This window comes from Anolis carolinensis, chromosome 3 (genome assembly GCF_035594765.1).
Source record: "Anolis carolinensis isolate JA03-04 chromosome 3, rAnoCar3.1.pri, whole genome shotgun sequence".
Lineage (NCBI taxonomy): Eukaryota > Metazoa > Chordata > Lepidosauria > Squamata > Dactyloidae > Anolis > Anolis carolinensis.
Genome location: NC_085843.1, coordinates 233,598,366 through 233,670,454, shown reverse-complemented (window position 1 = coordinate 233,670,454; position 72,089 = coordinate 233,598,366). Strand labels below are relative to the sequence as shown.

The 72,089-nt window shown below is 38.6% G+C and overlaps 2 protein-coding genes across 3 annotated transcripts in view; both read right to left on the bottom strand.

Moving 5' to 3' along the window:
• LOC107983196 (uncharacterized) overlaps positions 1 to 7,498 on the bottom strand; it is an 18,805-nt gene extending 11,307 nt beyond the window's left edge. Inside the window, exons 1-2 of one of the 2 annotated variants that reach the window (XM_016995632.2) lie at positions 6,617 to 7,498; positions 1 to 869 (exon numbers count right to left, since the gene is read on the bottom strand). The exon at positions 1 to 869 is cut by the window's left edge and continues 11,307 nt beyond it. In XM_016995632.2, the coding sequence (XP_016851121.1) occupies positions 1 to 802 (802 nt within the window). In that variant the 5' untranslated portion in view covers positions 803 to 869; positions 6,617 to 7,498. Of the gene's footprint in view, positions 870 to 5,377; positions 6,037 to 6,616 lie in introns of those variants that run through there. The other variant, XM_062976346.1, reaches the window with a different exon arrangement.
• Positions 7,499 to 14,875: 7,377 nt separating this feature from the next.
• Positions 14,876 to 69,771, bottom strand: lcor (ligand dependent nuclear receptor corepressor). The gene is made up of 7 exons (XM_062976347.1): positions 69,621 to 69,771; positions 40,918 to 40,983; positions 40,446 to 40,525; positions 34,295 to 34,427; positions 32,536 to 32,823; positions 27,065 to 27,158; positions 14,876 to 24,320 (listed from the first exon to the last, which is right to left on the bottom strand). Exons 1-7 carry the CDS (start codon positions 69,715 to 69,717, stop codon positions 23,351 to 23,353), a joined length of 1,728 nt encoding a protein of 575 aa, XP_062832417.1. The 5' UTR covers positions 69,718 to 69,771; the 3' UTR covers positions 14,876 to 23,350.
• Positions 69,772 to 72,089: the final 2,318 nt, after the last annotated feature.

Sequence of the window (72,089 nt, the reverse complement as noted above, 5' to 3'; positions counted from 1 at the left end):
GCACATGGTAGCTTCCCTTGCTCTTCCCTGAAGTTTGATGATGGTTCTCTACCTTCTGTTTCATTTCTTGGTCAGTTATTTCAGTATCTTGGTGCAAAGTGGCTTTGGAGCTGCACTGCAAGGCATTCTCCTTGTCAGCTCTGCGGGGGGAACTTGTGGTGAAAGTTGGTTCTCGCATCTCCTCTGGAAAAGCTTTGAAAGCATTCTTTTGGGAGCTCACACAACACTCCAGACTATCCTCACTAGTGTTTACATTTGCTGCTTTCACGGCAATATAGCTTCCCAGCAAAGCTCTGTTTTGAATTTGTTCTTTGTCATCTTCACCTTTCCTCGGCCCTATCTCTTGCTCACTACCAGGGGTCTGTCCTTCTAGGCTTTTACCAGCGTGATGGGAGTTGGAGGCAGTGAGGTATCCTTGAGTGGGACTGTCTCTGGGACTTGCAGAACTTGCTTTGATGTTACAAAGCTCAGGGAAATCCCTTCTGACCACAGAGCTGCAGTTTTCTCTTCTGTCAGATTTGAGATCAACAGCCTGTTTCAGGGCATGGCATAGTAGGCGCAGGGAGCCATGAGGCCCTGACTGCTCTGGGTCCAGAGATGAAGGGAGTTTTGATTCAGAGCAAGAAGTTCCAAGGTCCTGGTTCTCAGTGTGATACTGGCTACAGCCAGAGCTACAAGTGGATGCATCCATATTTTCAGGTTCGAGTAACTGTTGCTCCTCACAACCAGTCTGTACTTCAGTGCATATGTCGTTCAGGACACGGACGAAATGCTTCTGATGATATGCGCACAGTCTGACCATAAATTTTTCCAATGGAGATTTCTGCTGGCCAAGAGAATCTATTGCTACTGCATCTGCTGAGTTCTCACTAGAGAGAGGAAAAAACAAAGAGTCAGTACAGTAAAAGGAATGGGAAACAAATCACTTCAATAGTAAAAATCCTTCACACAATCTCTTCTTTTTTCTCTCTCCTTCACACTCTCTCTTCTAAAGTGGTACACCCCAGGAAGGCAACAGTTTCAACTCTTCTCACTGAGTAGACAGCTGAAAGGCCAAACCTCATAATAGCAAGGTTATGCCTGTCATCTCTCTCTAGTTTTCTGGCAGTTAATTTACAGCCCACTGAAAGCTATCCAAATATAAGGCTCTACTGTCAGTTCAGCCTTATGATCAGAAAATCTGTGTTGGGGAAAAACAGTTTAGACTAGCTAGAAGAGCCACAAAAATATTCCATCATTTCCTAGTTTTGCCACTAAACTTTGCAGGGCAGAATATGCAGTTGGTTGTCATCCTGCAGAGGGGAAAGCCACTCCTGGACGTTCCTTTCATTACCCAGGATTCAGAAAGGCCAGAAGTGGTACCATGGTAGAGAGAGTAGTGGGGGGGGGGGGAGTACTTCCTTTAAGTTCTCCCAGGACGGACTAAGCTCTTGCCTTTGACCACTCTACTCAAAGAAAAGGATGGTTCCTTTTCTGATAAGACTGAAGCTACATTAGACACACAATAAGTAGACCCAATTTTTTAGGTTGATTTTTAACTAAAATTTCAAGACTTATACATGAGCACATAGGATAGACTAAAATTCTAGCAATATCTAATTTTTATGATAGTTACATTTCCAATATTTTAACAAATAGAATATACTAGCTACTGAAACCAACCCTTCCCCTTTCAATATCAATCGCCACTAATGAATAATAAAACAGATTTGCAACATCTATTTGAAATCATTAGAGCATTAAATATGGCAATCCAAAATAGAACAAGAGGATGGGGCATGGATTAACCTGCTAGTGAGAACAACTTGGTGGTCCAAGAACAATAAAGCTCTCATAAGCATTCTGACAAGAATTAGCCAGTCTCCTGCCTGGTCTCCTGTCCCCCAGAATAAATAGCCAGGCTCTTCTTTGTTGGCAGATAACTAGTAATCTGTTGGGGGTACTTTGATTGTACTTTTCCTGTACGGAGGTGGTTGGATTAGATAGCCTATGTGTTCTCTTCCATCTCTAGAATTCTAGCAATTGGTTAGGATTTTAGCACAAGTGATATGTCACCCTAGAGACAGTTGTACTGATATCTACTGGTGGTAATTCAATCAACATTTGGCTCATTCATAGGTGTTTAAAAACGGTTTTCTTCCACTAATTCTGTTACTTAAATATTCTTCCTTAAGAAAAAATAATTTAAAATGAAGGCTAAACCTAACTCAAGGTACACTGGGACTTCATAGTAAGTCAACATTACTACAACATTTCTGAAATACGCCTCTGTAATAACATTTCTCTTTATCAGTAAATAAAGCATATGGGGACAAGTCAGACAACCAATATAACAAAAGAAATCAGATCATACAATTAATTATAAATTTAATTTTGTTGTAGATTGGAGATTGGACTGGTTCAGCTATTTATTCCAAACTATGATCTGAGACTAGGTACACAATCTTTGTGCTCCTACTCTCCCCTTCCCCTTAATCCATTTCAATTAGTCAGTTCCTCTTTAGCACAAATTACATTTTGCCACTACATATGAACTAGTTACTCATCCACTCAGCCTTCATACTGGGAGGGAAAGCAGAGACCATAGTTTTCATTCAAATATAAAATCAAACTAAAATGTGTCCTAAAGGGAAATTTAATTGAATTGGAGATGTGAGAGAACAACAACAACATATGAGTGCAAGGCTCATTCACACAGCAGGATGGTTTAATGATATTTGAGATGACCAACTGTGATCATTTGACTTACCACTAATACTAGACCTCCAAATGGAAGAAAACATTTGTTAACTTTTCAGGAGGACTTAAGTCTATTTTTTGCAAACAGAAACTAAAATCATACACCTGTTTCTAGGCTGCATCTCCTTGAACTATTGGTGGGGGGGGGGGGGGTGCCCCAACATAACAGAATGCTCTACCATACAAACATATTCCTAGCCAATCAAAAACTAGATGCCATGAAGATAAGTTCTAGCCAGACATGCCAGTCTCCTATCTTGGAATATATGGCTTGCTTTCAATGGAGAAACATCCAATCATGTATTCTGAGAGTGTACCTTCCAAACACAGATTTTCTTCCTGAAAGAGCTGCAACCATGATTTCCTGTAAGGCCCCTTCTACACAGCTATATAATCCAGATTATCAAAACAGATAATCCACATTATCTGCTTTGAACTGGATTATCTGAGTCTACACTGTAATAAAATCCAGTTCAAAACAGATAATCCGGATTTTATATGGTAATATAGAAGGGGCCTAACTGAATCCTCATTTAACATTTAAACTTCATATCAGAACATCTGCAGCTTCATGCAGTCCATGTTGATAATTTTTTCAACTCATTGACAAGCTCTGAGGACTTTATCAGATGGCAGTATTGAGAGGCATCGATAAGTTAGGTAAAGAGTGGAACTGGGAGCTGATTGGACCTCCCAGTCCTCCCTCATTCATTTCCATTTGTTCTCCTCTCATCAGACCTTTAGTGCTTCCCCCTAGGTGGAAGCTATCTTCCTCATCACATCTAGGCAATAAGTCTCCACCACCATGCAAATCTGCCAGAATCCCTTTCCATGAGATGAAATGGTTCTGCATTAAAATCTATTGGACTCTTGAGATAGGGTTGCTGTTTTAAACCACTGCTTTCCACGGGATCCAATTGTTCTGCATCAAAACCAATTGGACCCTTGAAACAGAGGTGCTGTTTTAAACAATTTCCATAGGAAGGAGTAATCATGCATTTCTATAGACAAGGATAACAGCTCTCTGCTAAGTACAATATTATAATTGGAACAAACCAGCAAAGGAAAACTGACTGTTCTCTGTTGTACAATGCCTCTATTACACAATATCTTTCATTTGTTAAAGTAACGAGAATCTAATTATTAGAGGGATATTTGGAATTTGGAGGACTAATCTTATACATATTTACCTGGAAGTCAAACTGATTTTAATGGAAGCCGCTCACAAGTAAGCGTGCTTAGAGTTGCAGCCTCAAGTGGGTAAAAATTATTAGTTGAAATAATTACTTACTGAGTGTTTAAAATTGGACTGGATAAAGTGTGGCACTCCAAATGTTAATGGACTGGAATCACTAGCATTCCTCACCTTTGGTTATCTGGCTTGAACTCATGGAAGCTGCAATCAAGCAACATCTGAAGGGGCATACTTTATACATTCCCCAGTTCAAATGAACAAGAGATGTGCTAAAAACATTTATTTGATTCTGCCATAGGTACTGCAGTCATGATTTATTAGCAAGAATGAGGATACAAGTGAGGTTGTCCACACCTAACGAAGCCTACTTTCTCTTTCTCTTTGACAGAGACAGCATCATGAAAAAGGATGTGTTTATGACTCTGGTCTCTTTTGTTTAATTTCCACCCACATTTGTCGTGACTCAAAACAAGAAAGTTGCTTTACAAGCAGGAGGATGAGAGAACTGAAACTGCATCCTTTTTCATGACTGCCATCTTATCCATTAAAAAACAAACAAACATTGTACATACAATGTAAGAACCTGGAGGTCATCTATAAGCAGATTGAACCATATCTTCTCCTGACTTTGGGTCCCCATAGCACCTGCATAGTTTTCCCAGATCAGTTGTCACTGCTTCTTAATCCATCTTGCCCCCCAAGTATCAGGGAGAAAATTCAAAGGGCAGTATCTGTCATTTGTACAAACACAACGGTTGCCATGCAACAGTCGCAGTGCCACAATTAATGCTTTTCAGAATCTGCTGGGCTGTACAGCTATTTGCATAGCTGGATGCCAAAGCATGTCTATTTGCACAGAGCTGTCACTGGTTGCTATTCTGTTCTCAATTAGTATCCGTGTGCACAAATCTGTAAATGTACAAATCCAGGCTAAATTGTTTGTTTATTTTTGTTCTGAAAGATGCAAACATACTAATAAAAAGTATGTTAGAACCCGTAAGCACTGACAGTCATTGTTAGGCCAGAGAAAGCTTAAGATGCAGTGGGAACAATATAATCTTCAGTTCCGATGGAGGATTTATCTGTGGGAATATATTTTTTGAAATACAGATTTTTTCTTTAACGCAATGGGGCTCTTATTTAAAGACTTATCAAGAATCTTTGAATTTGCACACAAAACAAATTGAACACCCCTGTTCTTTTCCTTCTTGTGTAATAAAACCAAGATGCATGCCTCTTCTCCAGCTATAGAGAAGAAAAGGAGAAATACATCATTCCCTACCAGTCTACGAGAGCTGCTATATATTTATCTACAAAACGTCCAATTTACCACCCACTCCACCCAAAGTTTTTCACTATTTAATACATGCAGCCTTTCCATCACCATTTAGCCTCTTGAAAGATCAGCTCGAGAGATTATAAGTTTACAGGTATGTTTTGTACCTCTCAGAGGCACAAGAAGCAGCAGCAGAACAAAAGTTCAAGGCTAAGTGATTCTGTTCCTTTCAGATCAGCTAAGCATCACAATTATAGCTCTGTAAAAAAAAAACAAAAAAAAAACCAAGACATAGCTATAAACTTATAAAACCCAACCCTGGATTTTTATTTCTTCTCGCGCTCTCTCTCACCAGGGAGAGGGTTTTCTCCCTCCCCCTTATGTTTTCAGAAGCTAACTCACCAGACAGATTGTCAGATGTGGTAGCCCTAGCATTCTGTTGTAATAAAACTATATCTTGTTCTTCAAGATGAAAGGGCAAATTAACTTCGCTTCCTAAAAATCAAAGTTTGTCATAGGAAAAAAAAAATCTAGCATTGACCCCATACAGCACAGGATTTACACCACTGAGATTCGACACCTCACCTCTTTGCAAACTACTAACAGATAATTTCCCAGAGAAAAAAGACAGCCCATTCAAAGTGGTCTGACACCCCAAAGCTAAATAAAATTCACACAATTATTCCTGAATGGGGGAAGTGGCGTCATTAAATGTATTTTTTTATAAATCCAATGGTGCCTTTTATCCATGCAAAAATTCTCATAAAATTATTTTAGAAAAGAGAAAAGGTTAGTGAATCACTTAAGATGCAGCCAGTGCATTTGTCTACTCATTTACAGGCATAAGAAATGTGACAAAACAATTTCTGTTGATAGTAAAGAGCTGCCTCTGTTTTAGTATTTGGTGTATTTCAAGCAGGCTGGCCTATGCTTCAGAATTACAGTGCTTTACACCTTTCCTGAAGATGGGCTGGTCACTGAAATGCCTGGCAGGAAAGATTCTGTGATTCAGGAAATGCGTGGGTAGAAACACACCTTGAAAGGGGGAGAAAAGCCTCTTTGCATGCAGTTCTATACAAGGATAAATGTTTTAACATAAAAACAGTTATTCCTGAAATTCCTTTTATTTCTTTTGTCTCTGAAAATGTCTTTTAAATAAACTCTACATGGGAGTGAAGAAAATTGAGCCAATGGTGTTTGCTGTAGCAATCCACAATTTCCCTTAAGGAAATGCTGGTTTTACTACAACAAAGACAGGAAGCCAGAATTTTAGCCCTTCAAAGTATGGATTTTTGGTTAGGTTACCAACCCTCCCCTGCCAAAACAAAATAAAAAAACATGCATCTAACATCGTCTTCACTGGGTGAATTTAAACCAAGTCAGGGGAGCCACCCAATCCATTGTACCTGATCTCTGCATTCTCTTTCTTTCTAGCATGTTCTGTTCTCTCCCCCACCTTTTCCTAACACAACATTTTAATCACCAGCTGTGACGCATCTAACAGCCTTCTTGTGGCTAATTGAAAAACGTTATCATTCAGTCCATCCCTTTAAAACCAGTGGAGATTTATCATGTTGAAATATTAACCCACGTACGGCTTCGTTTTCAAGGGCTTTTCACAATAGTCCTTGCTAATTTTTCTGATTATCAAGGACGTTGGGGAGCTTTTCATATCCCCCCTACCCATGAGAGTAAATGCACTGTGTTCCTGCCGCTGATAGTACAAACACTACTATTTACAGCTGGGTTTCGTGGAAGCAACCATGACCGTGTGAAGTGCCTTTGTAAAATACAAACACAAATAAGAGTTTAATGCAAACTGAAGAATTCTGGAAAGCTTTAAAAGAAAAACAACAACTCTTAAAGCCTCTAAGCTAAGGATTCAAACTCTATGTAGAATGAACCCTATATCTGAAAATATAAACAATGAACTCCATAAGAAACATGTGTGGATTACAAAAATCACAAATGGATTGAACTCTGAGTTGGATCAAGACAATATTAGTCACACTTTAGACTCCCCAAAGTGAAAAAGAGCTTCATCTGAAGAAAAATGAATATAATGGCATAATCTCTCCATTCTAGAGCATCATCCTGCTTGCTTATAAATAGCTTCAACATGCCACTATATTCATTCTTCTCTAAGTAACTACCCAAGTTATGTCTTCTATTAGTTCTGACTAAAATGTCTCACTGATTTCAACGTTGGGTAATGATTAGGAAACTAGGGTCTGAGTCCACTCTCAGCCATGACTAGAAACCGCCGAGTCCCTTTAGGGAGATAGGGTGGTCGACAAATAAAGAAGTATTATTATTATTATTATTATTATTATTATTATTATTATTATTATTATCCACTGGGAGACCTTGGAGAAGTCATGTTCTCTCAGCCTCAGAGGAAGGCAAAGGCAGAGCTCTCTTCTGAACAAAGGTTGCCAAGAAAATCCCATAATAGAGGCATCTTATGGTTGCTATAATTCAGGAAACAGCGGTTGCTATAATTCAGGAAACAACTTGAAGGCATACATCAAGATGAAGGCAACTAACCTTAGCCTTATTCAGGTGTAAGTTATCCAGTTTAGATAAACATGGGAAGAAAGGAGCACCTAGTCCTACTATCTTCTGGAGTTGTTTTCTTTATGTAAAAAGCATAGGTTCGAAGAGAAGAAACTTCTGATTAAAGGGAGACACTCCATATAAGTAACAACACTGGAAAGGAGAAGTTCTTGCCCACATGAAGATTCTGCACATGGACAGGAACTTCTGCTCAAACAAGATCTGCATAGAGCAGGGGCGTGAAGTTGGCACCTCTTCCAATTCTAAGATTCTAGTAGCAGAGTGGGAAGTACATGGCTCTTGAACTGCATATTCTTACTGGTTTTTCCCCCAGGAATAGGATCTCTCTGGTTTCTTCAGATTTTGTTTCATCATGAATCAAGCAGTAGGAATAAAGATTGTAGACTATGGATCAAATGTGGGCTATCCAGATGTTGATTAATTACAACTCCCACTAGTCCCTGACCAACATAATGAACCTCAAAGGTGTTGGGAGTTGCAATCCAAAAATATATTGAAGGTCAGAATCACCTGTTCCTTCTTTAAAAACAGATAAAGGGGCTTCAAGGAAAGAACTGAAGAAGGAAGATTTGTTTCTGGTTAAAGACTGCACTTCTGAATTTGTTGCCAAAACTGGGACCCTAAAGTGATTAGAAGCAAATTCTAGGCAATAATTATAAGGGTTTGTTTAGGTTTAGGAAATTGTGTGATAAGGAGAATCTCAATCCAACACATCTTGGAACCTTTTGGGTATTATCCAGCCATTTTCTTCACTTGAGCAATTTAAATGGTTCCAGGGGCTTTGGGAGAGATTTGGGGAAGCAACAATGGAGTTGGAATCTGTATGCAGTCTAGGGGTTGAACTTTTCTCACTCAATTTAATAAAAAAAAAGGTAAGTTGCAACATCTATTTTATGGCCTTGGTGATGAGAGGGAAATAGATATTTTTAAAAGGCAAGGATGTATTCAATCACAATATTGACTACTCACAGCACACCTTTAATGACTGTGGGATGTTTAAAACACTCAGGCAGTACCTGTTCATTCTCAAAAGATGGAACTTTTCTGCACTGCATGGCTATGCTTCTTTTCCAGGATCCAAGGATATGCCTACTGCTTTGCTTCTTCTCAGAAAGCCATGAGAGACACTGTGGTACTGAGTCAGAATGACCAATTATTTTCCCTAGCAAGAACCTTCCTTAATAGCTTAAAGAGCCTTTTTGGCTATTATCTTAACTAGTCTAACACTGGAGCTTTGCTTATAAGGCCAATACAATTGGCCCTCTGCCTCCCCAGATACTGAATCTAAGAATTCCGCCATCCAAAGTTTAAAAATTTACCCCCGTCCTTAGAAGATTCCCAAAAACAAAAGCTTGATTTTCCATTTTATGTAAGGGACACCATTTTACTATGACACTGTATATAATGGGACTGGAGAATCCATGGATGTTGGTATCTATGGTGGGTTGTGGAACCAAACCCAGGGAATAATAAGGGCTCACTATATTCTTTCTGGGTTGTTTGCCTATTGACAGTTTCCCTTGTGTCCAGATTTCAGCTATTTGAGCATACTTCCTCGTGATATTAACCAAATTATTAAACTGATTTTTTCTACATTGTTTGCTTAAATATTACTGGATTTGTACAAGTGGACATAACTGAAATGAATAATTTGGGGTAAGGCTAATATGCTTAAGTTAAATATTTTACCACTGATATTTCAGTCTCCAAGTATCTCACTATACTAGAAGTTTACTTTCAGAAAATTAGTGCTATTTCTGGAAATATATTGTGGGAGGGGGGTCTTCACCAACCCTTCTCTTTTAAAAGGATACTAATGTCATTTTAATCAGTTGGATTTAATTTCCCAAACTTGAGTTGGCATACCTTCTGATTCATACAAATAACCTTCTCCTACAGCTATACCACATGAGTCATACAGATGACAAACACAGCTTAATTCAGATATTTCTCCATGGAAAATCTTACAATGAATTTACCTGGAATGTCTTCCTAGATGGACTGACGTATAATATGCATTTTTGCGTAAGGTCAAAAAATTATGCTAAAAACAGATCCCACAATGCCTAAATTAATGTAAACACTGGTCATTTGGATGCCTCTGTCTGCCATGGTGCCATTTCTAGCCTTATAGAATGCCTGTGCAGGAAAATGATAATGATGGTGGCAGTTCTTCAGCATGATCTTGCATTTGCAGGGAGAGCAAACCAAAGTAGCATCAAAGAGCTGCTGCCACCACCATTTTCCTGCTGGATCCCTCTGCTGGGGCTGGAGGGTCGGATGGTTTCTTGCCTTCTGCATGCCTTCTCTGGCTCCTCTTCATGGCTTGCCCATAGTTAGCTCACTTTCCTCCTCCTCTCCATGTTCTCTAAGGAGACAAAGAAACCTACTGCAGACAAATGAGGGCAGATGGCAGGCAGAGAAGAGTTTGTCCAGGGAGAGCCTACTATAAAACAAGCACCAACCAATTTGGCTCTCCCCATCAAAGTGAAGTGGCAACAAAAAGCTGGCGCTATAGCCGGAAAATGGAGAGGATCAGTGTTTTTTAAAGGTTCTTTCTGGATAAACTATGTTGAGGACTTTGTCTGGTGAGAGTCTACCTTAAAGGAAGTGCCAAAGAGGTGCCTCTCCACAACCACCAATTTCCTGCCCAGGCATTCAATTATAGAAGAAATGTACTGAATGTGGGTTTGGAAGGGGAAAGGTTTGGAACACCTGGTTAGTTCAGACTAAGAAGTTTTGTTATTTTCAAATACTGCAATCTATTTATCTATTATTCATGAATCCATTATGACAACATTGCAACACTTTTGGCATCTATATATGAACCATTTGGAATTTTGACTTGAAACTGGCACTGCAACTTGAATGAGAACCAAAAACACAGTCAAATGTTGAGGTACATAGCATATCTCAATGAGTTATATCAGCCAGAGTCGGATAATCTCTTTGATTGTAACAGATACATAAAAATCTTTACATCTTTGAACATGTGTTTGTCTCTTGCTAAAAATGTAAAATTCATGCAAAAATGTCATAAATGTTACGAGTTATGGCTGTGTTCCACAATTAAATGGAATTAATAATGAGCAGGTACAGCAATATGATTATACAGCTATCTTCTTCATTTCATGCTACTAAAGAATTTTTTTTCTATTATCTGGACATTAAATGAGCCTCATCAACTTGTGGCTTTGTGAATTTTTAAAAAAGTTAAAATTGTTCATTGGTGGAAATCTGAATCCCCTCTACTAAAAATAATCAGACAAAAAAGATATTTTAAGTAGACCTTGAAACATTTTTTTAAAAAATGGGGAAAGCTGTCAGTGTTTGAACAATGATGACTTCCTTTTATTGCCTGTTTTTTTGCTTCCCAAATAGATTACCATGTACTTAAAATTACAGATGTTTTCCTTGCTCCACAAGACTACAACAGAGTTTGCTTTATTTTTAAACAGACGGAAAGCTGCACCAAATGGGAAGACATGAAATCTTTATTACTCTGGATTATACCAGAGTTCATTACATTAACCAACCAACAAGAAATACCTTCCAAATCTTGGATATGAAAAATTGTGCTATTTGAAGTCTTGTATTGTTGAATAAATTTGACTGAGAGTTTTACAAATATAAAACCTTTTTTCAATCAAGATGTGTTTTTGTACAACTGAAAAGTTAAAGACTTATCACAAAAGAGCTCAAAGAAAAGTCACACCAAGATACATTTTTCCAAAGGTAACGCCATGACATTAAAATTGTGCACAATGCTTCCTACTCAGATGACAGTGAACACCTTACAGGCAGTAGGAAAGGTAAATCTAGCCTTGACTTATCACCTATATTATTTCATGTTAAGAGGAATATGCAGTTTCTATATGTAGTTCTGTGAAAGAAAATAAACTAAACAAATTCAGGGGAAGTTTGTAGTTGTGTAATAATATCGCCACCTGCACCTTCTACTGTCAGCTCTTCTTGTCTCTCCTCACCTATAACAAACTGCACCATGAGCTGTGTCTGTGAATTATAAATAAGCCATTGTTGCATTGTGTAGCATTTCCAATTCTTGGGATCAAGTATCCTTGGTACCCAGAGGAACATGGAGTTTCAGAACACACTCTAAGAGGGTATGCTGGCATTCACAGAATACAGCAACTGTAAGGATTTGTAATAAAACTTCAGTGTTTGGGAGTATATGAAATTACAGAGAGAGAGAGAGAGAGTGCAAATTAATTAATTACAGAAGAACATAGCTACTCAGTCTCCTGTGCTTTCAAAAGCACGAACTTTGCATGATTCAGTTATTAAAGCACACCCAAAATTTAATGGAACGAATTTCCAAGCAAAGGTGTTCAGAAACAGGATGTTAATATTGGCACCTGCCACCAGACCTGTTAAAGTATGCTAGATGCTGTAATGAAAGGAGCTGATGATTTTTATTCAGATAAATATATGGAATAAATACCCCACTTCATTGAGGATATTTTTGAAACAGTTCACAGTTCACAAATCCTAATGAAGGCAAAAAGAAACATACTTTCTTCACATACGTTAGTCTCCTTCAAGAGAAGGTGAAAGGCACATTTCAATCCTTGTTCAGTCCTTTCCTGCCTAATTGTGTGCACTGTTCATTCTATAAAATGGAAGAAAACATTTGAAGAAACAAATTGATAGGCAATACTTTGCTCACAGTGCATCTTGCCCACCATATCTCTCATTGTTTTGCTATACTTTGCCTATACGTTCACCATAACTTTTTTCATGTTGAGGGTAAAGGGATTTGAAAAAACAAAAGCATACTACATGACTGAGAACACACCTTGGCACATCCTCCTCGAGGAGAGGGAAAGAAGACAAACTTTATATGGCTGCTCTATGATGACTGCAGATTTTTTTTCTTGATATAGTATTATCCTCAAATATAGTGCAGCATTTTCACAAAACAATCAGCCACAAATTACATTAAGAAATGTGCGTATAAAGGGATCAGTGTGTCCCTAGATTTGAGAACTCGCTATTATATTAATTATACTCATGGCTTTCTTTATGTTGCTTGGAAATTTTATTTTCAGAAAAATTATCAAGCCATTGTTTCTGGGAAGTTCAAGCCAACTGCATTTCTAAATAGACCAGTCAACTTCAGGAAGAACTATGTGTTCCAATAGTTTCCTAGAATATTTTCAGGAAAACAAAGTATGACATTTAAAAGGGGGAAATTATTTGTACATTTGTCTTTGAAGACTTCCATGTATGTATCTCAGAAATTCCAGGTTATGCACTAACAATAATTACACTTTTTTGTTATCCTCCTCTCTCCTCAGTGCTGGTAGAGGTTTGATCTTTTTTTTTTTTTCAAATGTGAAAAGTTTTGTTCTCACTGTGCAGTTGGCTGTAGTTTATTCCTTTCCCAATTCTTAGAATTCTTAGTGATTTATTCCTTTTCCAATCCAGTATCTACTTCTTTAATAGATGCTTCCATGGAGACCTGTGGTGTGAGAAGTCAACATGCTATTGTCTACCCTGCCCACACACATGAACACACAAACATAATGTCATAATGATAGACTATTTCAATATTAGTTATTAATAATTTGCAAATATGATCAGTAGGGAAAAACAGAGCAGAAAAGTTTGCAAACCACAATGAGCAGGATGAAACAATAAGGTTTTGAGTGTGTTGCTTACATGAACCCATTACAGTTCTATAAAACAAGGCAGTGGAGATTGTGCCATCTAAAAGAAAGTACTGTAGTTTGACCCTCATGAGTGTCCCTAAATGCAGTATAAAATGTCCCCTTTTCCCACAACAGCAAATTGCATCAATGAAGCTAAACTAGGGAAGTGAATTGCTCAACGATATCATTGTGGTGCAAACGGCTGCTAACTATGATTCCTTGATGGAGTCTCTCATTCTCTCCCTCTCATACACACAAATACACACACATACACACATCCCAATGCACTTGCCTTTTAAAGCACATTAGTTGTGGCCTGGCCATTAAAATGCAGATAGGGAAAAGATTAAAGTTGTCTAATTTACTAGAGCTCTGAGAAAGCCAGTGTGAATCGAGCCTTCTCCCACTCACATGACCTTGTTGTGGGTTATGAGTCTTGTCGATGTTAAGAGTGTGTCCAAAAAAAAAAAAGGAATCAAAAACTGCTGCATAAATGATTTCAGCAGTCAGTAAACCATACAGCTGAGGTAGCCAGAGCTGTAAAAAAAAAAAGATTTTACATGGGTTCAGTGGATCATGCTGTGCGAAGAACATGATAGTGAAAATGGATTGCTGTGAGTTTCTCAGGCATACTGTATGGCCATGTTCCAGCAGCAATGTTTTATAAGTAGTACAGGAATCATTAATCTAGCATCTAGTCCAGAATAACAGTGGATTATCCTAGACTTACCTCTTGCCTCTCCTACAAATTCAAGGCTGCTATCAATCGTAATTTTAAGTACAGTTCAAAGTACTGTTTGCAGAGAACAGCTAGATTCTGATGACCTTTTCTGACATAATACAGACTGAGTATCTTTTATCCAAAATGTCTAGAACCAGAAGGGATTTGGGTTTAGGTTTTTTTTTTCCTTCAGATTTTGGAATACCTGCGTTTGCATATACACACATAATCTTGGAGATGGGGCCCAGATCTAAACATGAAATTCATTAATGTTTTATATACCTTACTTGTATCATTTGAAGGTAATTTTATACACACTATTCTAAATATTTTTGTGCATGAAACGAAGTTGAACCATCAAAAATGAAAGGTGGACAATTTCAGATTTTGCATTTTGGAATTCCAGATAAGGGATGCCCAACCTATATCAACACAACTTAATCCATCATTTTTGAGTAGTAATACTTTTTTCTGAACATGACCTCATATAGTGAGGCCTGGGATTCATTGTATCCTGAGGAACAACAAAAAGTAACAGTTTTTCCACTTTTGTAGGGGTCCTGAGCCCCTAACCTAAGGAATGTGGAGGGTTGACTATATAACAAATCATCCCATATTTTATTGAACTAATATGTATATGTTAGCACAGTTATTTTATTTTAAAAAGACACTTTAGAAACCAGTGCTTTGAACCATTCAAGTTTTCACAACAAAATTTATTAGAAGAATAGTGGTTCTGAAAAGTCTAGCATCCAGTGAAAACTACCATACACGTTACAGTCGGGAATGTGTTTCCAAAATGACATGGCCAAAGAATACAACAGGGCTGTTAAACCCTTACACATGCACAACGAGAGAATCAGCGCTTTTGACATACAATGCAAAAAAGAAAAGAAAAAAAAAGTGGACCACGTGAATTAAAAATTTATAAGTACTTATCACATACATTAAGACACAGCTTATTAAGTCCAGTCAAAAAATCAGAACTGCATTAAAAATTAAATGTAGTGCAATCAAACCAAAACCTTAATTTGTGATCATAAGTGCTCTACTACATAAAATGTTGATCATAGCAAGGAACAAAAAAGTTCAAATCACACAGTACAAAAAAAATCTGTAAATAAATACAAACTACAGTACAAGAGAAATATTAAATTATACAATTCCGTCAAACTGTAAACAGTATATTGAAATGAGGTCCATAGATTAAAAAGGGGGTTCCTGGTTTATTTTCCCATGACACTTGTACTTTTAGAGGTCTGTGAAAAATGCCATTTTCCATACTTCATATAAATAGAACTTTCTAAGGTGTAAAGCATCAAATAATAAAGCAGTCATGGCTGACACAAAGTTACAGTGAAATTAATGCCAGCGCAAGCAGCAGGCTTTATTTTAATGTGTTACACACATATTATTTTGTGTGCAGCAAGTGGACCCATGAGGACAGGTGTAAAATGCCATCACATTCACAAATTAGTGGCAGAAGAGGTGAGACACCTGAAAAAGGTCACAATATGGGAGTGTCCATCTGCACCCATAATGTATGTGCTGCTGATTATTTGATAAGTTTACACTCTTGCCATAAAATACCAGCTTTGGCAGAAGGGTTACTAATAAACTGAAGCCTGTCTGGCCCATTGGCTTCCATCACAGTGGCCAGTGCACAGAATTCCTAGAGACATTGCATAACTAGAATGTAGAGGTCAGACACCCAAGGGCCAGTGCTCAAGTTTAGAAGTACCTGGGATGAAGAAGAAACCACAGCCACACTGAGAAGCTGCCTCTGTTGCATTGACAGAGACAGCCAGGAATGTATTTGACAATAGCTGTGCTGGCTTGGTAGTGGCATTTTTAAATATATACCTTTAAGATTACATATATAATATATATGTATATAACATAATACACATACTATATATAGAAATTTCTTACAATACATAATTATCAGGAACCCCCATGCGATCTTGCTCAGTAGTAATAACTGAATATACAGAATGCCACTACGTGTCTGAGGCACTGCGTGCTGGAGAGTAATATGCAGCTTTAAAATCCGTTTGGCTGAGTTATACCTGGATACCTGAACTGAGTTTAAATTGACATTCATCAAGGATGTGCTAACAGCACATCAAAAGAAAAACAAAAATAAAATACAAGTCACTGCTAGGTTTAAGAATAGTGTACAAGTACCTGAATTGAGTGAGGGTAGTGTGTAAACTGTCCCTGAGGGTTTTCAAACAGTGTGTGTACAAGCTGGAATCCTAAGCACATTAGTTTATAACTTACACTGCGGACTGATAAAATACCAACATTTGACAATTTAACAAGTGGAGGTTAGAAAGAGTTATGAGCAAACACTCAAACATATTTATACATGTTTAAGCAGCAGTAAGCTGCTATAAGCAAAAATCCCATGGATATAACCACCAAATGGGACTCAAGAGAGGCTGCAGTCTGTAATCTGTTTTTCTGATGCTAGGGCATATGACAGCCGCCACGTACCCTCTTTTCAACAAGTAAAGAAGTTTCACCTGCTAACATAATATGCACCTAGTTACAGACTAGCAATTCAAGATTAGATTTTTAATCAAAGACTTTCCTATTACATACTAAAATCCCTTAAGATCACTAATGCTGGTATGCTAATCTAGTTAGTTCTTTTAAATTTCCCCCTTCATTTAAGAAATATACCATTCAACAACTTAAACATTAAGATCCATTTTCAGTCCTCTGATGTAAAAAGCATGTCAGTGAATTTATATTAAAATTTACATGGTAAAAAGGCTTGAATTTCAGCCAAAGATTCTAAATACTGCTCATTCCCTGAAGACAAAAGGGAGAGAGAGAATCCCTACCCATTTCCCTAGTGATATACTTTAAAACTGAGCACTACACAATGATCTAAAACTATTCTTCATCTGGGAAACTTCACCTAGCCTCCCCCCAACTGGGATCCCAAATCTTAAAGCCCTGAAATGTTTGCTGAAATATTTACTGAAAATATTAGGTATGTTCGCCCAGAAGCTGCGTGAACATTATAAAACTGATTTATTTACTCTCTATGATAAACTGAAAAGCTTACCATCCACAGAAATTGTCTGACCTGAAAGCAATCAATCATTTGTGGACTAAAATGTTACAGTACCCCAGACTCTGAAGACCAGATAAATTGTGATTAAAATTGTAACAGTAAAAGTGCTGGAAGGTTCCTTTTCTTTTTTTAAAGTTAAAAAATAGGTCAGACAAGCACTTTAATGAACTTTTTTTATCAAGTCTGTAAGAGTCAGATGAGTGTAGCACCAAATGTAAGGTACATTAGAGGCTGAGATGGCATGTCAAAAGTTTTAGAGTGGAAGAGGAAATACTTAAATTAGATTTTTATAAGCTAGTAGAAGAGGATTGAAAGATGCATAAAATAATAAAAATACATTTTGTGATCACAAACTTTCTCAAAAATTATATCAGGAATGAATATTTTCAGAACACCTTCCCAACATTTTCATGATGGAACGTTACTGATACACAGTCTTGTCCAAATCAAATTTAACTGTCTTTCAAGAAAAGATGCTATAATGGATAAGAGATTTTTCTTTTGTGGAATCAAAGTTGATAAGTTAGAATACTTGAAATTTCCAATTAATCTATATGTGCATAGTTCCATACATCTGCAGGAATCTTGCTCATGTTACCAATTTTCAATTCATGACTAGATATTATGTAATAATTTATCAAGGGGATGGACAAAATTATGAGCTTCAAAGCTGCACAGCTAGACAACTTCCACCTCCATTCTTTGTGCCCCTCTATGCCCAGAAGATCAGATCTGGCTGAATTCCATTCCATTCTCCTTCTCTCTGCTTTGTCCATCCAGTCCATTATGCAAAAGACCACAATATTTCTCACTGCATTATCTACTTTTTAGTATTTTGAAAGAACAAGTTGCTGATGGGAGATATGAACTAAAAGCAAGCTTTTAATATACTAGTATTCCCAGCTCTGGGGCAATTTCTGTTCATATTCTTAAACTGCCATGAGCCGTATGAGCTTTATCATTTAGTCTGCTAATGCTGCATACTATTCCAAATTAATGTGTCATATTGTTCACCAGTCAAACTCTGCTGTTTTGTTTCATTAAGCAGATAAAACTGCAAAGTGATCCTAAAGAACCAAAACACAATTAAATAAATAACTTTACTGTAAACTCAAACAATGCCTGAAGATTATAGGGAAATCTGTTTCCACTACAAAAATATATATGAACAGTCTTCTGGGTTTTAAATATATGTTTGAAAGCAGTTGGACAATGATGTGGCCTAAACTGGCTATAGGAAGTGTAATTAGCAGACAGCAGGTAAATTAAGATGAGGGGAGATATATTTTTTGGAAATAAAAATTACAGTTTCATTTTTGAAATTGCAAGTGAGGAAAAAAAGATTCGAATGCATATTAGACTAAGGGCAGAGCAGGAAAAATCTCCTTTGTTTGCCTGAAAATACATGAATACATATGCTTTTGAGAAATGCTTTTGAAGATTTTGTAAGACCTTTAGGCAGTCTTAGCTAGCAGCTGAACACCCCCCCCCCCCCCTTTAGACGGAAGGGGCTGAATTTTTTAATTTTCATTTCAGAATTCTAGCAATTCTGGATAAAAAAAGGAGATTGCCAAGTATGCTTCTCCCACCCACTCATGTACCATGCCTTATTCGCCTCTAATACACTCACATACTTTTAAGCTGAAACTTATCTTAAATCCATTATACATTGGGGGGGGGGGGCTGTTGCCTATCAACAAATGTGTTACAAAATGAAGGATTTTTTTCTCCACCCAAACAGTTAAGTGGCTTACTGAGAAACAGCAGATCATGCCACTTGATGTCAATAGGATCATCATAGCAGCCAATATGTATAGGCTCCTTCCATAGGAAAAAAAAACATATTAAACGCAGCATTAATGACTCCTGACAGTTTCTGAGCAAACACTGGGTCCAGTTGAGATCATGCCTTTCTCAAACTGCCTCATATTTGCCAAGAAGCTTTGGATATGCCAAGGGAAACAAAGCAAATCTGTACTGCTATCATGTTTAAAAGGTACAACACATTCTTCAAAGGTTTATTGAAAATGATTCCAAATTTGCACTAGAAAAGGTTTTAAGAAAATATTTAGACTAAACCTCTCTTGGAGGCAGAGCAGCAGGAGGTATGGATTAGTTCTGGTACCAGCCAGATGAAAGGACATAATTCTTGTTCCACTGGGCTGATTACAAGTATAGGATCTTAAGTGCTCCTGGGGAAACTATATTTCAATCCTTAAGAGCTTGGGGGAAGGGGGATTTTATAATAAATTAAGGCCAAGAGCCCAAACCCTACAACTTCTATTCTTGACAGCTGTAGTGAAAAGGAAAAGGCCCAGGGCTTTGGAACTGAGGTTCTAGAATGGCTGGCAAAGAGGTAATAGTTCATCAGATCTCCAGAATTCTCAGGAAAGAACTTTTATATTTTACAGACCCAAGTAAAAAAAAACTGATACATCTTCTACACACTGGGCTCGCTCCACAGAACTGTACAATAAATAACTGCACACTTGTACCCCTACAACACTAAGCCTTACTCATCTGTATAACCTGCTGCAGCAAAAGGTTACCAAGCAACATCTATATTCCAGTACGATAGTGAATTTGATTTTAAACGTTACACAAATACACTCTTCACATTAGTCTTTTGGGCTGTGAGTAGAGGGAGAATCAATCCTTTATGATAACTGGTCTGTAGAAGCCAAGGCTGTCACATATTTTAATCATTTCTTTCTATCATCCAAATGTAAACACCCCCAACAAATAATGCCACAATTCTATCAAACTCTGTTCCAAGATCTGATAGAACTGATCAAAATGCCCAGGTGTTCTTCCTATGGATGACACCATCTCTGAAGCACTGCACTTGGCTATATTCCCTTAACATGCCCTTAAAAACAGCAGGGAAAACAAGGCCTAAATCCTATCCTTTGCACGGGTTTACATGAGCATCCATTTACTGGAAACAGGAGAAAACAAGGCTTCTCTTACAAAGACAGCAGCAAACCACATCTTCCCACATCAAACTATGGTCAGTTGGGGATTTTGGCCATGCAAACTTCTGGTCAGCAGAAAATGAAACATGCTAATGGATAAACACTGAATCCATTTCTTCTACAGGTGAAATGCTCCCAAACACTACTCAAAGCTACACCAAAGGCGCCTGTCACAGCAGTCTGACTTCAGTAGTTCACTTAGGGATTTAGAGTGAGATACAGCCACAGGATGAGCCATCTTGAAAAAAATAGGTGAGATGAAATCTTAAAAGAAATGTTTAACATTAAAAAGGTGCACCTGAATATTACAGACTAAGTTTACAAAACCTACGATAAAATATAGATATATTTATATCTTTTGAATATTCAGCAGCTTTTTGTTTATTTTTGAGAGGCTTTTGAAATTTTAAAAAGGGACAACTAGCTAATTTTATCCATGCTTCACAAAACAATAATGGCTATTTTATATTGCAATTACCAAAGTAATGCAATTAGTGCTTTAAAAATAACCTACGTTTTCCTTCCTTCCTTCCTTTCTTTCTTTCTTTCTTTTAAGCAGAGACTGTTTGAGGAAATATGGTTGTTCCAAAGCTTGTGGGATTTTTTTTATACCTGAATAGGAAGAGATCACAGATACTAAGTGTTATATTACAAAGCTCTGCAGACAGGAATCTTACAATCGTCAGGTCCCAGGACTTTAATCTGAGAAAATTAAGTGTTTGGTTGTTTAATTCATTTTCTAACCAAAGAAGTAAGAGTATGCAACTATCACTATCTATTTACAGTTCTCAACCTATGGTTTGAAATGACATACAATTAGTTCTCTTTTTAAACTGCAGCATTAAAGGGTAGGCACACCATTTTTTGCTGCACGATTGTCATCCACTTAATGATAAACACAAAAAAATATTTAGGTAAGTAAAATGAGCACATCACATACACTATGACAAGGTTTTTATAGAACTCAACTCATACATCACTTAAATAAAAATAGCCACAAAAGGTTAAACCTCAGAAAGTAAAATTCAATGCAAGTGTTACACTTCTAGCTTGCAGCAAACCTTCTTCCACACTTTCGATAGCAGATGAAACCACAAATTTAAAAGAGTGCATTTTATTGCAATTTCCAGTGAAACTGGATTATATTGCAGAGTTTCTACATCACTATGTAACTTCAAACAGGTTTCTGAACTGAGATGACAACTAGATAGCTAACGGAACTCTGCTTTTTGAGTATGGAAATACTTAAACTACCAAAACAAAACAAAACAAAAAGGTCTAAGAACAGTAGTACAAAGTACATATAGGCTAAAAGCCCAGTCTCTCTCAAGAATGAGAAGTGCATATTTAACATGACAGCAATGGTGTGCCTAACCTTTGCTTCCCAGCAACCCACCGTGTATCAACCAATCAGTCAAGAAGGCCAACTCAATTACTTGCCCCCAAATTTAAGCAGCAGCCCTGGGGCTATCCAGGCCTTCTTCCTATGAATCTTAGCATCCATGTTCAGTCATTAACACAAGATACCAAAATAAGAACAGTGCTTAATGATATCTAACATAAAAATTCCATTGCCTCATTTGGTTGTGCAAAGCAGGAGAGTGGAGTCCTATCAGTCTTTTGCACAGCTAAGATTAATTGTCTGTCTACCTGAAGAACCAGTGTGATTCAGTGGAGCTGCAAATCCAGAGCTATATTTAAAGCTTGAAATATAAGAATGATCAGATGCTTCCATAACTGAAAAGGATTTAGGAGTGATAGAGGTGATCTGCTTATATGAATGTGTGCTAGTCCACTATTCAATCAACAGTGGATAAAAGAAAAAATAAATCAGAATAGGCAAGAACATCTCCTGCTACTGGCAACTTTAGTATTTAAAAAGGAAACACCCACTGGGTGTTCAACCCTGACAGCGTTATGCCTAGCCTAAGCCAGACCAGAATGATCTGATCATGGGTTTTATTAAGATTTGTAAAAATTTCTTCCCTGAACATTAACATAGATCCTTCATTTACATGACTATTTAGGCAGAGTATTGAGGTTGTAAAGTTTAGCGATTCGTGGGTTTAATGAGGGTATTTTAAAATCAAGGTTATATAGTAAGCTGTTGTATGTATTCCTGGCCTCCAGAAGAGGTTTTTTTAAAAAATTTAAATTGTTTGCTGGAAACATACAAGTTCAGCAAATCGAGAACTTTATCTGTTAAAAGCATGTAGGACAAAAGAGCCATATTTTTTAATAAAGAGGAATACCCTAGTATATAACTCAGCGTACCCTGATGCTCCTGAATACAAGGAGTTTGTTGAGATAAGGCTACATCCTCAATCAGGTGAGTCCAACGCTCACCTTTAAAAAGAGCAAACAAAATTACAGTGAAGGTAGTGTTCCAAAGAAATTAACCATAGCATTCTGAAGGTAGTGTATATAAAGTTCCCTATCCCATTTCCCATCCCATTCCCACCCGCCCCGCCGGGTGAGCACTAAGCAGACTGCAAATGGTAAAGGAGTTGAAATTTGAAACAAAATTGCTCCAATTCGACCCAACTGACTAGGAATCCAACCATCAATCTCTGAATACAAAATGACCAGTCATTCTTAAAAAGTTTGAATTTTCTTTTGAACCAAATGGACCCACGAAGGAAATATTGTGAAAATCAAATTATAAAGCAATGATCCAGTTTTTGACTTCAGCTAGAGACTAGAGACACTAGAGAAAGTGATTTTTAAAAGGCCATATGAAAAAAGAAAACCCAATAAAAGAACTGAAAGTCCATGCAGGCTCAAGAGGCAAGTAGTCCACTTCCATGTCTGCATTCTTTGTGAGGTAACTCAATTCTCTATAGAATATTAGAGAAACATGCAAAAGGCCAAACAACAAAAACAAAAACAGAACACAAAAAGGGCTCTAAGCCATTTCGGGCCATAAAATTTACAAATATGCAACATTCAGAGCACCCTTTCCCCTCTGTTCATAAAAGTTATGCTGAACTGCAAAGGAGCATATCTTGTACCCAGTAACCACAGAGAAACTGGGTACTTGCAGCGGGAGTTGACAATGCCATAGTGCTCACCCAGTTTGTTATGTAATTGGCACTCTAACAACATCCCTAATCATCCTTTGACTCATTCGCACTGTGTGCTGCCTCTCCCTGGGGATCTATCTCAAGCTTTACAGAGACATCCTGTCCCTCCGAGCGCATTAATTTCATTTTTTTCTTTGGAGGGTTTTTCAAAGTGCCCAGCCTCTCTTTCACTTTATACTCCAGGGTGCTATGGGGAATCCCATAAATACTCTGAGCTTTGGAGACGCTCATTTTCCCATTCATCACCACAGAAATTGCTTCCTCCAATATCTCAGTGTTGTACTGTCTGTATCTGCCTCTTTTCTTCCGAGGTTGCTTAGAGCCAGGATCTCCCTCTTGATCAGAGGTGGGATATGGCTGTCCAGAGGTAGATTGCTCAGCATCTGAGCCCCAGGAATCTGGTCCGGGATCCAGCAAGCTCCTCCTGTTTTGTTTCGGAAGGATAGCCCTTAACTTTTTACTAAGCGCGCTCTCCGTTTGTGAACCCATCACCAAAGAGCTATAGCTATACTGGTCGCCAGATCGGGACTCCCATGAAAGGTCCATGCCTCGAACTTGTGGTATTTTTAAATCCACAGGAGTGGAATGGCTCATGTCTTTTTTCCCATCCTGTTTAGTTTGAAGTGCCATTTTTTGAAAGGCTGAGTTTTCTGTAAGAAAAGGAAGGTCACTGATGTTGCTGAGTGCACCGTTTCCCCTGAATTTCATTCTGGTCAAGTTAAATTCATAGTGTGGTTTTGCCCAAGAAGCCTCCCTGGATAGTATCATGTGCTGTCCGTGATTCTGCAACCCAGACGGCCCGTGGCTGGCAGGAGTAGCATGCTGGTTTCTGCTCAGCAGTTCTTCGCTTATCTGCAGCGATCGAGCCAAGGGAACTTTGAGAGATGTGGAGTGGCCAGACCCTTCCCTTGTTCCATCCTGCCAGCTTCTCGGAGGCACCCCATCACCACTCCGAAGTCCCTCTCCATGGTGCTGGCTGGGTCTCCCAGGTCGCCTAATTGGATGGAAGGAAACTGATGTGAGCAGGACTTGCACAGGTAGGGAGGAATGGGTGAGGGGGCCACTCCTTTATTAGCAGGCCTTGCTTGGGTAACATCACTTTTGTGGTTTTTAATTTTTTTAAAGTTTCAGCAGTCAGTTTTTTTAAAACTTGTTCAAAATCAAAGAGAAGCTTTTTGGGCAAAGAAAAATGAAACCTGTCAGCTGGTCTTTGGTTGGGTTCACAAAATCGTGGAGCAGAAAAGGCTTCGCGCAAGTGTCTGAAAACAGTATCTTAATTATAGATTAGAAAGGAATAATCATTTGCCAGAGTTTATTCACGACTGTATTACTAGTGTGACGTTACCACTAAACAAGTACAGTAATAAAAGAGTAAGCCAAGTGACAAAATGCAGTACATTTCTCACACACGCACACACCTCAGTCACCCACACTTTTTACAAAATGATAAAATCTTTGGAGGGTATGGATTCACCTATATACGCAGGTGGCTATTCAGCATAAAAAGTACTACACACAACAGTGTTTTAGTTATTTTGCATTAAACACTAGCACAGAAAAATAATTCTCAAATAAGAATGCCACACAAATCTAGGCATCTTTTAAAATAATTACTATAAGCAATTGAATTATCTGTTCAGTTTTGTTTTCTACATGCCAAAGTAGGAAAAATGATCTTTTTTTTTTGGGATGAGAACAAATATTTATTGTGTTGATTGATTAAACATATCAGGGCCTAATCTAATTTTTAATTCCTATTTTAACTCAAAACATGAAACTCCTCAGTTTGATAAGAAATGTACATTGATTTTAAAGAAAACCTACCACAGCATCAGGAGGAAGACAAGATTTTTAACAAAACATGCAGTGAATATTTTTGCTGTCTATAAGATATAATTAGATTAACCGGCACCTTGGCTGACAGAGGGCAATCATTTACTGGCATTAAGCTTGCAAGTACAAAGTGGATACATGGTACCATTCCACATCTCTTAATCTCATCTTATTTATTTTAAAACTCAGTAAACATGCTGATTTCTTGATGATGGCTTTCAGCTATTCATAGAGGAACATATTTTGACACAAGTTTAAAGAACTTGTTAGAATATTCTGAGAAGAAAAAAGTATGCTGTTGTTTATTCGCTCAGTCGCTTCCGACTCTTAGTGACCTCATGGACCAGCCCACACCAGAGCTTCCTGTCGACCGTCGCCAACCCCAGTTCCTTCAAGGTATAGCACCATATTTTTCCCTTCACAGGAAAGTTCCCAAGTTTTAAAAAGTTCAAATTATAGAGTTAAGTAAAGAATCCAAATAGTGATGAACAAAAATTATTTTCTTTACATTAATCTCAGCAACTGGCAACAGTAGCTGTTTTAAGTAAACGTTCAACAATTTAAAAATGATAAAATTATAAATCCAAATTCAAAATCTTAGGAAACTTCAGTAAAAAATACCTTTGACAATATTGTCTTATGCCTCTTACATTGCCACTCCAAATTCATTTTATTTCTAGATTGCCTACTACTACTAGCACACAGAAGATTGGTAGAACTATAAATCTTTCAGCAAAATAAATCTTCCTTCAGTAAACTTTATATTAGTATACTCTTAGAAACTATTCAAGAGTTCATCTTGAAAACACATTACGGTAGGTTATTCTATTTAGCAAATTAGTGAAATGACAGCACTGGACTCAAATTCCACCCCTAATACACTCCTAATACACTTTCATCAGTTTACCTTGCTTGCTTTGGTGTCTTTGTCTAAGTACTCTGATTACTAGCTGAAACATTATGTGGTTTGATCTAGACCATCCTCATCTTAATGTCATGGAGTGTCACAGAATTGCCAAAGCATCTCAACCCAGTAGACAGGGCCTGTGCTGTCAGTTACTGACGGCTCATAGGTTCAAAAAGACATCTCCCAACCCTGATAGCCCCTGCTTTTCAACAGTGCTCTCATCCACCGTGGATGATCACTGTGTGAAATTGCCCCTTAACAACTCTGAAGTGACGATGGGTTGTACACTGCATTTGCAGAAATGTCACCTAACAAGTGATGAGCACAAATGAAAACTGAGGGCGAGTTTTGGTGCTTGTCCCCACTGATTGGTCACTGACACCTAGGAAAATTTGTCCAGGGTTGTTTAGCAGTATAAGCAAATCAGGAAAGATATCAAAATCTCATTAGGAGCCCCATGCCCAAAGAACCCCTAAAATCTGATGTTAGCCTTGCCAGGAAAGATAATGTTCAGGCACTGATAGTATGAACTGGCACTCCACATAAAGTTTATACATAGAAACTACAGCAATTGCATCTGCAATAGCCTTTTCAAGATACCGTAAGCTTACAAACAGGACTAGCCATATATAGAGATTTCAAATGGAAGTGCTGGTTCACACAGCTGTTTGTTGATAGGCCATTAGCCACATGCTTCCAGAGTCATTGAGTATGCATTGTCAAGTATCTGAGATAGATGCATATTTTAAAAGTGAAAAGATAAAATTCGGATACTCTTAAATATAGAAGTGACATGACCAAATCAATTATGACTTCATATTCCTTTTTTTTTTTACATTTGAGGTTATTTTTAGAAACTGGGAAGTATTTTGTATAAGAAATAATTATACTCTGAAAGGTTAAAATTTTATTTGTTGAAGTTGTGAGGAAGATTTAAAACTCATTTACACCACCACCAACCATGAAATGTTAACAAAAAGACCAATAATTTCCCTTACCCATTCCCAGGAGCAGTGGAGCAGCCAGGTGAAAGGCTCAAGGATGTGCTGCCTGCACAAGGACTTTTCTTAGTGGACAGATCAAGTACTCCGTCTGCAGAGATACAAGAATAACTTGAGAAAAAGAAGAAATTCGTATATCCAAGCATACACATGAACATTTGATATCTGATGCTAGAAACTGCGCCAAATAAAATTTGGGTCACTTCAAAGATTTACTGGAAACATCACATCAAATCCTGCTTTATTGCTGAAAGTTTTTGATCAGAGGTTTTTAGGACATTAGTCTCATGAATCAGGAAATGTATCCATCTCCAGATACTAGTATTTTGTCTTTGAATCTGTGAAAGAATTACCTAGTGTATATACTGGAGTATAAGTCGAGGGCAAGTTTTGGGGCCAAAATTATGTATGTTAATATGACCAGTGGAAAAGTTAAGGCTAATTCAGTGCGGAAGGCCCTGGCGTAGCCTTAGGGGGGCAGGACAGTCAAACAGGAAAATCCTATGTATCTCCCAACACTACCTTTTCCATTTTCCCACAGAAGCTTCTGTCTACACACATGTACTTACTCTTTCTCTCCCACACACACACACACACACACACACACATATGTATACTGGAGACTCCTTCTCCACCACAGTCAGAGAAAAAGGCAGACCATGAGCGCAAGCACAGGATATCTCTACTTGGGAAAGGGGCAGGTACCACAGCAGCAGTAGCAATGGGTGAGATTTAAGCAGCCTGGAAAGGGGAATGAAACTGCACTTTTCCTACTCTGGACAGGCCAGAAGAGAAGATGCAGAGCAAGGATTGTATACGAGGAGGTCCATGGAGGGATGACATCATGTATCCATTACAGCTTGAAGAATTTTGGAAGTTGCAGCAGTGGCAATCATTTCAGTATCACCCACTCCAGAGTCCTCTAGTGATGTTACTGTGCACAGGCATCCCAAAAGGCTAGAAGCAACATTGTAATCGACCGAGTACTTACAGTGACCCGTGTACAAGTCTATCCAGTTTGTTGGGGTCAATTTTTTGTTTTAAAAAATTCAATGTATATACACATATACAGGCAGTCCCTGAGTTACAAACATCCAACTTACAAATGACTCCTAGTTAAGAGCGGGGATGAAACAACAGGAGGTGAGAGAAATCTACCTCAAGGAAGGGAAAATCACTCCTGAAAGACTTATCATGGAAGAAAGGTGTCTCCACTGAAGCTTCATCAGCAATCCTTGTTTCCACAACAATCCAAATTTTTCAAAATTCAATTATTACAGGGATAGAAAGTGATGTGAAATATTCTGAACAGGGGCAAACCAAACACTACAAGGGTGTTAACTACAGTAGAGTCTCACTTATCCAACACTCGCTTATCCAACGTTCTGGATTATCCAACACATTTTTGTAGTCAATGTTTTCAATATATCGTGATATTTTGGTGCTAAATTCGTAAATACAGTAATTCCTACATAGCATTACTGCATATTGAACTACTTTTTCTGTCAAATTTGTTGTATAACATGTTTTGGTGCCTAATTTGTAAAATCATGACCTAATTTGATGTTTAATAGGCTTTTCCTTAATGCCTCCTTATTATCCAACATATTCGCTTATCCAACATTCTGCCGGCCCGTTTATGTTGGATAAGTGAGACTCTACTGTATTCCCAAAGCATGCATATATCTATATCTATATCTAGCTGTAGCAACACTTAAAAATGAACCTGTGACTTACATACAAATTCAACTTAACAAAACTATAGCACCTATTTTGTTCGTAACCAGGGGACTGCCTATATAGGACATCTCATATGTAGTTGCTCAAAGGGTCACAGCTATACTGTACATTGGAAAGAAGTTTCCAATCTATCCATTATCAAATAGACATTAAAACATAAGAACTTAGCAGGAAAAGATCTTTAAAAAGTGAAGGACACAAATCTATCCAGTCAACAGATATTTGATAATGTCTAATGTCCATTTCTTGAGTATCCAAATGCTAAATATTATTATTCTTTACTTTATAATATGTATGCAAATATATAGAACAATATCATTTTGAAATCCACAAAACAAGATCTGCAAGGAAATACTCCAACTAATATCTATTTTATAAGCATAATGAACATTCTTATTGATCCTAATTTTTTAATTCAATATTTTCCACAAAAAAACCCCCAAGATCTTGGGGGGAAATCAGGTTTTTTTCATGGGTTTTTCCAGGATTTCTTCCTGATCTTCACATCATTACACTTTTTATGACTACATTTTTTTAAAAAGAGCGACATCACATAATATATCCCCCCCCCCCGTTTTTAAATTAGTTTAGCATTTTGAGGTACAAATCAATGGGCTTCCCTACAGTTTCCAAACTAATGATCTTGATGCATTTTTGTTTCTCTGCACAAATATGACTGTTTGTATCTCAAAGAAACCACAGATTAAGAATAATTAAGATTATAATCATTCTGAGAAGCCCATTGTTTTACAAGACAGCTAGTAAAAAGATGGCGGGAAAGTAGTATCCAGAAACAGTTGCCAGAGCAAGATATTGGAGCAATCCACCCCTTTATCCTAAGTTCACAGTCTATGCCGTGCAGAGAGTAGAAACTATTATCTACTCATATCTCACTTCAACGGACCACACTGGTATAGTCATGTGCACTGGAAGTGATATCATATCAGTTACTGCCACCATGGTTACCTGTTTTTTGAGAGAGGGTCTGGGATGGATGACCTAAGCTGCCACATTTGTAGGTAGCTTTCGACTACTCTTCCCAATTTTTGATTAAAATTGGGGGGAGGGGGCGTTAATTTTGGGATTACTAGTGGCTTTTGATATCACAAAAGTGGGTCTCACATTTCCCATTCCTGTATTAATATACCTTTGTCCATGTCCTAAAAGGAATGTAGTTTGCTAATATCTAATGTAAAAAGAGATGCAACTCTATATTGCCATTCAGAATATAAATTCTAATGTACACAGAATTTCCCTTTTTATTGTTCAAGTAACTAGAAACTCCGAAGCACAGTGAAACAGCTTCTTCTCCATGAACAAATTCATGACATACTATGGCTATCAGAAGTGGCAACTACATCACATGAGAAATATATCATATATCTAAAAGTTGCAGCAATGTCCTCTGACAACCAAATTCATTTTCTGACAAGATTCCTTTGAGTCAATTTAGGACCTCTTCAAGCATATAAAGGATTAAATATTTCCTAGCCTAGAATGTATACTGGCAGCAATCCGAATTGATCTCCATCTCACAGAATATCCTACAGTGTTTTATTAATGCTACAGTATAACATTTATGTCCTCTTTATCTGAAAAGTATACATAGCGTACTCATTGAGCCTTAGGACAAGTGATTGTTTTAAAGAGCTCCTGAGATTTTCTTTCAACTTCTGGATGGAGTATACTCAAGTAATCATTAATTCTTATTACACATGAACAAAACTCAGTGTGCTAAAGATCAATAAAACTGCTCTGTATACACTTCCATGAAAAAAGAAAGAATATGTTTAAATGTAAAATATTTTACAGCATCTACTGTTTTAAAAGCACCCTGGAGACTAATTAGCTTTTCTTTTGAAATAAAACAATACAGTAGTTAAAAAAACTACAGTCAATGTTTAACAAACACAATCACTGGTGTGTTTTAGATAACTTCACAGGTAAACAACTTATGGCCCTTTGGATATCATTTGTGATCTACAATATTGGATGTCCCTTTAACAAACTATACATGGGGGACATTCAGAGTTCTGAAAATTTCTACAGGGAAACATCTTAGAAACATTAAGAACAGAAAAGTAGGTGCTTCCTTGGTTGATCATTCTATGGAACATGTTAATTCTTTTAAGGATCTACCTTTTTCCATGCTACAGATATTTTTATTTTTATCATTTTTTCAAATCATTTTTAAGTATCATTTTCTACATACACAATTTTATAGTTTAATACGTTTCATAACTTATGTATTTGGTTTAGTGTAAGCCATATATTCACATATATGATTCTGTAATTCTCCACTATGGCTTTTCTATATTTTTTACATATGTATTGTCTCCTTCTTCTTGAGTAGCCTAAAGAATACAGATTGGGCTAATTCAAAGCAAGCACCTTTAAAAATTCAGAGATTCTTTCCTCTAACTTCCTTCTAGTTTTGGCTACTAAGAAGAACCAAAATTGATGGATCCTCAACTATAGCCTTTTCCAGATGGCAGTCTATCCATATACAGTGCTCCCCTGCTACTTCGCAGTTCGCTTTTCGCTGACTCGCTATTTTGTGGGGAAACAGGGGTATATTTACACATTTTAATTGTTATGTGGCCCTTCTCCCCCTTGCAAGCCCTGGAGAGATAGTGAACCCTTCTCTACCAGCGCCGGCTGGGCCCTTGCTCTGGGCCAGCCATGTTGCTCTGGCTGCTTCCCTGCAGCTAGGGAAGAAGGAACGCTGCTCCAGTGAGCGAGGGAGGGTGGGTGAGAGAGTGAAGGCCAGTGGCGGCAGCAAGAGCCTGAAAGAGGCAGCCAGGTCCGGTTTCTGCCTCCGCTCCAGCTGGGCCATGCCGGGAAACTCCCATGGAGGACTCGCAAGAGGGGGCGGAGTCCTCCACGAGTCCCGCCCCCTCTTGGCAGTCCTCCATAGGAGGACAGGAGGCAGAAGCCGGACCTGGCCGCCTCTTTCAGGCTCTTGCTGCCACCACTGGCCTTCATTCTGTCACCCACCCTCCCTCGCTCACTCATCCGGCTAGAGCAGTGTTCCTTCTTCCCTGGCTGCAGGGAAGCAGCCAGAGCAACATGGTGGGCTTGGAGCAAGGGCCCAGCCGGCACTGGTAGGGAAGGGGCTTGCAAGGGGGAGAAAGACCACATAAAAATTAAAATGATGTTTTAATATTAAAATTAAAATAGTTTCCCTACTTTGCAGATTTCCACTTATCGCGGGAGATCCTGGAATGGAACCCCCACAATAAGTGGGGAAACACCATACAATAAAAGTATACTATAAAAGAGAGCTCACAGAATTAAGTACAGAAAACAAAGTTCACACATAAATTCAAGGCTAAATTTGAAGTAATCACAGCTGCATTTACCAAATTAGATGCAATAATACAACCCGAACATTCAGTTTTCCATTAAAGGTATTCCACTAAGCACATTTCCAAAAATTATCAAATATGACTGAAGACAAAATTGCCTACCAAACCCATTAATTTAGCATAAATTCTTCCAAAACATATGTTTCTTTTTCTGGCAATTCCAGAATCATTTTGGAATGTGAATAATAGGGAGAAAAAAACAACCAACATTTGTGGTTTTGTAAGCATATTTTATGAAGATCTTCTCTATTCTCATTATGCAGTCCTACTTTTTTCCATTTGGCTAGTCACTTATACATTAGTCAGTAATATATTTCAAGTGGATGAAAGAAGCACTGAACAGAAGCATGGTGTGCATACCTTGTTCGCTAGGATCCAACTGAGATTTTCTGACAGTGAGGTCCAAGGGCGAGTCCTGGTCAGCCATGAGAAGTTTGCTGAGCACAGGGTTCTGAGTAGTTGCACCCGCAGGGGATGAGGCCACCGGAGATGCTTTCAGCAGGCTTTGGTTCTTTGTGCTATTGGGCGAGCTGGAATCCTGAGTAGAGCTAGTTTTTGAGGTATATTCAGCAGCAAATTGTCGGATCATCCGCTGCATGATCTCGCGGGCCACTAGGGGAATGTCGGGGTCAGAGACCCGAGGACTGTCTAAATGGCAGAACATTTAAGTAGTTATATGTAGAATACATTTTAAAACAAAGCATTTAAATGCAAATATTCACCATTTTTTATTTAATTACATTTCCAAACTACAACCTCAGGACTTTGGGCTCACACTAATGCAACATTGGGGTGTCTCTGATTGAAGTCAACATATTTGGAATGAATTATCGAATAGGCTACCTCTTACCACAGCTTTAAAGTGATGTGACACATAAACCCATTTCTCTGTATCACACCACAGGCAGTCCTTGAGTTACAAACATTCAACTTACAAACGACTCACAGTTAAGAATGGGGCTGACACAACAGGAAGGGAGAGAGACCTACCACTAGGAAGGGAAATTCACTCTTGAAAGAGTTATCATGGGGAAAAGGTGTCTCCACTGAAACTTTATCACCAATCCTAGGTTCCACAACACACCACATTTTTCAAAATCCCATTATCATAGGGGCAGAAAGTGGGGTGAAATATTCTAAACAGGGGCATAGATACTGAAACAAATGTCACAGGGGTGTTAATCATTATCTATGATATCCAAAGCTATATATTTAAAAATGTACCTGTTCCAACTAACAAATTCAACTTAAGAACAAACCTATAGAACTTATCTTGTTCATAATTTGGCAACTGCCTGTATCTGGATTTTAACCCAAACAATTTTAAAAGGATGTCACAGTTTTACAATAGTAGTTTTATCCAGAGATGGGAGAAACTGAACATTTAATATCTCGTTTTGGATATTAGTTTATGTGGTTACTTTTTTTACTTGACCCAAAAAGGCTAATGAGATCCTAAAGCCGATAGAATTCTAGGACTACAATTACACACGCCTGCAAAACGGCGTGTCATAAAAACTTTCTAATGCATGTTAGAAATTGTTCTAAATCTTAAAAATGACCCCAAATTTACTCCATTGCATGTTGTTATTTTCATAATGTGTTTGGACATTTTTATTTTGTAATATGTGACTGAGCAAGATTTCTTTGGAGAGCAAACAATAAACATCAAGAAAGTAATGAAAGCCTTTCAAATACTTTTTCAAAAGGCTTCATGGGAAACTCAAGGGATGGTATCAAAAATCTGTGCTAGAATGGGATTTTATTCATTCTATTTATCCCTGTGCTCAAGGAAGATGCAAAATATTTAAGACAGTTTTAATAGAACAGCCTCTCTGTCAAAACAATCAATGGCTAAATGTACTGAATATTGAGATGGCGTTTTACTATACTCTTCCAAAGCCTGTGGTTCTACAATATATTTTTAAAATAGACATTTGATAATACATTGGAGTGATGACTCAGACAAATAAAAGAGACAACTACTATACTTTATAACATATTTGAAAGTCTTAACCCCAAAGATTATTGTGGAAACAACATGCTGCTATTTCAAAGACTAAAAAGACTACCATGCAAGTCATTAATGTAACCAGTTTATTCTTCTGTGATCACCAACCTTTTCGATAAAAGACTGCATGGAGGAATTCTTCCGCTTGCCTCTCAAACCGAATGATCTTTGCTTGCTCTTGTTTAAGCAGAGCTTGGTGCTCAATTTCCAAAGCTGGCTCATCCAGACTGACTAAGTGTTCCTGAGAGAAAAGAAGAAGAGAAACATAAACACACAAACCCAAACCTTTTCCTCTCTTCCTTGTTGACTTTAATAAAACTGCTCAGTTAATTGCATAACAGGACAATTCTGAGACAAAATCAATACATTTCAATACACAAGGCAGTCATAATTATGTATTTTATACTCAGGGTGGGGTTCTGCTTAGCTCACTGGTTATGTAGAAGGAAAGATGCTAAAATTCTAAATGCTGACTATAAAAAAACCAAAAGGTTAAATACAAAACTTAAAGGGGAAAACATTTTCCCTTTATTGAAGTTTTTCACTGTGTATTTCATCAGGAAAACTAGTGCAATGTCCTTTTAACTAAGGCACTGAGAAAACATAGCAGACTGCCTAATAACTGCAGTAGTTCCGTACCAAATGAGATTACACTGAAAAAAAATCTTCAAGGAAATAAGAGTGGAAGACATACCATGGCCATTACTACCATCCTCTGAGGATGCCTGCCATATATGTGAGTGAAATGTCAGGAGAGAATACTTCTGGAACATGGCCATACAGCCTGAAAACATACAACAACCCTCACAAAATACTATAGCTGGCTTATGAACTGTGGCCAAAAGAAAGTAAGAAGGATGGTGTGTTTGCCTTAACACAAATGCAACAAAAAGCAAATGGAGGGGAAACATAGCTCATAGAATAACCTGGAGATATGCACAAGCCCCACAAAGTTCCTGTTTTTGGCCTCATAGAAAGGCAGTGATTAACTGTTTTGTCAGACAATAACTGATATAACATTTTTATAAGACCTGAGAGCAATCAGCAGACCTATATCGGTCTACCATTTATATCTAAATTTAACCTAAGAATGGAATGCTCTATGAACACTGTAGATTTGCTTTTCCATGACTAGCTTTTAATATAGTGAAACAAAACATAATAATAATACTTTATTTGTAGCCTGCCCTATCTCCCCGAGGGGGTCTCAGGGCGGCTTCCAACATAATAAAGGCAAACGTTCAAAACCTGCATAAAAAGAAGTAAAAATTTAAACAACAAACAATAAAATGCATTACATTAGTTAAAACAACTAATTTAAATAATAACAATGAAATAATTGACATTTAAACCATTAAATATTCACAAAATTTTCAAAAACCTAAATTACAAAAGCCTTGGTTGAAAATATGTTCCTTACAGGTCAAACTACCTTGAACCTGATGTTTTACATCAACAAACTACCTTGAACCTGATGTTTTACATCAACATCAAATGACTAACATCACAATTTTTACCATGTCTTTATGGGACAGAATTGTTCTGAAATCTCTACAGGCTAATAAAACAAGATGCTGCAAAAGTGCTATTAAAACTCCATCAGTGCAAAAACAAAAGTAGATGTGAAAGAGTTTGTGGTGGAGAAGAAATAAGTAAGTTTTATATTCGTAGGGAATGCATTTGCTTCCAAACCTAAAACCATGCTCACCTCTCTAACCCACATATATTGGAATATGTTTAATGGTTTCACACAACAGGAATCCACATAGCCTTACAGCCAGTTGTGACACGCTAACACACTTATAAAGAATCATCAAGGAACTGCAGATCCAGTTATTTGAAAAAGCACGTGGAAAAAATCTGGCAATAAACAATTTTGCTGAAAAATATAGTACAAACACTCCAAGATGAAGGTGGACACAAGAAAACAAGGGCACTTGGAAAGCCCATTCTGTACAGCAACCCCATAATTGATTTCATTTTTACTAGGACAGCAACTATTTCTGGTTACACGTACTAGCCAAGACAAAAAATGTACTTGTCCAGCTACAAGCACACACACCAAAAACCCAGGTCAATGAAAACATCAAACTGAAACCCTAAGTTAGGCTGCAAGAAAGGGTAGCTTACCAATTAAATATACCCAGAAATACTTCCAGAATATGGATGAACATAAAAAATATTAGAACATCGGTAAAAATCATCACAACCAAGACATCCTTACACTCACATAGATCTTAGCATAAACCGGTGAAGAAATCTTAAATCTTAGATAACAAACTCTGCTAATAGGCAGTGCTGACCTAAACTTTGTTTTATCCTTTCTTGAAAGAATGTGAATACACATGAAGGGAGAAACCTTCACAGGGCAACCATTCTACCCAAATGAACACAGATACATTCCATTCATTTCGGATGCAAATATGTCACTGCCGCGTGCTTTCAAGTTATTTCCAACATATAGCAATCCTATGGGGAACCTTTCATGGGGGTTTCTTGGCAAGATTCAGAGTGGATTTGCTGTTGCCCTCCTCTCAGGCTGAGAGAAAGTGCCTTGCCCAAGATTACCCAGCAAGTTTCCACAGCTGAGGAGATTCGACCTCTCCAATGCCAAAATCACTATATCCCATTCACACTCTAGATGCAAATACTGAGTACAATGACTGATGCATTTTTTCCACCTTCATATTCATGTATAATGTTCACTAAAGCAAAGATGGTTTCTTACCTGGCAGAGTTAAAGTGGCTAAGTAACAATATCATTTTGGTTTCAAATAAACAGTTGAACCACTTAAGGTTTCTGTTCTTCTGGTGATTTAAAATGTAGCTCCACTTCTACCCATCTCCACACATATCCACACACATTCATAATGGTTATCACAAGTAGGGAGTAACCTGGGGCACTAACCTCTGACTCAGTTCAAGCTGTTCCCCCTTATCTATAAAATCTTACATGGTTAGAAGTCACAATGTCCTCATGATACATGTACAACAAGCACCATTTAAAATTTGTTTGGGAGGTCCTTTTATATCCTTTACCTACCAAGACTGGGTAGGTTGACTGGAATATGAAATAGGTCCTTCTATACGTAGGCTACCCAACTGTCAAACACTTTATCCCATTATGTTAGTCTGATCTCTTCTCTGTTTAGTTTAAGCGAAGTTAGTTTAGAATAATTACAAATGAATTCACTTTGATTTCTGTTCTTAAAGGATTGCTTTCCTGTGTGTATTAAATTTTTAAAATGTTTTAAATTTTAAAATCACCATAAGGGCCATTTTAGGCTGGAAGGTGATTCAGAAATTATTTTATCAATTATATGCAGTACATATGTTCTATTTTCAAAGTGGAGATAAGGGGGAAATACTCATATTACTAATTTAAAGCAGAATATTATGTACAGCCCAATTATTTTAGACCAAATCAGGTCTAACACATTGCTATAAATCCTGCTGGTCGTACCAACTAGAGTAGAGCCTATGAATTAATTCTTCAAGGTTGAAATAACACTTATGTAAATTGCAGTGACCATGGAGCTACCATCAGGATTCAAATCAGTAAATCTATTCCCAATACATGATATCGGGCACTTATAAAATACAGAAAACAATGAATAAAAATCTTGTCAGAGAGCACAGAATCATGTAATTAAGAGCTGAAAGGGGCCTCAAAGGTCCCGTGTTTGGGACCCACCTACCTTAGAGACCGCATCTCCCCCTACGAACCCGCACGTTCTCTTCGCTCGTCAGGGGAGGCCCTTCTCTCGCTCCCACCACCCTCACAGTCGCGGTTGGTGGGGACGAGAGAGAGGGCCTTCTCCGTCGTGGCCCCCCGGCTTTGGAACTCGCTCCCTAGAGAGAGATCAGGCAGGCCCCTATCCTCCTCTCCTTTCATAGGAGTTTAAAAACCTGGCTCTTCCAGAAGGCCTTTGACACCTAATTAGATGTTGGACTGATCCATCTGCCCATTTTATAATAGCCCCCTTTTCTGAGATGTTGCCAATGCTATTTTGCACTTTATCCATTTAAACTGTGAAATTAACTTCCCCATTTCGGCCCATTTCGGCACATGTTGCACTTTGCCTGGGTTGTATGAATTAGTATCCAGTGTTAATATTGTATGTTTTATGTTGATTTTAACGATTGTTTTTACTGTAATTGATGTTTTTATTGGATAACTGTTTTATTGCTGTGTTTTGATATTTGATTGTTTTATCGGGCAAGGCCCCATGTAAGCCGCCCCGAGTCCCTTCGGGGAGATGGGGCGGGGTATAAAAATAAAGTTGTTGTTGTTATTATTATTATTATTATTATTAGTATAAAACGTTCATTATGGATTAAAATTCAATCAAAGATCTACAAGAACAGCTCTTATGATCACTTGCTCTCTGATAAAATGGAGGAAAGCACTGTATAATTAGAAGGCGCAACTCTGGATAAGTTTTGACAATTATGGATCAGGTTGAACATTCCATATATTTCCTTAAAGGCTAGATGTATGCCCAGTTCTTTGGTATGTCATGAGAGTTTGTGTAATAACACATACATCTACACATGTGTCATTTTGTAGTGAATTTGGACATGGAATTGTAGACTTGGAAGAGACCACAAGGGACATCCAGGAATACATAATCAAATGCAGGAACACATAATCAAAGCACTCCAACAGATGGCCATCCTGCCCCAATTTTAAAATTCCAGAGAAAAATACTTCATCACACTGAGGCAGTGCATTCCACTGGTGAAGATTCCAATGTGTGGGTGGAATTTCCTTAACCACACAAAGGTTCACACAGCATGTCCCACAACCAGATGGATCTTGTCACGATTCTTTCTGATCTAATACTGTATATAGTTTTAGAAGCAATACAGATAACATGCAGTCAAGCAAATACTACAAATTTTAATATTTTTGTCTGATGAACAGAATGGATGAACATTTTACCCAAACACGGGAGAACACTGAAAAAAAGCTTTTTTAATAAACCATAAGTTACACGCTTATGGGCAAGGTTTGTCTGCTTATCTCAGAATCCAAACTTCATTCTGAAATTTCTACTTCTATATTTTAGTTTTAACAAGATATGGGTTGTTGTGTAGATTCTGATTAAATAATTTACTTTCTTTTTGGAACATTTCATTTCTACTTCACAATTTCTATTCATTTGCATATAAAAAGAACAAACTGTAGCTTAGAAAGAGCTAAGAAACGAAATTCTCAATACCTCCAGCATGATCAAGAGAGGGGGGAACTGCGGTTTCATATCTAATTTACACTCTCTCAAAAAGATTCAATGCATATTGCATTTTATAAATGCTTGATGCACTCTGTATCCCTATAAAGGAAAAGGCAATCAACTCTCAATTCATATAGACAATATGGATTCTGAATGAATGTAAGAAAAAACAATTTATTACGAGTCTAGTTTAATGAAACAACGAGAGCAACAAGTGTAGCATTACATCTACACTTAAAATTAGGAATACTGGCATTTCTACAAAGAACCTTCTGATTATTGCAAATCGCCATCTATTTTCAAAACAGCAATGTAAATCAAACTCCACTTGATATTGGAAACTGAATGCCACTGCAGCATATCATGAATTTACTGAGAACTGTACAGAAATTATTTAATAATAATCTGAAAAAAATTGGAATATGATCAAGTTACTATGTCCAAGAAGGGCAGAAAACTTTTGCAACCTACAATATATTGTGGCTTTATGGTCTACCCCAAAACCTAAAAGCTGTCTGAACAACTTACAGGTGCCATTGTAAGCAATTCCTAGGCTACTACTGCTTGGACTAAAAGCAGACGACTGGCAAATAACACCTTTTTATTTTACCAATTTACCTGTCTTCATATCAGACAGGGTAAAAAAGAGACCTCCATAAAATAATGACATAGGGGAAATGACTATGTATAGAAATCACAGGGAAGAGTTGTATGCTGGGCTTGCATAGTTCCTATTCTGTGAACTTCACAGATGGTTAGCCACTGAAGGCATTTAGTGCCATCTAATAAAGGTATTTAGTGCCATTTGCCTCTGGATCCAGCAAAAGATTTAACTCCCTTGTCAAAATCAATTCCTCTAAAAATCAAAATAATAAAAAATATAACCTCTATCACCCAGTTAGTTTTTCATTTTGTCCAGTTTCCTTTTACCTTAAGGAAACAGATATTTGTTCCTACTCCTATTTCCCATTCACCAAAAATAAAACCAGATCAAAATCTTTGGAAAAGAACATATTTGTTACCTTCACTTTTTCTCTTCTCAAACAGCAGAAAAGACAATTTTCATCAAAAGACCAATCAGAGACACCTTCAGGCTCAAAGTCTGTGGATAGAAGAACAAAAAAACTTTACGCCTAAAAAGATTACAATATATACACTGCTAAAAACCATTACAAATATATTACTAGCTTTATAAAATTGTGGCAGCAATTTAAGAACTGCAAGTCTGAGTTCTGTCATTTTAATATTCACAATATTACAAAAGTGTATTTTTCACCTACACACAAAGCAGATTTTCCTAAGCAACACCAAAACCACTGCCAGTTACGCTCATTAGTAATTTTAGCCAATATGAAACTAACTGTGAGCATTGCCTGGGGGAAGGGAAGAAAGCACAAATCACCAAGGTAACATACATTTTCTAGAGGCAGAACAGAGCTTGATTCTGTCATTAGAAATGCAGATCAAGGCAAAAAAAGGAAGAAAATATAATACCTTTAAACAAACTCAGATCTTTTAGTAATTCGGGTCCAAACAGCCCTTCTAGAATACTTTCAAATCCTAAAAGCAAAGAAAGAATGGTCAATTTTCTAGATTTGACATGTTGCTGCCAGAATATTGACAGGAATTCTATATTTATCTGCTTCTAGAATAAATCTGCAGGTTTTTATCTTGAGATTTTCTGGCTAGTCACAACCAGTTTTTATTGTAATATTTTAAGAATTAAATTATTGTGGTAATCAAATATGTAGTCTTAAAATGAAAAATTCAAAGTATTTTTAATAACCAAGCCGCTGACATTAGGTGATGGACACAAAAATTGCATTTTTTTGTTTCTTTTTGTAGATTTTTAAATTTTTCAACAGAATCCACTCTCAATTCTTAGAATTTTTCACTAAGTGACAAACTGAGTAGTAAAATATAGGGTGAACATATTATGCATAAGCACGATTATTACTCAGATGAATTTTTTGTGCTCTTTTAAGAGTCCTAGGATTTTCTATTTAAAAGATTAGCCCTCTCCCCAATTATTGCCACTATTTGTAATTGTAAATTTGATGTTAATCTGAATCATGCCTTGCAGCTAAAGATATGGCAGAAGTAGTTAAACATTTCTCTGAATATAAGAAAAAGGAAATAATGGGAACATTTTTGGAATAGAATTATTAGAATTATGATTTCTACTGAACAATTTACTATAAAACATAAGGGACATGTTTTGAGGTTATGGACTATAATTTTCATTTATACTTTCCACATGCAGAATATTTCAAATACAATTAAGACATAAAACATTAAAAACAGAAAATGGGCACAGCTGTTTTTAGAGCTATATGATATAATACACCAGCAGTCTGTTCTCTCGAGGTGCGTTATTTTCTCACAAATAAAGAAGTGTAACAGTGGAAAGTTGAAAAAGCCCTACCTTCAGTTGTTAAGTATAAACAAGAGCCATTTTCAAATTTTGCAGCATTGTTTTTATTCCCTATGAGGTGCAACACCATGAAAGCACTTCCTTCATTTAATTTTGCTTAGATTTTGAGTGCTGCTACAAAATAAAACAAATGAAACTGGCAATCTAGTAACAGAACGTTTACATCAAGATGATTGCTATTTAATGGCAACCTAATATGGTGTAAGAAAGAAAGCAAAGCCAAAAAGAAATCACCTAGGAATGGCAGATAATAATAGAAGTACCCATGAACAAGTATGATAAACCATAGCATTTTGTGATGGAAAGCAGCATCATAAACCTTAAGGTGCATTACCTACGTTTTAACAAACATTTTGAATTCTTACAGATTTTTTTTTCCCAAGAAAGACATATTTAAAACTGAAAAAAAAATCAGCTGGGGAAAAAAAATCCGAACATCTGGTTGTATTTATATTTGTGCAACAAAACTTCATGTTACTACTACTACTACTTCCTCTTCTTCTATTATTTATTATCATCCACAACAACACCAATATAATCTAAAACTGCTGTTGCTGCCTTGGAAATGAAAAATTTAGAGGCGAAAACAGGAACAGGGAAGATATTAATATCTCATTAAGTATCTATTTTTAAAAGATAATTCCTCAAAAATTGCTATTCTTTATTTAAGATTTTATTTTTGAAGTTCTGGGATTCAGTTGTACATCTGTAAGCAATATGTAGTTAGCATTTAGATTTCAAGTACTGACATTTAGATTCAAACCATTTAGCTCTATGCAGCACCAGCTCCTTAAAAAGCCCTGAAAGCTTTTAAAATACTCATGAAAGTAATTGTCAATAATTTGTGTCCTACACAGTTTGCCATGCATTCAATACTCCACTCACAATGCCTGTTAATTGAGTTACACAGTCTGGACAGTACAATCTCACCTTGCTTGTTTCACTATTCTCACCAATGGTAATGCCATCAGTGCTTTTTAAAAAAATAATAATTAGATTTAACAGTCGCATAGCAACAGAAAAAAAGCTTATATGCAACAGTCACACTAAAAAAACCAAATAAGAAAAGCATATATTCAAAAATTATTTTAAAGACCTAGCAGAATGGTTATAGAACCCATCATGGAACAAAACGCAGCAGCATAACAAAAGATTCTGAATTGCCATTTTATATTTAATCACCAAAAAGTCTAGGAAAAGGATGTATACATGCAAATAGTACCATGTACAGATCTTTAAAAATCTGGCCCTGATTATTTATTTTCCATTAGTCTCAGAAGCTAAAAAAACATTATTTTCTCCACTGATAAAGTCTTTCTTTTCATTTTCTTTTAGATTTCAAAGGGAAAGATTTAACATGGTTGTCTTTGTTAAATTCCTGTATTCATAGGTTCATCATCCAAATGCATTTTGATCATTTACAGCTGCTTAACAGAATTACTATTAGAAAAATGACAGGCATAGTAGAGGAACTGTAAGTGTCCAAGGTTATTTTACTTTTTCACGCACTTTATAGAAAATTTCAGGTATTTTACAAGGCAAATCTTAGTTTATTATACTGAAATTATTAATGATCTGATTTTTGAAAAAATTAAGACATTGGGTATTATTTACCATGGAAAGCTCACTAATTGATTTACTTTGTGTGTGTGTGTTTTTTTTTGGGGGGGGGGGGGGGTTAGTGCAAGACTGGTTTGAAACACCAAAAGACTTAAGAAATTGGTTTAATTGTAGGACAGGGTTTTCTTAGGGTGTGTTTACACTGTAAAATTAATGCAGTTTGACTCTAATTTAACTGTCATAGCTCAATGATATGCAATAATGGGAGCTGTAGTTTTACAAGGTCTTTAGTCTTCCATGTCAAAGAGGACTGAATTATGCTGATCAAGTACTGGAATGAAGGGAACATACAGGCATCTGAACTGGGCCACAAGTTCAAAATTGAAGGAAAGCCACTGTACATCATAGTTCCTATCTACTGTGAATTCTTACTTCTCAACATTTAAGTTCTGTGCTAAGTGAAATAAGTCTATAAAAAGGATGTTAAAAAACACACAGCAAAGCAACTGACAAGTAGAAGAGCAGACGTCCTTCTTTCAATTCAGGCAAAGTTTTCATTTTCTGAAGGTCCTGAACTTCAATGCAATTGTAGTCATAAACCTTTAATTTTTCATACACTGGTTAGAGAAATGAGCATTACCTATTTGAAGTGTGCACACATAGCTAATTGCTAATGCACAATTTGATATATCTGATAGAAGCAGAAGAAAGAGATAGTTTGAAGAAGAAAATAGAAACATTGCATTTAGGGTAAAAATAAGGAGTGTATTTCAGATGCTTTACCCTCTACTCCACCCATCCAGAGAGGGCACATTATAAAGCACTCTACAAATTCAGCTGTTTTTATTCTTTAAATACAGAGCTCAAAATAAGGGTGTATCCATAATATATAATATATAATTTTGATATCATCAATTGCCATGATTTCAACTTACACAATGCAAGGATTTATAGTGAAGGTTGTAAATCAGGGGGATGGACTGGAGAATTCAAACAATCTTTTTAAATAAATTTTTGTTTTATAGTGTATATAGGAGATAAAACAATCAAAAAAGAGAAAAAGCTATACAAAAGAATAAACAGGTTTACAAAATAGTATACTGCCAGTGCTCACTGTATGAAAAATCAAAATTTACTGTAGATATTATGCCTTAACATATCTTATCCTTCTAACCCCACACCCGTGAACCCAACCCCCATGAACTCCAACACCCCCAAACATGGATCACATAACTAACCAACAACTACTCATATGTCTTCTTTCACTAGATCTCCTTTGTAGCAATAATCAAATCTACCTTTGTCTTCTTTCCCAGATATCCAAGTGCCAGCTTCCATTTGTTTGCAAATTCTTCATTATTTCCTCCTCTGCTACTATTTGTCAGCTTGGTCAGTGTGTGTGGTTGGCCTTAGAACTGCTTCCAGTGGAGGCAGCCATTAGAGTGTTTTTGGCTCTATCCCCCTTTTTGTACCTTTTCCATGTTGATGAAAGGCTGGCTCTTATTATATGTCCATACCGCAGCCTGTTATTTTCATCCCATAGACAGGCATGTCATTCTTATTTATTTAAAACATGTATATTCTGCCCGTCTCACCCCATGGGGGACTCAGGGCGGAGCACAACATATATATAGCAAACATTCAATACTGGAACATAAAATAAACCATAAATATACATAAACACTAAAATCAGTTATCTTCACATTGAAACCATTATTTGAAACTATCACAAGTCAGCCGTACTGTATCCATTCAGCAGAATGAAATTTCCTACTATTGCACTGCCCCAAAGGCTTGGTCCCACAACCAGATCTTTACCATCTTCTAAAGGATAGGAGGGAGCTGATCTAATTTCGCCAGAGAGTTCCATAGTCAAGGGGCAATCACTGAGAATGCCTTGTCTCTCATCCTTGCCAATTGTGCCTGTGACGGTAGTGGGACCGAGAACAGGGCCTCCCCAGAAGATCTTAATCTCCGCAGTGGTTCATAGAGGGAGATGTGTTCAGACAGGTAAACTGGGAAGGGGCCGTTTATTATTAAACTATGAGAATTCAAAAAAAAAACCTCACAAACTACAAATACTAGGATTCCACAGGACACATCCTAAGCAATGAAAAAAAATATCAGATCGCTATATTTGTGCAGTGTGGATGTACCACACTGTTTACCATTGGGAGGGGAATCACTCACCCAAAGACAGCTCCTTACAAGGGCAATAAATAATGTAATAAACCTGGAATAGAATTACAGTAATTCACCATATATATTAGCATGGGCTCCTTGGAAAGTGAGCAGAATACAATTCTGAATACTTATTGTTATTTTAAAAATAAAAATTTTCTCCAATAATAGTTACAGTCCCTCAGTACTCTCGGGACATAACTAGGTATGGGCTTATTTTGAGTTGTAGTCAAACAGTTTCACTGCTAAGGATTACGATAATAATACAGTATGTAGGTATATTACCTCTTTCAGGTAAAACAATTCTGCAACATTTGGTACAGTTCATATAAATCTGGAATATCTCAATAGCCCAACTCATTTCAACCCAATTGTTTGTCTTTGTTACTTCCAATAGGACTATTCAAAAGAGTTAAATTTACATTTTTTCCATTCAAAAATTAGCAGAATATGTATTATTGTTCTCCCTTTTAATAGTAACATTTAATAGTAACTGTACATTATTTTTCTGCTGTTTGCTAAACTCTGTACAGGATGGATGCATATTCTCACATCAAACTACAGGAAATAAATACAAAGAAGTTAAAAGCTAACATTTTAAAGGTCCACTTGCTCAAACACAATAGATAAAGTAAAGAAAATGGTACAGTTACTTAAGGAAAAATTTCCGGGGGGGGGGGGGGGTGTTAATGCAACAAAATCTTCTGTTATTATCATTATGTTTATTTATACACCTCCTTTCCCCTCAGAACCAGGACTCCTGATGGCTTAGTGTTAAAACAAATATAGTACAGATAAAACATAAAAAGATTAATAAAATATAACTAAAACAATTTAAAGCACTCATTAAAATACAGAAATATAAAAAAGCAGTTAAAATATGAAACAACGTCAAGGAGGTATGTAGGGCGTTAGGTGTTACAATCAGCTCCTTTAATTGTGCCCCAAATGGATCTATAGTCCAGTGGAGTTGTAATAAAAAAGTTACATTCTCCTTGTAAGTAACCATAGTCAGCTGTCTGACTGCAGCTTTTGCAAACAGCTGAAGTTTATGACAGCTTTTCAAATCCAACATGGAAATCACATCACAGCATTCAAATGTAATGCTAACTAAAGCATATTTCAACCAGATCAGCCATATTCAAGAATGGGTATAGGTGGCACACTACTTTAACTGTCCAAATGCACTCCCAACCCCTGCAGAAATGTGGTCAACTCCGGGTGCTGAATCCAGGAGTTATGCATACTGAAATTTGCTATCTTCAGAACAGGTCAAATACATATTCCCTGATGGGAAATGCCTCACCAGGAGCACATCTGTCGTGAGTAGATTAAGATATGCTTAATCCTATCCATTATTGATGAGACAGGTTTAGAACTGAAACCGCTTCAACAGATTTTCTAAATTCAAATGGAAAGCAGTAGAAGGTAAATTTATTTATTTATTTATTTATTCATTCATTCATTCCAGCATTTGTATCCCACCTTCTCACCCAAGAGGGGCGGCTTACAATAAAAGCACATATATAAAAATAATACAATACATTGCAATTCAATTAAAATTAATTACATTAGACATTCATAAAAATACACTTATAAATGTGCAGATTGGCGGATTCAGAGTCTAAAATACTGGGTCTGTCATTGAGTTCCAACACACTTAGTAATAATTAATGCTGCTGTTATTGTTCGAAGGCCTGGTCCCACAACCAGATCTTAACTTTTCTACGGAAAGGAGGGAGGGAGCCTGCCTGACTTCAATTGGGAGGGCGTTCCATAGGTGGGGAGCCACCACTGAAAAAGCCCTGTCTCTCATCCCCGCCAGTAACACCTGTGAGGCTGGCAGGATCGCCAGCAGGGCCTCACCTGAGGATCTTAAACTTTGCGGTGGGTCGTAGCGGGAGATACATTTGGACAAGTAAGCTGGGCCTGGAACCGTTTAGAGCTTTATAGGCTAAAGCCAGCACCTTGAATTGTGCTCGGCAGCTAATCGGCTAATCCCATTGGACTGGTTGAAGCTTCCGAACAGTCTTCAAAGGTAACCCCACATAGAGCACGTTGCAGTAGTCTAATTGGGATGTAACAAGAGCATGGACCACCATGGCCAAGTCTAGCTTCTCAAGGTACGGGCGCAGCTGGCGCACAAGTTTTAACTGTGCAAAGGCTCCCCTAACCACCGCCGAGACCTGGGGCTCCAGGCTCAACAATGAGTCTAGGATCACTCCCAGGCTGCGAACCTGCGCCTTCAGGGGGAGTGTGACCCCGTCCAACACAGGCTGTAACCCTATACCCTGTTTGGCCTTCCAACTGACCAGGAGAACCTCTGTCTTGTCTAGATTCATTTTCAATTTGTTGGCCCTCATCCAGACTGACACAGCGGCCAAGCTCCGGTTCAGGACCTGAACAGCCTCCTTAGTGACAGGTGGAAACGAGTGACAGAGTTAGACATCATCTGCATAGAATGACACCGCACCCAGAAACTCCTGATGGTCTTTCCCAGCGGCTGCATGTAAATATTAAACAACATGGGGGACAGTACAGAACCCTGAGGGACCCCACAAGTCAATGGTTGTGGGGCCGAGCAGGCATCCCCCAATGACACCATCTGGGACCAACCCTCCAGGAATGAGTGGAGCCACTATAAGACAGTACCTCCAAGGCCCATCCCCGCGAGGCGTCCCAGAAGTATACCGTGGTCAACGGTATCGAAGGCCGGTGTGAGGTCCAGCAGAACCAGCAAGTACACACTCCCCCTGTCCAGCTCCCGGCGAAGATCATCGACTAAGGCGACCGAGGCTTTCTCGGTATCATGCCCCGGCCTAAAGCCAGACTGTGCCGGATCCAGAAAATCAGTGTCAACCAAGAATCCCTGGAGCTGCAAGGCAACCACATGTTCCAAGACCTTGCCCAAGTAGGGAATAATGGAAATAGGCCGAAGGTTTCCGAATTGAGTGGGATCCAGTGATGGCTTCTTCAACAGCGGCTTGATCACAGCCATTTTTAGGCTCGCTAGAAACTTGCCATCCCAGAGGGAGGCATTAACCACCACCTTCACCCACTCGGCCAAACCCCCTCTGGCTTCTGTCACCAGCCAGGATGGGCAGGATCCAGGATGCATGTGGTCTGTTTTGCCTCTCCAAGAATCTTGTCCACATCCTCGAGCTCAACCAATTGAAATGAATCCATCAAAACTGGACAAACAGGCGCTGTCATTACATCCTCAGAGACTGCCGTTAATATGGCATCAAAGTCGGAGTGGATCAGAGCGACTTTGTCCGCAAAGAGCCAAGCAAATGCTTCACAGTGGGCTGCCGAGTTATCAGGGATCCCACCTTGAGTGGTGTGATTTAACAACCCCCTGATAACTTGAAACAGCGCCGTCAGACGGTTCTTTGCGGACGCAATGTTGGCCGCAAGGTACGCTCTCCTTGCGGTTTTGATTGCCGCAGCATATGTCCTGAGATAGGAGCATAGTTGTGTTCGGTCTGACTCGTTGTATTCTGATTGCCACACGCACTCTAGATCCCTCTTTTTTTGCTTCATCGCTGCCAGCTCCTCAGTAAACCAAGGAGCTGGTTTAGCTTGGTTACTCGAGAGGGGACGTTCCGGAGCAATCGTGTCTACTGCCCTAGTCATCTCTCCATTCCAGAGAGAGACCAGAGAATCGACAGGATCACCTGCCGAGGAGGCGGGAAACTCCCCAAGAGACATCAGGAATCCTTCTGGATCCTATTGTGCCAAATTGCTATGTGTGTGTGTAAAGAAATCCTTGTAAAGAAATCCTTGCAAAGTTGGTTTGCAAAGGGAACTCTGCAAAAGAGCTCAGCTTTGCAGAGGCAAAGCCACGCCTAAAACAATGTATCTTTTTGCTGGCAGATGGCTGAGAATGTCGGTTGGAAATCTGGGCTTCAAGAGAGAGCACAGAAAAAGGCAGTCTCTCTCTAGCTACGGTCAAGTAGCATTTTTGAATATGCTATGCTGTATATATTGATGCTGATTGATTAGTTATTGATCTTGTGCAACTACATGGACATTGTACGATTGCAGAACTGTTTTATATTTCAACTCAACAAGTAAGAGTAAAGTTTCCTTTGTTCTTTTCAATTCCTCTGCCTGGTCTGAGTCTTTTGCACATGGTGTTAACTGGACGCTACTGATTCCGCTATACTCTCACCTGGTAACAGATCCATAAGTCTCCTGGGGCGGACCATTTTAGTAGGTCCACCACCCCTGCAGAGGTTAGGGTGCAGTAAATCTAAACCTGATCAGGTGATGGGTCGGTCCTTGGCAACGGAGCAATGGTAAGCTCCTCCACACCGCCACCTTCCTCCCATCCCTAACAGACGACCAATTCCAGTGTTTGTCCCGCACTGTGGGTAAGGCCTGTTACTAATTGGAAAAGCCCCATGGTTGCCATGGAGGCCATGAAGTCCTGATCAGCATGGACATTGAAGTCCCCCAGCACAATGAGCCGTTGGGACTCCAACGCCAGGCCTGAGACCACCTCAGCTAGCTCAGGCAGGGAGACTGTAGTGCAGCGGGGTTGTTGGTACACTAGCAGAATCTCCTACCCTCAGGTGAACACATTCAAACATGGTCGACTGCAGGACAGGGCACCTGGTCAGGGGGATGGAATCCTTATAGACCACCGCGATCCCACCTCCCCGCCCTCCAGATTTCGGTTGGTGATGTACAGAATAGCCTGGCGGGCAGAGCTGGGTGAGATTAACTCCACCCATCTCGTCCAGCCAGGATCATACTGACAACACCAGAATTTAAAATCTCAACAAACAACTTCTTGCAGCATAAAGGACAAATTAGATCTCCACAAATTAACTGCCAAGCCATTAAACAGGAAATTTCCAATTCTGGGCTCATCCCTCCAGAAAGAAACAAAGCCACTGTAAAACAGCGCAGAAAGATGTTCAATGCAATTGCAAGCTTCCAAGAGGTCCAACAGAACCAACAGGTGAATGCATCTCTGCCCATTCAGTTCCCATTTTCAATCATCAACCAAGGTGACAAAAACATCTCTATAACACAAACTGACCTGAAGCCAGACTGAATTGTATATGTGTGCGTGCATATGGATTCTCAAGGGTTTTCTTAGGCAAGCAATACAGTATAACCCACGTATCTTCAGGAGATCTGTTCTAAGACCCCATGTGGATACTTGAAATCATAAATAGTGAACCCTATATTTTGACTGTATTTGTGCCGGAAGCATACTATAGAATCACACTAGAAGACCACAAACACTGTTTGGGAGGGGTATTTTTTTTTTTTTTTTTTTTAGAATGGGTAAGTGAAATCGTGGATATTGTACTCAGAGGTGATTTTTGTTAGTTCCTTCCTCTGAAGTATAGCCTATGCACAGGTGTCAAATGTGCAGCCCTCCAGATATTAGGGCCTTCAACTCCCAGGAGCCCCAACAAGCTTGTCCAATGGCCAGGAATTCTGGGAACTGAAGTCCAAAACACCTGGAGGGGCACAAGTTTGACACCAGTGGCATACAGTATCTGATATTGCTTGATGCTGGGGAGGAGGGGTATTTCTAAAAGAGTATTTTAGACATGCTTGGACCTCCAGTAAAGAGGCACTAGCCACCTACCTTCCCCTTTTTTTAAGCTAGGAAGGGCCAGCTCTAGAAGATGCAATCTTCATCTCTCCATGGATCCTCTCCATATCTTCAAGCAGTACAAACAGAAAGACACTCATGATCTGACTTTTTAATGAAACTTTAAATCAGGTATAGGAACCATGTATCCTTCCAGATGTTATTTATTCCTATTATTCACCACAAACTATGCTGTCTACAGCTGATGGGATTTTGTAATCAAACAATGTCTGCAAGGCAGAATGATTCTGAGTCCTTCCACAAAAGCTGACAAATCAGTTATGATGCAAGTTTTTCTGAACTTCAGTACAATTCTGAGGCATGAAGCAGGCTTTCATGTTGCAGAGCTGGTATGTACACACCCCTACAGGAGAACAGGATTATAAACAGCAAGATGAAAATGAAACACAAGTACACACAGTAAAAATTACACTGCAACCCAATGGTTGCATTTATGCTAACATAAGCATTTATGCTAACATAATCGTCCTAGCATTCAGAAATTAACATTCTTGAGTTTACAAAAAAATTGCCTCCCTAGTGAATGTTTAAAGGGAGAATTTATAAAGGACTTGTTCTCTAACTACACAGAAAAAGGGAGAGGTAAGAGATCAGTTAAACTGAATAACCAGAAAGGATTCAATGATACAGTATATCTAAAATGTATTGGCAGCTGGATTGCTAAAAATCCCGATGAAGTCATAACTTTTGCAGACTTATTTTCAAGGCTATACTACAACATACATATGCAGCATTTTCATATGGATTAGGCAATTGTTAGGGCTTACCAGAATATGGCTAACTGAAATGATACTATATCAGGCTGACAATTGTGCAAAGGCAAAATATATCAATAATAGGAAGAATACAAAATAATTTGGCTAAAGGTCTATGAATGTGGGAACTGCATTGTTCCTTTTGGATTCTGTTCTTAATCAGGATTACCTCAAACTTAACTGAAATTTCTGGTTTAAATTTACAGTCAAATAAATAAATTATAATTTTTGCACAGCCATTAAAGATCTGGGATGTTTTACATGTTATAAGTATATTTTACACACATAACATCCATGTAGTGATTTACACATAGTTGATATCCATATTTACAAGGTTGACACCCATGGAATTAATTATTCAAGTGTTTGCCAACATCCATCCCCAGCTTCTGCTCTCCCTCCTGAAATCCAAGGCCACCACATGGACATTAATAGAACTTCAGAAAGAGAGCACAAGAGATCACCACAGCTGCTGCCAACAGCCTTCAAAACTGGTGTGCTCTGTGGACTTGAAGAGTTGCTTGACTAGGTTTAGGGAGTGGGACTCCCTCCCTCCTTTGCTAGCTGTTGCCTTTGTCTTGATCCACAGGGTCTTGCTATCCCTCCATGCCTCTTTTTCCACCTGCCTGCCTGCCTTTCCTCTCTGTGTAATCAGGGTTTGGGGGGGGGGGGGGGGGGGCTACAGAACGGCTGGGGGAATGGATGGGAAGGCCATGGTGGCAGGGGGGAGAGGGCCCTCCTCCTGCCTCTTTCTATACTTGCCTGCTCTCTTACCCTCGCTGCCTTTTTTCCTGCCTGCCTGCTTATCATCAATTCTTGTAAATAGCAAAGGAAGGGGCCTTTCTATTCTCTTTGCAGAATGTCCCTCATGGGCGAAGGGGCTGGCTACTCTGTGAGTTTTGGGAGACACTTGGCTAGGGCACTTACTTTTACTCCTCCTGCCCCAAAAGAGACCTCACTTTCCACCCACTCATTGCGGCTTCCCTGCCCATCACCAAGTCATACTCCTAGACTCTTCTTCTGCTTCAAACAACGTTTTCCCTTGCGCCTCAGTTTTAGGAGAGAGGTAGGAAGGGTGAGTGAACCCCCTGAGGAAACACCTGGTGGTGGTGGCCCCTCATTTCCCTTCCCTGGCCCCTCATCATTCCCAAGAGTGTCCTGTAGATATCCATGGATTTTCCACTCGCAGGAGTCCTCCACCCTTAAACCCTGCAAATGGGGAGGGCTAACTGCATAACTCATTAGGTACACTGCAACATACACCAAACGAAAATTCCACAAAACATGTTCATTATATATCACACATGTGATTTAAAAATGAAGCTATTTTACATTCATTCTATATTGTTACAAAGATAAACCTGGAAATGTGGAAATATGCAGGTGCTGCCTAGATAAATCTCAGTAGCCAGGAGTTAGAGTAAATTTCAGTCCTTAGGGAACACAAAGCTTCAGCACTCAAGAGATATTCTTATTTTTATACATGTTGCAGATTTTTTGTGCTTCCATACTTGGATTTTTTACCTGTGTGTAAGCAGCTCTGCCAATCTAACCACAGTAACAGATAACCAGTTGTTCTTCTAGAGATAAAGATAACTATTCCCCTTATTGAAAGTACAGTAAACCATGCTAACTACGTATAACATTTTATAAAGCAATATGCTAAAGAATTTCACTGATATTTAACCTTTATAAATAACTCACAAAGTAAATCTGTATTATTAATACTATTATCATATTATGGCTGGAAGGTCAAGAATGAAAGAATACAGCTTGCCTCTTAGTAATTCCTGAAAGAGATGAGATTTGAATAAGGGACTTCCTAATTCGATGCTCTGTCTCTTAACTACGATAGTATCCCAGCCCTCTGCCGACATCATGTAATAACCATATACCTCAATGCAAGAACATAACTGACAAGGATGAACCAAATCTGCAGATGCTAGGTAATCATTGCTTCTACCTTCACATGAAGTGGTAATTGCTCTGGCAGTCTGTCTCTTAATCTTCTAAAGGATTTGGAGGGGGTGGGGAACATAAGAACAGCACATCCTTTGGCTTTATGTATTGTAAGCTTTAATCTACCTAATTGCAAATGCTTTCCTCTCACTTTCTCAAGCATATTCTCAAGAGTACAACATATATTTAATAGCGGTAGTATCCAACTAACAAAGTATTTTAGCAAGAAACATCAATTCCTTTGTCATGATCACACAAATAGCTGCATGGAATTTAAACCAATATCCCAGCACTTCCATTACTGGTTAGACTATGGAAATACATATGGTTTTAGCTTTGAATACATTTTTAACCAGTTTTACAAATTTTTACTTAATTTTTAATTAATACCATTGATGTTTAATTCAATTTTAATGTTTGTATATTTTTGGATTTTAAATTGTATTGAAATGTTTTTAATGTAAGCCACTTTGAGTCTCCTTTATGGAAGGAAAAAAGTGGAGAATAATAATAATAATAATAATAATAATAATAATAATAATACTTTATTTTTGTATCCCGCCACCATTTCCCTGAAGGGACTTGGGGCAGCTAACATGGGGCCAAGCCCAGAAAAAGACAAAGTATAAACAAGTTAAATCATAATAATAATAAGGCATAATGTTTAGATTTTAAAAAAACGAATAGTCTGGACAGCCTTGCAGACAATAGTAAAGATTGTCTTTTGAACAAAATTATTTTCTCCTTTTTAAAAAAAGTCTTACATTTAAATCAGTAATAAGACATCAAGGAATCTAAAGTAAAATGCAAGTCAAAGGTCTCTTCCTCTTTCATCACTATTTTGTCTAAGGTCCCCTTTCTGTAATCAGGATTAAAGCAAACTCTTGATGGAAATTTATGTATTTGTTACAATCTGAGAATGCCAGTACTTTTCATCTCACTTATTTTAATAAGCATCATTAAGAAAAGAAAACATAATTTCATTTCAAGAGAAAACAATGCAAGATTGGCCAGGGCAGCTCTGGGTCACCTTGAATCCATGGCAAAAAAAAACAAAACCATTAGTATTTCAAAAATTCAACATTTATCTTATTGTGGTATGTCAGTCAACCTTCTTAGCAAGATGTATTCAGACACGGTTTTGCCTAACTTTTCTCTTAGAATGAAAAAACATGAGTTGCTAAAGATCTTTCAGAGTCCCAACACTCAAACACACTGATTTTCATTTTTCCTCTTTTACATTACATTTTCTTAATTAAGGTCCATAAGATTTGGCCAGCCTTGCTAGCCAAAAATTGTCACCATCAGGTTGCTTTGTCCTATTGATTTGAAAAAGACAAGCAACCTGCTTAACAGCAAAAGATCTCCCCAATAGATCCTGAAGGACAGATAGAAAAGAACAGTGCTTATTTAGACTCTGTCAATCTATGTATGATAGAAAAAAACTTCCTCTGTGCCATCTTTCCCAGTTTACTTTGGTTTTAACCAAAGAGGATGATAACCTGCATAAATTCAGAGGCCACATACTTTCTCCAATGTGCTTTATAGTGCTGCACACCCCAAGCTACCACAATACTTCTCAATGTCTTCTATGCACAAAAGCCCCTCATAAAGAATATGCTGTTAAACAGGGAGAGGACATTCTGCTATATTTCCCCCCTAAAGAAGAACCCCCTGACAAAACTGAAAGTGAAAAAAGTCATATGTATGAAAGATGCCACCCCAGATCAAGGGGAGGTAACTCAGTAAATTGCCTCTTGTCCCCTAGTGGTTTGGGGTGGTATTGACCATTTTGGACGTCAGAATTGTTTGTAAAAATATGGGGATGGGGGGACACAAAGAAAACCTTAGCAAGGTAACTCTTTGCCCACCACTTTTTCCCCCACCGAAAAAAGGTCAGGTGTCTAGTGGCTAAAGAAGAGTTCTCAACTATATTTGCTGCAGAAAACAGAATTATTTATGTTTCTACTACTGCCAGGAGCACTGAACTATACTGTCACCAAGCTGAAGCTAAACACACATTCTTACCTTTCTTATATGAAAGAGAGGGTGGAGCAGGCATGAGTAAACTTTGGCCTTTCAGATGTTTTGGACTTCAACTCCCACAACTCCTAACAGCCAGTAGGCTGTCAGGAATTGTGTGAGTTAAAGAAAAAAACTCCTGGAGGGCCGAAGTTTGCCCGTGTCTGAGATGGAGCATGCTAACTACTGTAGCTGCTGCTCAGCTGTCAACTGAGATCACCTATGTCAAGCAACAGCTGAACTAGACTCTTCCCCATCTCTTTTTCCTGCTGGAAAGAGGTGCAAATGTAATGATTATCTGATGCTAGACGAGAGCCAAGAAGTCCCAGGAGCAAGAAAGAGCATTAAGATATGTCTGACTGGGCATTGTTGAGATACTCTAGAATCTACCTAGAAACAGTAAATAGTATAGACCATTTTTCCCACTTGCCTTAACAAAAGGGAAAGAAAAGGTAGAGGAAAAAAGAGTGTCACAATTCTAAGGGCTGTAAGGTGAGAGCGAATTAAAAGCTTATTTCATTTAAAGACTCAAAGTATCCCTCGATCCCCTGAACCATAATAACTACAAACCAGTTTCTAACCTTCCTTTTTTGGGCAAGGTATTTTAAAAAACAGTTGCCCTCCAATTCCAAGCAGTCTTGAATGACACACACTTCCTTGACCCATCTCAAACTGTCTTCAGACCAGAATATGGAGTTGAGGCTGCTATGGTCACCTTGACGGATGATCTGTCTTAACACTGACAGAAGGAATGTGTCCCTGTTAGTGCTTCTAGATTTCTCAGCAACGTTTGATACCATTGACCATGGTATCCTTCTGGAACGCCTAGAAGGGCTGGGAGTCAGAGGCACTGTATTGCAATGGTACCTCTCAGATTCAAGATAGTGGTGCTTGGAAATAGCTGCTTCTCAAAAAAGGACCTGCTATATGGCATCCTACAGGATGACATTCTATTCCCAATGTTTTTTAACATTTGCATGAAACCACTAGGAGAGAACATCTGGAGATATTGGGCGGGGTGTTATCAGTATGCTGATGATACTCAAATATATTTCTCTATGCCTCCAAAACAGCCTCAGATAAAGACAGTGTGTCCCCTCTTAAAAATGCCTGAAGGAGGCAATGGGCTGGATAAGGAAAAACAAATTGAAACTAAATCCAGATAAGAAAGAGGTGCTTGCCATCAAAGGTCCTAACTACGACCTCATCACATTGGCATTTAAATGGCCCCTTTTCCCTCTTTTGGACGGGGCCTGCTGAGTGCCATCAGATGACACTGTCCACATCAGGTCCCACCCCCATCCCTTCCTTCTGCTACTACAGAGAGAAAAATGTATTTTGGGTAGCTCTGATGAAGCTACCCACATTTTGTTGCCCTTTCTTCCATTTTATCTGAGAAAGGGAAGGGGCAACGCATGTTGCCACCCTTTCACCCATATGATGCACCTTCTCCCTTCCCCACCATGTGATGGGGAAAGAATGAAGGGTGTGTGAGGTGCCACAAGGCCCCAGAGACCATGTGAAGAAGTCCCTAGGGATGGAGATGTGTCAACCAGTTTTGGATGGGATTACATTCCCTTCGAAAGTCTGTATTCGCAGCTTGGGAGTGCTGCTAGATCAGTCACTCCAAATGTCAGCCCAGGTAGCTTTGACGGTCAAAAGTACGGCCAGGCGTGATTACTACCAGCTTCAGCTAATACGCTAGCTGTGCCCCTTCCAGAATCAGAGGATCTAAATACGGTGGTGCATGCATTGGTAAGCTCAATGCGCTGTACACTGGGTTATCTCTGTCAGAATTTAAGACTCAACTGAAGACCCATTTCTTCCAGCAGGCCTACCCAGTCAACTTTGAATCATGGGTTTTGAATTTACATTCTACTGCCACTATACGTTGCTTTGTGTACCCTGCATGTTTAGTGTATGTATTTATAATGGTGTGTTTTATCTATGAATTTTATTGCATGCATTTTATGTTCATGTTTTGATTTTGTTGTTAGGAGAGCAGCAATTACTATTATGATTGAACACCTGAAAGTTTAGTTAATCCACACAAATTATCCCTCAACTGACACATCTAGAACTTCCATTCCCTAGTGACGCCTAGGACATGTAGGAATGATTTTTTAAAAAATTAAAGAGAGCGAGGGTGGGTGGAAACAGTGGTCTGATAAGGACTGAGAGCACAGCAAAAAGTTTCAAATGTCTATGGAATGCCACAGCTTGTAAAGAGGGTAAAGAAATATCAAGTTAGAAGTAATACATTACATTCCCTGCTAGTTCTATAGCAATGCTTGCCCGCATCTCTCAGTATGGGATGAACTTTCATTCACGTTTTTCTCTAAAACCAATGAAACACACACAAATATCCCTCCATCAGTGCTATCAACAACCTTCAAGCTTTTGAAACAGAACATGTAAGGTTGCTCACAACAAACCAACTAGCCTGTTCCAAATGTAAACATGTACAACACAGTACACAGTTAGTCTCATTGTGAACAGAAACTACACACATACCACTACATGGTAAATATAATTACAGCATTTTTAACCAAATGCCATTTGATTTCTGTTTTAGGGATTAAGTTTGATTTTGGCTGCTGTCAGTCAACATGATATAGAGTTTGAGGATTGGACTATGATTCTAGAGACCAGAGTTCAAATCCCTGCTTGGCCATGAAAAGCCACTGTGACCTTCAGCAATTCTTAGCCTTGCCTAATATGAAATGACTTCAACCAATTGTGCTAACAGTTGGTTTAAGAACCATCACCAGCTGGAAAAAATTGATCTGGTGCACTGGCAATCAAAAAGTCAAGAGCAATCAGAGTAACAAACATAAGCCACTGTCTATGGAGATAAAATTTTACTCCACTCAAGATCTAATCCCCATGGTGCATTCTGTATGCTAACTGCATGTCTAACAAAAGACAAAAGTATATCCTGGGAGACTGAATTGGATCACTCTGTATTCTTTCAAGTCCAAAAATAGTTTGTTATAATGTCCACCATCAGTGATTGTAAGCAGACAGTAAATGTAACACAAAGTTTACTAATTCATTACATACACACAGAAACATACATACAGACCTGCAAAAAAGGAAAGCAGTGAGGGAGGAGAGAACTGGAAGTAATTTCCCTCCTGTTGCAAAGCCCTTACAGGCACAAGAAAACCTGAAAAGAAGAATCAAATACGGTAACTAGATAATGCTTATAAAATATTTTGATCCCCGTATACTGTTTATTTATAAAACTAGTTAACATGTGGAGAACCTTAACTCCAAACATGCTTCTCTTCCAACTTTGCCTCTGTTCTTGTTCCATGTCACCTCCTTTCCCTAATCTGATGATGGTGATAGATAGATAGACAGATAGATAGATAGACAGACAGACAGACAGACAGACAGACAGAATCATATCGGGGAAAGGAGGTGAAGTAGAACAAAATCAGGAATAGACAAATTGCATGGAACAAACTCACTTCTTAAGTTCAGCAGAAAATGTTAGCTCTACCTTAACTAAAAGGATACAGTGATCAAAGAAGAAGATGCCAACTACTTCAACCACAAAAATCAAAAAAGACTGTCTAACAGAGTTCATAGTAAATCCACAAATCAATCATTGTAGTTTGACTCAAAAGTGAGAGAACAAGGGATACACTGTTGCTCAGAATAGACAAATGTATAAAAGATCTCAGCCAACACTTTAAAATGAATCACAAGAAAATGGAGGATCTTTCATATCCTAGTACATTCTATGCCTACAGTACTTTTAAAATACATTTCTCCATTCTAGGCCTCATTCCAAAAGTTTATTTCTTTTTTTTCTGGTTTCCCAACTCAGTGCTATCCCTTCCTATTTTTGTAAATTTCTGCAACTAAGCTGCTCTAACCTCTTTTCCATATATCTCTTTTTTCTTCCGTTATAACCTCTGCTATTTTCAACCAATGTTCAAATATGTTGCAGCTTTTTTCAATCCCTTCTACCACATTTCACCTTATAAACTAAATAGTTTAACTAAACATTTCTAATTCAACCTCCCACTGGCCTATCTGAATTTATGGTCTAAAAGTGAATTACTCTTATGATATATGACATTCCGGGTTTAAAACTCAAGTGTATCCTGGTCAAAGATTTTGGGAAGAGAATTATACATTTTGGGGAGAAAAACCAAAGCTCAGTGGGATATTATGCAAAGAACTGTGTTCAATCATTGGCATCTCTAGCTGAAAGGTAACAAGCAACAGTGCTCAAAAACATCTTTGTGTTTTATTTTGAAAAATCATTATTAACAAGCTACATGAACCAATGATGAGACACTAACCACCTCATCAGAAAGCCCTACAGAAGTGTCCCACTTCATTGGGCTCCCACAAGGAAAGGAGGAGCTGCGGGGTAAATCTGTCACCCTGCGCACAGCTCCCTCTCAGCAATGCTTTCCCCATCACATGTAGAAAGCATTGCAGTCATGGGGAGGTCCCATGCTGGCCCCATTGGAGCCAGCACAACAGGAGAAGCAGGGCCTATGCCAGAAGTCATTGTGTGATGTCCAGTGCAGGTCCTCGCCCCAGACAGGGTGAAAGCATCCTAGGATGCTTATTTCACACAGTCTGATGAGGTGATAAGTCAAGGTCATAAGTCAAGCTCGTAAGTATATAACTATCTACAGATAAACAGCCAAGTGGCAAAAAGTACAGCAGCCCCTCCCTGTCTCACCAGCCTATCCTAACAGCTTCATCATTTGACTGAATTGCATCCCCCCTATTCCTATCAACATGCTTAAAGTTTTTTTAGTCTGAGCTCTGTGTAGCTTTCTGCATAGTCACTTTTGCTTTCACTTCAGACTGTTAAGAATATAGACAACTATCGGGCAAACAGAAACAAGAAGTCAAACCCTAGCAAATAATTGGCAGAGTTGAATTTACTATATCCGAAAAAAATGGAGCAGTCTAATCATTTACCTCTCCTTCCAGAAAATATCTGCATTTACAGCAATGTAAACTATCTATAAAATCATATTTTTAAGCAAGTTACAGCTTTCCTATTCAAGAAGAGGATATTCAATTTTGGATTACATGGCTATTTTTAAACCAAATGCAAATAACAGAAAGCAGTGTATTATGTTAAAGTTTTATATACTGAATCTCAATAGATTTAAATAATTTCAGCTAATATTTCATTTTTCCTACAGTCATCTAACACATTTTAGATACTATAACCACATCTTCTTTTGAAAACCCAGTAACTAAAAGCAGAAAACTAAGTACACTTGGAATGATTTTAATTAAAAATACTGAATTTCTCTAACTTCACTCAATAATGGGAATAGACACTAGTCAGTGCTTCCAAGAATCTATCATATCTTAATTAATTAGGAGTCCAGCTTTTGGCACACATTTTGAACATCCCAGCCAAACTTTACAGAAGCACTATAAAATTGGTTTCTCCACTGCTGGCATTTCACGTTTATAGAGTGCCATGGTAGCCAACTGTAGCCAAATCCCCAATGTACAAATAGTTACTGGCAACATAATAAAGGAAGGAAAATAGTTTAAGTATACTAACATCCTAGTCTTGGGGCATCCAGTCAAGCTACGCAAAGAGATGTTTTTGTCCCTTGCATACTCCCAAATGTGGAAGTAGGATCAGAAACTGGATCTGGAAGAAAGGGTAAACAGCATGTTAGTTAAAGTCACAGATGGCACTACATTGGGTAATGCTGCAAACATTAGCAGGAACAAGGGTATAAATGGATTTAGAAAAAAAGGAAAATGAACCATACTTCAGGAAGGTGACAATAACGTACAATAAAATTCCAACACATAGTAAAAACGCTCAAACAGAAAAGGAGTGGTAATGGATGAAATGTGGATAAAGAGGACTCCAAGAATCCAAGATAAAGAAAAAACTATGTAGAAGATTGTAAAGCCTTAGAGTCACAGTAATATACTTGTTTTACTGTACTAAGCAAAACTTCCCAGAACAGGTAGGTTATTAGACTACCAATCATATTTCATTCACTCTTACAGAACATCTACATAGCACAAAAAAGTTTGTCTGAGAAACAGCTCACACGAGGCTACAGTATTGAAGACACCAAAATTAAAACCTGTAGGTCTACTCTAGGTAAGACTAACACTGGATTTAGTCTTTAGTTTTCCCTGAGTAAGTTCTTTAAGACTTAGTTTCAACAGTAAATAATTTTTCTGCACTTTTGTTGTGTAATGCTAGTTAGAATACATCCCAGTACATAGGAGCTTAAGAAGCATGACTCTGGCTTCAACTTATGAGCTTTCAATACAGGAAAACAAATTAGAAAGGAGAGAAACTATTATAAGGATCACTCTGCAAAGATATTATACAAGAAGATGTAATTAGGAAAAATCTGAAATATAGTCGTGATGAAGAGAAAGACTTAGAAGTGATAAGGGAAGATGACATAAAGAAAATGAGAAGATAAAAGGAAATTAGGAGTGAAGGGAACATAAAAAGTGGCAAAGAAACGCCTTTAGAAACATAATTAGGAAATGCATTTGTCCTGTTAATTGCCCCTATGCATTTTGTTTAAAGAACAAAAGGGGCACTGGATATTAACGTTTGTATTTTTCTACCTAGATCTCTGATCAGATGACAGAAGCCAACGAGATAGGGTTCTTGGCCAGAGTAACAAATTAAGTTCAGTAAAATGCAGCTTAACTCACTCACTATGATAAATCTAATATATTAATGAGCAATGTATCTGCACAAATGATCCAAGATAAATGTAAACATTGGAAAAAAGAACTGGCTTTCTAATGATCAGAAAAGAGAAGATCCACACAAACTTCTTTCCCATTCCAGTTTCTTCCTCCCTACATAGATTTTTACCACACAAATATACATGACCCTATTAATAAGAATGAAGATAATTCTGAAAGTGTATGTAACAAAAACATTATTTTAGCCAGGCTCTAGAATTTGGTCTAGAAGCTATGATTATCCTATGCCACAAACATTTTAACTAATCTGAATGCCACCACACAATGAGATGGTGTATCTTTTTTTTTCTCAGCCAAAGAAAATTAAGATAAGCATGTAATCCGACAGTGACATTTTGTGTAAAGTTATGTTTCTTAGAATTTAACATCCACTGAACACTACAACACACATGAAAACCAACTATGCATTCTTCTACATCCTATTACATTCCATCCCACAATTATGCAAATGTGATTTCTATCTTGAGACCTGGATATCACTCTGTACTGCATCTGAAGGAGTGGGTTTATATCCACAAAAGCTTATGCTAAAATAAAAAAACAGTCTTAAAGTCCTTATTTTTTTCCTCTTTCCCCATTCCTCTTTTTTATTTACTCAGTAAAAGGTGGATCATTTTCAATGTTCAAACATGCAGTTCAGCACACACCACCAGGCAAACATTTGAGCAACAAAAACCTCTCTAAACCATTTAAAAATTCTTATCTATTTTTAGTACATGTTTGAAACTATATTCTGCAGAAGTTCCAAAAAAGAGCTTTACTTCACTATTAGCCATAGAACACTATGCATAATAAATTTAAAATGTTAACATATCTACGCATGCAACTTACCCAAATCATCTTAGATATGAGGGCAGCTTTACAGAAGATATTTTGTGTACAAGTTCCAATTGCTGAGCAGAACATGCATACATATATGAAAGGCACACATATATAAATTGCAAGTTTTCTATTTAAAGCACATACAAGGTAGAGCATCTTTTCCCCAGAAACCATGTTTTGTATTTTAAAGGGAAAGGTATCTTAGCACATATGTGCATCCTTTCTAACTGACTCAATGAGAATATATTTTATTCATATAGCTGAGAATACTACAGTATAATGAAAATGGTGTTTCCATGATTTGTAGCTGCAGTCACCAACATTTTGGAAAAATGTACTCTGCATTTTGTGAAATATCTATTTAACATTCCTCACTGCTTTGCAAAGCCCTGGATTATCTGCATAGATTGCACTGAGCTATCAAAAATACCTCAAATACTTCATGAAAGAATCCTCAATTTAAGATTTTTTAAAAATGAGCATGGCCTCTTTGTTTTTGGAGAAGACAGGTGTCAGCACTCAGGCATATTTTAGCTATCAGGATATTCAAGGTGTGTAAGTGTGGACATCAATCACTTATATGGATCTAATGTTTTAATTTTTGTGCAACGCCTAGGATTTAAAAATGATAAATGTACAAAAAAATTATCTGCATGCATACAATGATATGAAGCTTGATTTTGTAATCTATGTCACAATCTACACAAGTCTAACGAGTTATTATTTCTAAAGAATTATTGTGATTTAAGAAGCCTTCAGATTCCATTTACCAAGATGTGTATGCATATAGGACCAAAGGTACTACACACTGGGCAATTGACAGCCAACAATGTATTCAATACAATGCGCTCTAATGATACAGAAGAAAATTGCCACCTTCATACTCTGTATGTGGACGTATCTTTCTGAATTGCTTTTATCACTGCCAAGAGCAACAATAAAGCAGAATTTTGCATTATAACAATAAAGCCATAGACTTTTTTATATCAGAAAGTTCCAATTCTAGACAAGAGACTTCTATATGCAACTTAACTTGATATTTCTTTTAAATGTTCCTCATCAAATTGATGAGAACCATATCAACTTCTTAAATAAGTCAAACTTCAAAAATATATGAACGGAATTCAAAAATGTAATTTAGAATTATTATATCAGTTTGCCATTTCCCCTACTAAACATATTATGGCACAAAAACAAGGAATCAAGTAAATCTAGAGGCATCCGTTAACATGACATTTTATTACAATGTATTATGGGCACAGATATTTGATAAGAAGCAAAATGATTTTATTTCAAAATTTTATAGTCTTGACATGTCAGCACCTAATCCTGATTTTGACAGCATATACTTGCTTCTATCTTCTGAGTATTGTACTAAAGAGTTCTCTTAACTAAGTCAACTTGATAGTATAACTAGCAAAAGCCTCATTTGGGTTTTAATACCTGCAGATGAAGTTTAGCAAGGTAACCTACTGGTATTTTACCAAAAGAACTGAACTGAGTCATTTGACAACCCATATTCAGCTAAACAAACAAAAGAGATATTGTTGAGCATCTGCTTCCATCATCAAATAATTTCATTACAAAATGGCCTTAGAACATAAAGTTTGACGTTGTGATCCGATAGTATTATTCTAACCAAGAATGTCAACACTGATAGAATTACAATCTTCTTCTGTTTCCCCATATGTTTGCCATATACTGAGTCAGACCAATACAACCATCCACATATACATAACAAAACAGTACTAGAACCTGCCTGGCAGTCCTAGTAGAATCTAGTTTCTGAAACCGCAGGCATTTTTTCCATTACCATTTCACTACATTTTAAATCAAAAGAAAACCACTAATACAAAGACTTCATCTCTGCAGGGGGGGAAGAATCATGGAAAAACAAAGCCAACAATTTATTATACCATTTATGCAATTTATGGATATTATGCACGAAGCAAACACTACACAGAGACCTCATAAAACAGATCAATTTGGAGTTCAAACTGTTACGTTATCAAGATAAAATACTACCAACACTATTATACTTTGAACCTTCTAAAATGTTTTTGTACTTTACCTCCAAAAATAATCTGGATGACTAGGTGATTAACCTTCACAGTTTAGTAATTTCCTCATATCTTATGTTTACACAAAAGGAGAAGTGCACCTAAACAGAAACTGGGGCTCAAAAGAGAATGAGAGGGCAAGAGTAAAGCAGCAAAAGATAAAGCCCCTAGATAACATGTGTAACCCCTCAATCTGTAGCATTTATGGTTGCTTAAACTCGTACAAGAAGTACTGTACTTTCACACAGTATTTTTTTCACTTTGTGAACATATTTAGCATTCCTGCCCAAGCTTCTGAGTAAAACATCAGAAGCAACATTCCATGCAAATCACAACATTTCAAATAGCAAAAATGAAATACACACTAAAACTAACATAAATAGCAACCTATGATATATTTGTAATGACAATAAATACTTTAAGGAATGTTAGCCTTTCTGTAAATTCACTGTACATTAATTGTGTACATTAACACAATTTAAAGTCCAAAATCAGAACTAGGTGCAAGTATAATTCTGTATTTCCTTCCAAGAGGCAGAGACAATCAGTATAAACCCCCAGAGGTAAACTCATAGCAGCTGATCCAAATCAAACCTAACTATAGATATCTCAAGACATATTTTAACGCATTCTTTCTTGCAATATTTACCAAAAGCAAACAGGAGGCCTATATTCTTAATGAGGAAGTATCACTAAACAATAATCTTGATAGAAACAACCATGCCATTCAGATGTCAGTACAGTTACAGTGGGATTTCGAAAGCCCTGGACTACTTTTGATACAGACAAACAAAGATGAAAATGTACTGAACATTGCCTAATATATCAGTTCTTTAAAAAATCAAATGTGCCATATTTTACAGAAACAATGGCAAATATTTTGTCTTTAAACACTGGTTTAGAAAAAAGAAAACACCTGAGAATAATAAATACCACATGCTTATGTGAAGAAATTGCTAGCCACAGTAAGCAAAAAGGATGCTTTCCAAGCAAAGGTTTAGGGTTACATTGAAATGAATAAACTGGGGAACAGAATTTGAGAGTGACCTGTAAAATTACAGTGAAAACAATCTGTGAACCTTCAGTTGCTATAAAGAAACTGAGCTTAAAATTATCTGCTTCTACTACCCTTGCCTTTACACTAATATCTACTATCTCTATTCTTTTAAGAAGGTTGCAATTCTAGACACATACCTAATTGAGGGGAAAAGATCCCAAAGACTACAGGATTACTTCCCAGTAAGCATGCATAAGACTGTACTGTGGAGTTAGCAACATGAAATAAACCACAGGATGTGTGTGTGTGTGTGTTCTCTTGTCATGCAAGGTAAAGGCATTACTGTCCCCAAGGATGAAAGAGAAAGGATACTGGATTTTATAAAAATCACTTAGAATGTAAGACTATACACATTTACCTTAAAGTAAGTTCTACTGAGCCCATCATGGCTCCATTAAGTCATGAATAGATTCACAGTTAAATTGACAGCAGTTTTTTCAACATTAAAAGGCACCATTACCATAGAGAACATACCTCCCCTCCCTAACCTTGCAGAATTTCCCACCTGCATCCATGTTGTACAAATGGGGAGTTAATTGTAAGTTATTCTTGTGGGAAGCCTTCATAATTAAAAGGGTTCAGAAAATATGAATATGTGTTGTCGAAGGCTTTCATGGCTGGAATCACTGGGGTGCTGTGAGTTTTCTGGGCTGTATGGCCATGTTCCAGAAGCATTCTCTCCTGATGTTTCACCCACATCTATGGCAGGCATCCTCAGAGGCCGTGAGATCTGTTGGATCTGTTGGGGTTTATCAATCCGTGGTAAGTCCAGGTTGGGAGAACTTGTCTGTTTGAGGCAAGTGTGAATGTTGCAAATGGAGAGTTTGATTAGCATTTAATGGCCTTGCAGATTCAAAGCCTAGCTGCTTCTTGCCTGAGGGAATCCTTTGTTGTGAGGTGTTAGCTGGTCCTGATTGTTTCTTGTCTAGAATTTCCCCATTTTCCAACCTGGACTTTCCACAAATATATAAACCCCACTTGCCTAGTTTCCAACAGACCTCAAAACCTCTGAGGATGCCTGCCATAGATGTGAGTGAAATGTCAGGAAAGAATGCTTCTGGAACATGGCCATACAGCCCGGAAAACTCAAAGCAACCCAATATGAATATGTTCTTGTCATGAAGGCTGACCATGAATATGCTATATCAAGGGTGTCAAATTCATTTTCTGGAGGGCCACATCAGCTTTATGGTTGCCTTCCAGGAGCAGTCTGTAACTGTAAGACTGTCACCTGAATTTAGTGATAGCTGCTCAGCATCTGGGTAAGGACCCCTGCTGCTATTCCTTTCCACTCATGTACATAAATGTGGAAGGGTTTGGTCATATTTGGCAAACCTAGGGCGGGAGCAGTAATCAGGGCTCTCTTTCTGGCGTCAAAGTCTGATTTGCAACCAGTAGTCCATGATAAGTGATCATCTGATCCCCCACAGACCTCATATAAAGGGTTCGCCAACAAGACTGTATAAATGTAAGCATGTTGCCCTGACATTGAAAGTATAGCGGACCACATGAAATGGTGTGGCGGACCAGATTCGCCCCGGGGGGCTTGCGTTTGACACATGAGACCTATAAAAATGGTAAAGGTTTTCCCCTGACATGTCCAACTCTGGGGGTTGGAGCTCATCTCCATTTCTAAGCCGAAGAGCCGGCTTTGTCTGTAGACACCTCCTAGGTCATGTGGCTAGAATGATTGCATGGAGTGCCATTACTTTCTGATCTACTCACATGTGCATGTTTTCGAACTGCTAGGTTGGCAGAAGCTGGGGCTAACAATGAGAGCTCACCTCGCTCTCCAGATTCTGACTTATATTGCATGCATGATCTTTTGACCCCATCCCTATATATTCAACTTAGGGCTCTTCCACACAGTCCTAGATTCCACAATATCAAGGCAGAAAATCCCACAATATCTGCTTTGAACTGGGTTATCTGAGTCCACACTCAGATAATGTGGGATTTTCTGCCTTGATATTCTGGGATATAGGGCTGCATGCAAGGGCCCTGGAAGGGGCCTGAGATAACCCAGTTCAATCGTAGATTATCTGCCTTGATTTTCTGGAGGCCCTGCCACGCAGCCATATAACCTAGAACATCAAGAAAAAAAGTCCCACAATATATGCTTTTGAACTGGGTGATCTGAATGCACACTGCCATATATTCCAGTTCAAAGCAGATATTCTGGGTTATATGCCTGTGTGGAAGGGTCCTGGGGTTATATGGCTGTGTGGAAGGGGTCTAAGGGATAGAGGGGACAGGACTGGGAGAACGAGCTCAGGCTGAGAAAAGGAAAGCGAGCAAGGAGCAAATGAATGGGCGTCCGAGGATGAAGATGAGGTTCGCTAAAGAAGAAGGCAAGATGAGAGGGGCGTGGTCACCTCCCGAACAATCCGACCCTCCATCCAACCATCATTCCATTCAAGGGTAACTTTCCCAACCGGCCTCGGGCGGTCTCTTTCACTGGAGGGGCGGGCGTACCAGGACAGGGGCTAACCTCAACCACACGACTCGGCTGCTTCTTCCCTTGACCCAATCCGGCGGAGGAGGCCGGACTCACACCCCCCTTCCCAGAAACAAAGAGACCTCTTCCTCTCTCTTCCTCACACGAAAGAGAATGAGAGAGACTAGGCCGGAGTGGGCGGGGCCGAGCGTAGGCCGTGAAGCGCGAGGCAGAGGAGGGGGGAGGGAGAGTGAGAGAGGAGGCGCGCGCGCTGAAAGGCTAAGCCGCGCGGGAGGGGGTGAGGGGAGGGGGAGTTGAGAGCGCGTGCGAGTGCGCGCGCGGGACAGTTGGCCGGCAACGGAACGGCCGAAAAGATCACTAGGGAGAGAAGGTGGGGGAGGGGCGCGGCTGTGTGGTGAAAGGGGGAAGGAAGGAAGGCAGGAAGGGAGGGAGGGGCGGGTCACTCAGGACTCCAGGCTCGGCTCTTCTCGGCTTCCCTCCCCCCCTTCGGTCCCTCACCCACACAGCGCAGCAGCCGGTGTCGCCACGAGTCAAGCTGGTGGCGGAAGCCGCGCCTCTCGATGGAGCACTCCTGCCGCCCGCACGGACTCGCCATCTTCTGGAGGAGGGGCCCTGAGCCGCCGCCGCTGCCGCTGCCGCCAGCACGCTTGCCGTTTGCGTCACGCAGACGTCAGCACGCACGGGCCATGCGGGGGAGGGGGACCAGGAGGAAGGAAGGAAGGAAGGAAGGAGAGATTTGGGTGCCATGGCAACCGGCGCTGGGTGAAGGACGGGAGCCTCTTCGGTGGGCAGAGGCGGCCTCGCGCCATCTCTGCTGCAGTTGGCCGACGCTGCTGCTGCTGCTACTCGCGCTCTCCCCCCCTCCCACCCCCGGATGTTACAAGGGAGCACGAAGACTGTGGGCTCACTGTGAAGGCATTTAAAATGGGCATGGAGAAGATGAAGGCCGCACCAAGTTCAGGTGCCCAAAGAAACAGCTGTAGGATTGTGTTGCTCAAGTCTGCAATCGCTTAGGAATTACTAAGTCAACGTGGATTTCTCAAAAACAAGTCATGCCAGACTCATTTTTCGATAGAGTTACAAGCTTGGTAGATGCAGGCAGGAAGCAGCCAGACCTTGAAGCTGAAAGACTTTTCAATGCTAATCAAGGTGGCCAATTAAAATATTCACACCATCCTCAAACAGATAAGAGTTCTTTCTCCCACCCTGGACATTCCACAGGCAAACCCCATTTGCCTAGTTTACAATAGACCTCACAACCTCTGAGAATGCCTGCCATAGATGTGGGCGAAACGTCAGGAAGTAATGCTTCTGGAACATAGCCATACAGCCCGGAAAACTCACAGCAACCCAAATCTGCAATCGCTTAGGAATGCTGAGATTACTAAAAGTAAATGTTGATTTCTCAAAAACAAGTCATGCCAAACTAATCTCATCTCTTTTTTGTTAGAGTTATACATTTGGTAGATGCAGAAAATGCTGTGGATGTAGCATATCTTGATTTCAGTAAGGCCCTCATGACCTTCTTGCAAGCAAACTAGTTGAATGTGGGCTAGGCAATCCTACTATTACGTAGATCTGTAATTGGCTTAGTGACCAAACTCAAAAGGTCACCAATGCTTCCTGTTCATCCTGGAAAGAAGTGACTTGGTGGTGTGCTGCAGGGTCGATCCTGGGCCCAAGCCCATAGCAAAGGGGTTGGTTTAGGGATTCAACCCACCCCCAAATGTTTAGGTTAATAAAACGCTTACTCATGAATTTTAACTGCTTAACCAACCCCCCTGCCATATTCGAAGCAAAAATCAGAAGTCATCCCAGATGCACTATCTCAACCAAATTTTGATTATTCACACTTTCACAGTATCATTTCTTACCTTTCTACCAATTTAGGCCCCTTCCACATAGCTTAATAAAATCCCAAAATTTCTGCTTTGAACTGGAGTATATGGCATTGTAGACTCAGCTATCCCAGTTCAAAGCAGATATTGTGGGATTTTCTAGGTTATATGGCTTTGTGGAACGGCCCTTACAGTGCAATGGCAGCAATAGCTGACATAGTGGAAGCTGCCAAAATGTGATAGCCAGCAGGCAAGCCTAAGGGGCAGGATGAGATGGGATGGGGGATTTGACCTCGATTGCAGGTGAAAACTAAGGAAACTGGGGTATTTATCACTGGTTCATCTAATCCAAGCCCTGCCAAAGAAACCATGGAACAGGAGCAAACAGAAGTGTGTTATTGTACTTTATATGAACAAGACTGTTTCTGATGACCAAGTGAAAGCTCAGTTAGTGCAAAATCCAGACTCCATTACCAGAATATGTTTTTCCTGTGGATAAGAAGAGGCATCTTAATTTTCAACCCGAATGGTTCAGCATATTTCCCTGGTTAGCCTACTCATTTCATATACAAGGTGTACTCTGTAAGTACAGTGTGGTGTTTGGAGGGGAAGTTGGCGGTAAAGGTGCTCAGCAGAAGCTTGTTGCATTTTAGGCTTGCCAGGGACATTAAACACAACAAAAAAGGCTTTTTTGCTTACGTTGGTAGAAATAGGAAGAACAAGGAGGCAATGGGGCCTCTTCAAGGAGAAGATGGGGTGATGGTGACAAGGGACAGGGACAAGGCAGAACTATTGAATGCTTTCTTTGCCTCGGTCATCTCACAAAAAGAAAGCCATCTTCAACCTCAGCAACATGGAATGGACGAAGGATTGGGGGAAATCCAAGCCCAAATAGGGAAACAAGTTGTCCAGGAACACTTGGCCTCTCTAAACGAATTCAAGTCCCCAGGGCCAGATCAGCTACATCCAAGAGTATTGAAGGAACTAGCTGAGGTTATTTCAGAACCACTGGCAATTATCTTTGAGAGGTCTTGGAGAACAGGAGAAGTCCCATCAGATTGGAGGAGGGCGAATGTGGTCCCTATCTTCAAGAAGGGAGGGGGGGGAGGGGACGACCCAAACAATTACC

Excerpts from the sequence above, each read along its gene's own strand:
- lcor (XM_062976347.1), bottom strand. The coding sequence starts at position 69,717 with ATGGCGAGTCCGTGCGGGCGGCAGGAGTGCTCCATCGAGAGGCGCGGC. Across the intron at positions 40,984-69,620 it reads CCGGCTGCTGCGCTGTGTGG|GATTTGAAAGTATTCTAGAA; the intron begins GTGAGGGACCGA and ends CTTTGCTTTTAG. Across the intron at positions 24,321-27,064 it reads TCCACTGCTCCTGGGAATGG|GCGACCTGGGAGACCCAGCC; the intron begins GTAAGGGAAATT and ends CCATCCAATTAG.